At 34.6% G+C, this 60,948-nt stretch overlaps 1 protein-coding gene across 3 annotated transcripts; it reads left to right on the top strand.

Annotated features, from left to right (window-relative positions):
- The first annotated feature begins 6,324 nt into the window (after nt 1-6,324).
- Nucleotides 6,325-28,547, top strand: LOC149415326 (zinc finger Y-chromosomal protein 1-like). Of its 3 annotated transcripts, XM_089642291.1 has the most exons (8): nt 6,325-6,793; nt 7,293-7,424; nt 9,956-10,403; nt 10,827-11,020; nt 11,590-11,693; nt 23,890-24,042; nt 24,291-24,513; nt 27,917-28,547. In XM_089642291.1, the coding sequence occupies exons 1-8, from the start codon at nt 6,671-6,673 to the stop codon at nt 28,139-28,141; spliced, it is 1,602 nt and encodes a 533-aa protein (XP_089498417.1). In that variant the 5' UTR covers nt 6,325-6,670; the 3' UTR covers nt 28,142-28,547. The 3 variants fall into 3 exon arrangements, with proteins under 3 accessions (XP_089498417.1, XP_089498418.1, XP_089498419.1); XM_089642292.1 differs by lacking the exon at nt 23,890-24,042; XM_089642293.1 differs by lacking the exon at nt 9,956-10,403 and having other exon boundaries at nt 6,664-6,793.
- Nucleotides 28,548-60,948: the final 32,401 nt, after the last annotated feature.

The following is a 60,948-nucleotide window of genomic DNA, read 5'->3' as shown; positions in this document are numbered from 1 at the left end:
TTATTTATTTTTAAATGATTTCATTTTATAATGTGTCAAATCAAGGATAAATTGAAATGAGGTTCATTTTGTATTAAGATTTAAAACTTATATTACGAGGCTTACAAAGAGTAATATAAGTTTTACGGAAAGTGTATTTTATCTAAATTATGAAATAAAAAAATGTGGTCGGTATGTATTAAAACCAACGAATACCAAATTTTGATCAGATTTAAGTAATTAATATAGGAGACCCATGAAAGAGTATCGGATATTTCCACAGCAAACTCGAATGTAATTGAATGAGTCTTAAAATGAGACTCAGAAGATATGTTCGGGAGGAGGTGATGGATGTTTTGGACTCTGGTGCTCGGTGTCTGAATTAATTAAACACATTCTCCAAAATCACCTTTAGCTCTCGTGGTGCGTTCAGATGAGTGCTATAGTAAATTACCTATTACTTAACGGGGTCGTTAAGTTCAACAGGTCACCAATGCTTTTCGTATGGCTAGGATCTTATGTAGCAGTATTTCTTCTTGGGCGTTGATGACACGAGATTCCACAATGTCATTTGCTTGGAAAAATCTCTTCAACATATTATTAAAAATTAAAGCAATTTATTGAAAGTTTACTGTCCATTAAATGAAAATTATTAGATGCTATCATATAATACAAATGACTGCATGCACTTATTACAACTTTGTTATCTATACGTTTTGGTGTTTTCCTAAAATGTACGGCCATTCGTTTGATGTTTCTTTGAACTGACGCTAATGGTTTTCATATTCGGAGAAGTTATTACCATATAATCTACACTATTCCATCGTAAAAACCAACTGTCTATTGAATAATGGTAGTCTAATATTTATTGTTCTTTATTGTATGTTTAGACAGAAGCTAATTATTACCCCTAGAGGTTGGTTTATTTCATTCTATCTCATTTTTATTGAGGGTTTTTACAATTCGATTATTTTTGAGTATTTGATATCCTAATTACAGTTTATCCACAGGATGAGACTGCGGTACTTCCATCATCATCTTTAGATTAATCTGAGAGTTCCAATGTCTTCAACAACACCAGTGAAGCCTTGGAGGACTGCCTTATGCAACCTCCTTTTAGTTTGGTCAGCATCGGCACATGTGAAGACAATGTATACGACTCTAAAAATGAACTTCTAGAATTCGAAGAAACGGAGGCAAAAGCAAACACCGACAGGGAGAGGTCCGAAAAAGTGGAAACACGCCTGGCCATAAGTTTGGAACCAAATTTCATCGACGTTGATAACAAGATCTTGCTCCGTCAGATACTCGACAGTTAACCAAATCAAATTGTACGCTTCTTACAACTAACAAATTTTGTATTTAATTTTATTTCTTTAATTTTCTCTTTCGCTAACTTTATAGAAAGAAATTATTTTTTTACCATATTGGAACACAGTTTTTGAACCCAGCTATCAATAAAATCAGGTAAGGAACTTTAAAAGAATGCTTACTGAAAAGTTTTGTATGAAAAACTGAAAACAAATAAAATACTTATTAATTATTCAAAGTATAGCAATAAATTGTTTGTAAATACAACTCACTAGGCTCAGTTTTGGGAATTTTCAGGCTAGATCGTTTGAGGACTATTTAAATACCATTACAATGATTGATAAATGGTTAAACAGATTTCTTTGGAAATATAGTTAAGAGAACATTAAATATGGCAATGATAATCACATGTTCAATTAAGGTTTTGCCCAGCCTTGGTGAGTTATAATAATTAAAGACTACTAACGTCTCATATTTTAGTTATTCTAAGTATTTCCTTGTTGGTACTACCTGATTTAAAAAATATATATAATTGTAATAAGGGTTGAAATAATAATTCGGGTCTTAATTTATTTAAATTATGCACGTAAGGGAATTAGAAAAATTATATTTTTCTTTATATACTATATTGAGTCTGGAAAACTCCAGATTCGACGTAATGTGGGTGCGCGTCAATCTTGCCAGTACGGCAAGATTCTACGCATGTCTATACCGCTCACCGAACCATAGCGAATCAGACACTTCCGAGCTCTTCAAACATTTGAGCGATACTATTGATGATCTCTTGGCCCGCTACCCTTCGGCCGAGTTTGTTGTTCTGGGGGACTTCAATGTTCATAACGAACCATGGTTGAAGTTCTCAGGCCCAACGGACTCGGCTGGCCGACAGGCGGAATCCTTTGCCATTTGCTACGGATTAGAGCAATTAGTTCAGGAGCCTACAAGGGTTCCTGATGTCCAGACTCACCGCTCCAATCTGTTAGACCTATTCTTAACTACTGTGCCACACGGTTATAAGATTGACGTCACAGCGCCTCTGGGATCATCTGACCACTGCCTAGTGACGACATCAATCCCTGTTAGCCTCAGACCAACCAATGAGAGACTGAGGAGAAAAGTGTGGCACTATAGGTCAGCAGATTGGTTCGGTATGCGGGCCCATTTCAACGCTTTTCCGTGGTCAGCTGTTTGTTTTCGGACTTCGGACCCTTCAAGATGTGCCCAGGAGATTGGTGAAGTCATCAAATCGGCGATGGATGGCTTCATACAATCGACTACTAAAATGAATCTACATCTGCAGTCGATTTTGTTGAAAAGGGATTTTTTTGGTTATAACTTTTTTATTTGTGCTTTCGTTTCCGAGTAAATTGAGTCCTAACTTTTATATTTTATGTTATTTTTTAATTTTTAGGTCAGATTTGGAGATCTATATTTAGGTCAGATTTAGGGATTAATATTTAGGTCAGATTTAGGGATTAATATAAATGTCAGATTTAGTAATATTAAGGTGAGATTAGGGATTAATATTTAGGTCAGATTTAGGGATTAACATTTAGGTCAGATTTTGTGATTCAGATTTAGGGCGGCTTGCACCAACTATTGCAAAGTTTATCTTAAATATTATTTAACTAAATGAATTTAAGACCCTAAGGGCGGCTTGCACCATAAGTTAAATTTCGTTTAAATATCATTTTAAACACATTATTTGATTTAAGTCGACTTGGCGTCTTGCACCACAAAATTTAATTCGTTAAATGCATTTAAAGAACTGTCAAAGTTAAATACCCAAAAGGGGCTGTTTAACCGAGTTAAACGTGTTTAGCCCTACTCATAAAGCAGTAATGTCAATTTTTTTATTGTTTATCCCTTCGATTTCTGATTGTGGTTAAAATCTATCTCATTTTAATTTGTATTCACAATGAACATTTGGGATTTGTTTTCTCACGATGATGAAGAAATTATATTATAGAATTTATAAAATTATGGAAATTATAAATCGAAAATCGGAAATTATAGACCGTTTATAATCAGAGAAGTAAACACAAGAACAAATTTATTTGAAACCCTCAGTGGCTGGAAGGTTCAAAGAAGATTTCGTCTCAGTAAAGAAACGACATCATTATTAGTGTAAGAAATTGAACCTCAGTTAAAATTCAACACCAATAAAAACATCAGCGAGGTGCTCATAACTTGGAGCTAACACTCCTTATCGAGGAGTACTTTGCAAGGTTGTAAACTTCTAATCATACCTACAGCATTCTTTTAATACTTTAAAACAATATAATATGTAAAAGAAATAAAAAAAACAAAATTACTCGGATAATGGTTTTATTTTTAATTAATATATTTTTTTATTATTTACATAAACTCAAGCCGCCCTTAGTTAGATTAATATTAAGGGATGAATATCAGCTGCTTATTGTCTTTTAACCCTTTCGGACAGGAATAATGTTTGAAAATACGTGGATTTAATAATTATCTCCCTATCTATGGCAAACGCTTTGATTATATAAATGTCTAGATAGAGTGTCGCACTGTTATTCCGACAGAAAGAACAGGGCGCTTAACGTCACTGTAGGCGTATTGGGTGATACCAGCTCCCTAGTATTTCCCAAAAAAGTTGGGAAAAAATATGTTTCGATTTTGCGGGACCTATAATTCGTTTAATTTTGAATTCATTTAAGTAAGATAGTTTTCTACATAAATATAATGATATAAATGAAAAGAAAATCATTGTTAAAAGAGATTTATTTTTATTTGATTATTTTTAATAAATAAACAAGAAATACGCTTCCTTTTTCAACCTTCGACGCTTTTGATTGTTGACAAAATACAGGTCTTTGGCAAGGAAATGATCAGAGCAAATAACAGATGTTTTAGCTGGTTGCCAGACATCCTCTCCGCGGCTTTTTCTTATTATTTCTATCCACTTACTTCTTAATATAGGATCATTAGGTATTCTGTAAAATATGCATGAATAAAATTAAAAGTTTGCTTGATACTTCACCAAACAAACCTGTCACATTTTTTTGTAATTTTAATAGATAAACAAATTTCGAATTCATAACTTTTTTAAATATAGTGTCAACGCGAAGAATTTACAAACACTTAAACACAAAGACAAACTTTCACATTTATAATATTATTATATATAGTGTACTTTGGGTAATTATTAAAACCTATTTTAAAATTAACAACCCACTCATGGGAAATTTTTTTATTTACTAGATTCTTATATTTCTTAAAGAGATGAATCATTTAAATTTACTGAATTTAAAGTTAATGTTCTTTATAAATAGAACGGCGTCATTTGCGCCTTGCAATTTTTACATGTGGGTATTTTAATTTGAAGAACAGGCAACCCTGTAAACAATGCGTCAAAATATGGCGTTGTCAAGACTAAATTACACTATTAAAACTGAATTGTTTCTTTAACTAAATGGTTATTATATGGCTTTGAAAAGGTAACTTACCTATGATAGGTAACATTTTTAGTTATTTTCAATCGTCCTTTGTAATTTCTGCATACTGTTATAGCGCAAATCGTCATTTTCAAATGTCACACAACACGTGTTTACCGCACAGCGATAGTTTCGCACGTTTCGCATCTGAGCGGACTGAACGAGCTTATCAGCCAACAGTTGGCTGATATTTTTTTGGCGTTTCGTCGCTCGAACGCTCAATCTATAGGGCAAACGATAATTGGCGGTTTTCCTTTTTCAATTGCTGCTTAAAATCGGCTTTGCGTGATATTTCTAGTTGGATTTTAGCAACTATTTGAGGCGGTAGCCATTTTTATATTTTCAAAATATTATTTTTATGTTCAATCTCAGCCGAATGTTTTTTTTTACGATTTTTTATGTAAGTTTTGAAGGTATTTTTTATGTAAGTTTTTTTAAATTGAATACAATGTCAATTTTGGAAGCAGTGAACGATTTATCTATTTATGTGAAACACGCCCTCTGAGATCTAATACTCTTCCAAAATAATTTAGCAATAACTTCTAAAGTAATGAGAAAAAAAATAAAAAAACTCTACCAATTGTAACTAAGCATCAAATATGTTCTACTCCTAACAGTTTTATTTCTGATTTGACAAACTTAAAATTTGTCAAAACGTAAACCCATCTGCAATGGTTTTTAAAGTTTTGGTTTAGTTAGGTTTTAAATCTTTAGTAGCCGAAAAAAAATTACACAAAAAAAAGAAAACATATTGAAAAAAATGGTCTCTTTACGTATGTATTTTATTTCTATTTGCACTTTTATATCCAACCTTTTCTTTTTTTCTAAATGTTAATAATTGACGGTGCGTAGCGAAGTCTTGTCGTAACTCGACTGTTTTGCATTTTATCTGTCTGTAAATTTGTTTTTTGTTCCGTTTCCAATTCAAGATGGTGTCCGTCTTAATTTTTTAGTAAGGATATTTTTTACTTGTTAAATCGTCGTCTTTATTTCGACGTTCTCATTCGCATTTAATCAATATTATTCCTATTGCATCCTGCCTGAAAAGATTTAAAAAATTAACTGTAATTGGGTTAGTGACGTTTCTTGGTAAAAATTGTATAATTCATTATTTTAAATAAAAAAAACTTAAACAAAATATTTTTGGTTTATAATTAAGTAGGTAGTATTTATGTACCTAGTCACAAATCTTATAATTTGAGAGAAAATGTTGGTTTTGATTAATTTATAATTGAAAATTAAAATCATACTTTTTTAGAAACGAGGTCCACTGTTCATAGAACACAGAACTACAACTAATAATAAATTCAAATAGTTTGAGAATGGATTTAAAAGTCGATGCAGCTGTCACAATAATAATTTAACATTATTAAAAATTAAATATGAAGTCTTTTTTAAATTAAACTTTCAATAAAACTTATATAATTTAATATGACTAAACTAACGTTTCGCAATCAAATGTTTCGATTCTACCCATCACTAGAAACACAGCTCATATCTTTCGTTTTCTATGGAATACAACAATACATCTGTCAGTTTTGACGCCATTTACACGATATTATGTCAAGCAATAATCAATAATATACTTCTGTAACAAATTATTAAATAATAATAACGCCTGCATTGTTTCCATTAAATGCTTAAATTCTTAATGAGGAAGATTGTTTTTGTTGTTTTATTCGCAGAAGCGGTTAATGTTAAACGCTTTAAAAAGTAGATTTGATTGATTCGTGTATGATTCTAACGACTTAAAGAATAGTGTTGTTTTCAAAATCCTGTGGTATAAATCTGTGTTGCTCTTCCTTCTTTTATTTAAGGCAACGTTTCGGGTAGCCTTGAAGTGTACCATCATCGGGACAGATGTGTAGAAATGATAAAGACCGATCCGTGTTTTAGTTTTTGAACTACAAACCGTAAAGATGGCAAACGATGTTGAAACATTAGAATTTCGACTTTGCCAATGTTGCTTGTCTACAGAAGTAGATGTTTTTTCACCGAAAAGCAATTATGGGATCATTTTTGAGATTCTCTCCGGACAAAAGGTATTATCAATGTATTATTTAATCTATTTAAACATAACTGTATTATAATGATTTGACATTTTCAGAGCCAAAAGTATAATGGTGATTATTTTTTTAGTTCTTGAGCCTTGTTGCGCTTCCTCCTTCTTTAGTCAACGTTTTGGACAGCATTACAGTGTCCATCATCAGATGTAACCGATTTGACCTTATGTGCAAAGAAATAGAGAAAATAGTTTGTGAAGAATAAGTACAAAATCGCTTGTGATAAATATTGCCTCAGAAAATACTTTTTATTTGATGTGTGCAGCTTCTCTGATGACTTTGGAATAAATTATACTTTTTTTTTTGCCTGTTGTTTTGTTGTCAAGATCACGGATGTCACCACAGTCAGTAGATTAACTTCACTTATTCGGGACGAAATGTTTGGGGCCAATGTGTCCCAATAAAGCGGAATGGACTGTTTTATGCTAAACATGATTCCTTTGTTGATGATTGACTTTGTATGTATGGGTGATTCCAGCTGGATAATGAGTTCCACCTGTGCCGTCAATGTTGTCACGCTATGGGGAAGTTATCTCGGTTCCGCCACATGTCCTTCTGCGCCAGACAAATTCTCCGCCAGTTCTACTTCAAACACTCGGACAAACAACAGGTAATCTTATTACTTATATAATAATATCTCTTGTTGAAATGACTACGTTAAGTGATCAGACTGAACTGGCTGACCAATTAACCATCATGATGTTTAACTGCAGGGGTAGACAGAGAGGACTGATACTCTGCATACTCCTTGCTTACCAACCTAACCTAACCTAACATAATAATATCTCTTGTTGAAATGACTACGTTAAGTGATCAGACTGAACTGGCTGACCAATTAACCATCATGATGTTTAACTGCAGGGGTAGACAGAGAGGACTGATACTCTGCATACTCCTTGCTTACCAACCTAACCTAACCTAACATAATAATATCTCTTGTTGAAATGACTACGTTAAGTGATCAGACTGAACTGGCTGACCAATTAACCATCATGATGTTTAACTGCAGGGGTAGACAGAGAGGACTGATACTCTGCATACTCCTTGCTTACCAACCTAACCTAACCTAACATAAAAATATCTCTTGTTGAAATGACTACGTTAAGTGATCAGACTGAACTGGCTGACCAATTAACCATCATGATGTTTAACTGCAGGGGTAGACAGAGAGGACTGATACTCTGCATACTCCTTGCTTACCAACCTAACCTAACCTAACATAATAATATCTCTTGTTGAAATGACTACGTTAAGTGATCAGACTGAACTGGCTGACCAATTAACCATCATGATGTTTAACTGCAGGGGTAGACAGAGAGGACTGATACTCTGCATACTCCTTGCTTACCAACCTAACCTAACCTAACATAATAATATCTCTTGTTGAAATGACTACGTTAAGTGATCAGACTGAACTGGCTGACCAATTAACCATCATGATGTTTAACTGCAGGGGTAGACAGAGAGGACTGATACTCTGCATACTCCTTGCTTACCAACCTAACCTAACCTAACATAATAATATCTCTTGTTGAAATGACTACGTTAAGTGATCAGACTGAACTGGCTGACCAATTAACCATCATGATGTTTAACTGCAGGGGTAGACAGAGAGGACTGATACTCTGCATACTCCTTGCTTACCAACCTAACCTAACCTAACATAATAATATCTCTTGTTGAAATGACTACGTTAAGTGATCAGACTGAACTGGCTGACCAATTAACCATCATGATGTTTAACTGCAGGGGTAGACAGAGAGGACTGATACTCTGCATACTCCTTGCTTACCAACCTAACCTAACCTAACATAATAATATCTCTTGTTGAAATGACTACGTTAAGTGATCAGACTGAACTGGCTGACCAATTAACCATCATGATGTTTAACTGCAGGGGTAGACAGAGAGGACTGATACTCTGCATACTCCTTGCTTACCAACCTAACCTAACCTAACATAATAATTTAATCTCAAATAACTAACCATCACGGCGTTTCCCGCACGGATAGGCAATTCCTTCACATTAATACATATTTCCTCTGAATCTGAACATGTCCTGACTTAAGTATTTAATTCACTCGTTAGTGCCATGTCTTCCATCTCCTTCCTTCGTTCATTTCCTCTAAATTTCCAAACCATCTAAGCAACCTTTTCTTAATCTTATTCGTTCCGTTTACACCAGCTGACCATTCTTTCCGTATCTCTGCATTTGTAAAACAGTCATAAATAGTTTGTGCCTGGCGCAAGTAAAACTTTTGGCGCCCACTGTCAAAACCAGTAGACGCCTAGGTAGGTTAGCCACTGTTATCAATAATATTCGGATAATTTGTATTTTTGTGTAGCGCCGTTTTTATGTAAAGTAATCTCAATGGCGTTGTGTTAGGACTTGGCAATTTGGTGCCCGGAGCAAACTGCTCCGATTGCGCCCGCATAGGGCTGGCCCTGTAGATGGTTTTACCATACCTACGCCTCAGAGATCTAACTTCGGGAGGTGATTCTACATGATAGTAGAAGTAAAAAGAAAAATAACTTTTTTCGAAGTTTTCATTTTCCCATAAAAAAATATTTTTCCATAAAAGAATATTTATTTTCCCATGCAAACAAAAAGGTTATTCATCTTTTTTACTTCTAAAATCATGTAGAATCATCCCCTAAAGTTAGCGCACTTTTCCCCCCAGACACCCTGTAAACAATAGGCTAGATTCCCAACTAAACACGTCTTGTTCACAAAAGGTATTCAATACAAGGATTAAAGAAAAACCTTATAACGAGTGATCTCTCGGCGGTTGATAATATCTTGCATTCCATTATGTCAATTTAATTTAATTTACCCCGGACAGATAATTTTTAAAATATTTTTATTAAACTTTTTTAATACTATGTTTTTTTTTGTAATTATATATTTAGCCATTTAATTTATTTATTTAAAATCTCTAGATATAAAAATGTGTAAATAAAATTATTACTAGCCTTTATATTTTTCACCTCTATCATTTTGATTTATTCAACACTATTCTTATGTTGTTTTTATTATTACACTGAAAATGAAGTCGTAGACTTACAACACGGCGCAAGCTAGTGTAGGAAGTAGAGAAATATATAAAATATGCTAGCTATTCATATTTTTACTGTCAACAGGTCAATTTGGAGAACCTTACACGAAAAAGAGCAGAATTGAATTTGGGAGTAAAACTTTCACGATCTAACACTCTATGTGTAAGCATATTTGCACAAGAAGTGGATTCCCCAAGTCTTGTGCAAATTAGTTCCATTTCACATGGTGCAAAACCTTCAAAGAACTTTACACAAGATGTGTTGGGAGATACGGAAAGCAAAAATGGAAACCAAATTGAAATTAAAGAAGAAAATTTGAATGTGGAACATGACATTGAATTTGAAATTGGAATAGAACAAAATAATACTTTATCAGAACATTTTGAAAAAGACAACAGTAATTTTGATGATTGTGAAAATTCTAAATTTGTTGAAGGTGTTAAAAGTATTGTCAAAAGAGAAATTAAAACGAAACGGAAGACAAAATGTAAAAAAATTAAAAGACAAATTAATGGTATTTTAGATGCTAAAGGTTTGTAAACTTCACTTTAATTATTACTATTTGTGAGTTAGGCAGAGCCACCTCTGGTCTGGAGCTCTAAAAAACATTTGACTATTTTAACAAACAGCAATCTTTACAGTACTGGAGTCAAATGGGAATTCCGTCCTTATACCTACATTTTAATTGGAGATGTTCCGAGGAACTAGTGTTATTGATTCCTTAGGCACCGGTGCGCAATCGGAAAACATTCTAAACATGCGCTTAACATTTGTACACAGTTGAAATTTGTCACATGAGAATGGGTCATTCTTGAGTTCAACAGCTCGACTCTGGAATGATTTGCCAGTTTCTCGTGTTTCCACCCTCCTACGACATGGTACTTCTTACTTTTCTTTAAAAACCCTCAACACAGGATCTCCTAATATAACATATGACTAAATGTATCTATTCCAGAAGCACCGCAGAAGTCTGGAGTGGATAGAGTTGAAGAGGAGGCTGTAGCCTCTTTGGATCCAGAGAGTCCTGGTAGTCTATCATGTCCAGTGTGCCGCCAGTTATTCTGGCCCCAGAAAGAACTGACTGAACATCTACAGCAACATGTGGTGGTATCCAACAGTTGCTCTGATTGTGGAAAAAACTTCAAGCAAGTATACTTTAGTATTTTTATGACAGTACTCTCTCAGATTATCCTACAACTACTTTTATCAATAATCCGCCGTAATAATTTTACTTCATAGTTGAAAGAACAAAGGGTCTATGTCATCTTTTGGGATGCTTGCGAAGGGTCTTCTTAAGAAAAGGAAAGGGTGGAAGTTCTGAGAAGGTAAAAGGTATGAAGGATGGGTAGGAATCCAGCGGCAGTGCGTCCAGGAGTGACGGACGAATGAATCTATCCCTCCCACTGCGGTGCAAGGTGATGGATGAAGAGAGTCCGGCTGCAGAAGTCAAAGGATCTCCCGCCACGCAACTGATGGGCAGATGTATTCAGACAAACCTCACCCCATGAACAGTTACCGGCTGTAGCTTGCCACTTGGGGTGACCTATGGCAGAGGGGAAGTGGTATCTATATTGCCTGCTTCGTGAGTTGAATTCCTCATCACAATGACGACACAAGCAATATTTCCGCTCAGTGTGATGGTAGACAGCATTGGAAACAGTGAGTTTGTGCATTTGGATTCGAGGTATGTAAAATGTGAGTTACATTTTTACAGGCAGGCAGCGAAACACACTTGCGCTGTCCACGAAGTAGGTCAAACCTTCTGCTGTGACAAATGTGGGAATGAATTTTTGAGCAAATCTCCACTGGTTTCTCATTTACGGTAAGTACATTTATGTATTATGTAGAATACGTTTTTCACCGCAGCGGGTGCTTCTATAATGTATTCTTTTTGTAGTTTGGAGGCTGATAGTGATATTGATAGAAGGATAATTGTAGGAAATTTTATTAACCTCCTGAACGCTAACGCATCCTCAACCCCTAAAGCCTTTGGCATATTGACCCTTATATTTCTTAAAGAAATTGTCAGAAGGTCGTGGAATTTGTGTGTATTTCCGCTTTGCAATAAATTCCTAATAAATTAAATATTTCTGGATGTATCCGGAAGGTGAGTACTGTTGTTGAAATACGCTTTCAAATTTTATTATTAGAAATTAATATAAATAAAAATGTAAATGTTCATTTGTTCAAAATCTTAAATCTTCCAAAGTTCTTCATTGATTGCTTTGAAGTTTTGACAAAACGTTGCATTCGAATACGCGTGTGTTTTTACATACTTATATATTATGTAGATGTCACCTTTGACAGGTAAAAACATGCTATTTTGTCAAACAAAGTTCATTGTAGAAATGTATTATATACTTGTACAGCGCCCTTGAGGTGATTTTGCACAAAAACAGCCCTATAAAAATCATCCAAATATTATTATTATTATTATTTCACCTGCGGTAGGTAAAAAAATACTTTTTTTGAAAAAAAGCGCCATCTTTTAAAATCATCACACTCTTGTTTCTCTATCTGCACAGATAGACTGAGCCACAGCAACTAAAACTTTAAACAAAAAAAAGTAATTCAAACTTAAAAAAACTTCAAAAATGGCTCACCTTTCGTTTTTCATCTAAACCCTGATCTAAAATTGGTGAAAACGAAAAAAGAAACACATATTTTTTTAGACAATTTATAAAGCTGGGTCCAGACATGTTCTTTTGTTCGTACCGTACCTCCGTTTCGTACCAGCGTCGCGATCCAAAAACTCTGGACGCATCATCTTTTGTCTGTACCGTACCTCCGTTTCGTATCCGCGTCGCGATCAAGAGCATCCATCTTCTTCTTCATATCGTCGACACCGCACTCCATTTCGAAAGACAGTTCCTCCCATGCATCTTGCTTTATATTTTTATTGTAATAATTCCTATATTTTTATTGTAATAGGATCCTACAGAACTTCCCTGGCCCTATATCCATCGATAAGCTTCACAATATTATAGTTATCCCACTGCATTTTTCACGCTGGTTAGGGTAGTGACAGAGAACACGACCAATGCACGCCGCGAACACGTCCAGACTGGCGCAGACCCGTACCGTATCGCCTTTGAACGGGTCGAAAAACCGACTCGCGATGGATCGGAGCGTACCTCTATCCTTATCGAGACGCCGTACCACCGTACCGTACCGAACGGGCGTCCAAACTAGCGTTCTTGATCGCGACGCTGATACGAAATGGAGGTACGGTACGGACAAAAGAACATGTCTGGACCCAGCTTTATAAACATTTCTTTTAACTCGCTTTTAGTCATTTCATTTAAAAATAATTAATAAAGAATTTCATAGAGGTGTACACTTTAATTCCTCTGCTGTTAACTTATTGATTTGAATACGAAGCGTGGTTTTTTCTCTTTCTAACACCTTTTAGATCATATGACAGTAAGGGAGACACAACAATTTCGACGAGACCATACGAAGTGTTCCTAAAGGCGAACAAATTAGCCTGAAAATACGTTTTATTAATCAATTCTCTGAATATAATTAACTATTCTGGGGAAAATACATATGGTAGATTTTATATTACTTCTATTAATCTATTAACACATTATCTAGTAAAACCATTGATGTATTTATACTAGATTAGCCTTGTCTAGTTAAATCCATTTTAAAAATGACACCACATAGCGTACGTCACAAATATGGAGATGAACTTAACAACCCAACTCTGTTTAAACTCCTTGTACAAACGTTCGAACTCGTAAGCGAAACCAAGGAACAGCGTTTGTTGGGGACGGATATAGCACCGTCGCAACGCGGAATAATAAGATTGGAAAGGTTCGGAATGCCGACTTACCTTTTTCTATTCTTCCACGGTTTTCAATCCTTCTTTGCGCTGGTTCACAACAAATCACAAATTTCACCATGCGCGAGCTCACGATGGCTTTGATTTTCGACACGGTCGATAAAGGGGGGCTCCGTAATCAAACGATGTTGACAGGATGAATATTTTAACTCAACTAACGTCGGCATTGGAGAGGAGAGGAGGGGAGAGGTCGATAGGCCACAATAATTTTACAAAGGATATAAAGGTAGGTAGCACGATGCTAGGCGCCAACAGCGTTCATTTTGTTACCGAGTTGTTGTTGTAATTTGAATACAAAACCGTCACCAAATAACATTTTTTGCTTAACCAGGTCTGAATCAGGTAAAGGACTAATAAATACCACAAAATGATTTTTATTTTCACATTTTAAGTTTTGGATTCTGTACACTACATATTGAACCAAAACGGGAAACGTACACATATTTACTATTGAGTAGAAGTTTTATGAATTTACAAAATTATTTATATAAAATAGTATATAATTATCAAAGAAACCGTTTACTTTGTGGCTTGACACTTTAATCAGATGAAAAGTTATTTTGTTTTTAACCGCTTCGTTAGGTTTATAAGACAGAATTATAAAAAACTAGTCTAGGTACTTATTAATAATGTATAAATTATAATATCAAAATAAAGCGAAAGAAATCATATGGTGGGGTGGGACAAGGGAGGGTGGGGGTTACATGGTAATAATATCAATTTATTTATGCCCATTAACCACTCGGAACATTAGAACGTCAAAAGACGTAAATATGATAATAGCGGTCAAGACATTAGTACGTCTTTTCACGTAAACGCGCGAGATTTTACAAAAATCGATTTATTTCCATCACTAGTATACGGATTGCCATGATTTAAAAAACAGAGTATCGATAATGAATAACGCTACGCGTCTGCATTCAAGAATATCTATGGAATGTAGAGGTGCATTATCTGAGTCGATTGAATCTGTCATCTTGTTCGTTCATAATTTATTGCGTTTTTAAATAATTTATTAAAAATATTTTAGTTTGGACGGTTAATATTTTGAGGTGACTAATAGTTTTTAATTATATTTCTTCAATATATAAAGTGTTATTTCTTTATGATACTCAGAAAAAAGTACATTTTTCACAGCTTTGAAATAATGGTCAGCGATTTTTACATATTTTTGACGTTTTCAGAAAATGTATATTTAGACACGCAAATATTTACGTATAACAAAACAATACGATAGTGAATTTCATAATCTTTCCAAAACATTTTTTAGAATGAGGCTACGTTTCCCAAAACGTGAGTTATGAATCTTTTAACAAAACTCGTGAATAACACAAAAATTTTCGCGTTTTGACAGTTCGCAAAGGAACACAAAGTAAATAAAAGTCCTTTTCTGAGAGGTTAAATAAGCTTTTACATTTTTACATTGTGTTTGTCTTCTTTTTTTATTATAGGCACAACTTTACATATCTACGGAAAAAATTATGATTTTACCTTCCTTCCCAAGGATTGGAGTGAACCGCGCCAACAACCTTGCCAAATGCATGCCGATCGGACCCACATTTATTTTGTATATTAACTGCTGTAATGTCTTACGATTTCAGAGAAATGCCTATTCGGTTTATTTTTGTAGTACCATTTTTGTGAAATATATAGATGGTGCTTAATCAAAGCTAGACAATAACAACCAGTAATTAAAATAACCTTTCTCAGATTAAGCAACGATACCTAATTTGTGGGTATATTACATTCTCTCCTCCACACAGAATGCTCAAAGATTATAAAGGACCTGAAGGAAATTGCAGTCTAAACGTTTGGGATGAAAATGATTTGAGCATAAATGGCTTCCTGATGATGGGACAGTCAACGTGTTCCGATATCGTGATAATTAATGTATTCGAAATTTACTAACAATTTAACAGGAAACCTGTTTATTCATTTGTTAATGGCCTGCAATCCCTTAATAAATTAGAAAAACTCTTGTTCCGACATCGTGATAATGAATGTATTCGAAATTTACTAAAAGTTCAACCACAATTTGGTAGGCGGGAATGGGTACCGCCGCCCTGGGAACCATTTATTGGATGACCAACACCTCTGCCACAGGTTACCCCAAGTGGTTCGCTACGTTTGGTGACTTAGCAGGGGTGCCCGGGTTCATGGGTTAAGGTTTGCCCGGGTCTTGGTGGCGGGTGCGTTGGCCCACCTTCTGCGTGGCGGGCCGGTTGGGAGATGCTGGTTGAGGGAGACCCTTTACAACCGGTTACCGCTGTCCGGGCCGCTCGATAGTACAGGGGCCCGACCCTCAGGCTCACGACTAAGGGTGGGCTGCCCCATCAGCGAGTGAAAAAACCCCGCCACTGCTGTTGTGCCGGTTCGTGACCGGAGGGGACCCAGCAGCAGCGTTTGGGGCGCATTGGATGCCCTCTCCAGCCGGACTCTCCCAGCCTATCGCCTAGCACCGCAGTGGGTGGGCTGGAACCAAACGCTCATCACTCCTGGACAGCCTGAACCCCAGATTCCTACCCACCCCTCATACCTTTCCTTTCCAGACCTTTCCTTTCACCTCCTACCCTTACAAAAAAACTTAAAATTCATGAACATACAACACAACAATTTTAACATCGTTACAGCGGCGAGTAGCAGGCGTCCCCGGTGCGGGCCAAAACTGTTGGTAAATTTTGCCAACATTTGCGGCCTGCACACAAATTTAAATTCCGTCCATCACCATCTTTTGTCCCAACGTAATTAGTGAATTATCTAGGAATGAAACAACTTGTGACCAAACCAACTAGAATCTCAAATACATCAGCAAGCATTATTGATTTAGTCATAACAAATCATTTTTACTTGAATGTTAATGTTATGGATACTCCAAAAATATCTGACCACGAAAATATATTAACAATATTTGAAACGACCACAAGTCCGAAGCCACAGGGAATACGAAATATAACGTATAGAAAAAAAAAAACTATAATAAGGATACATTGTGTACAGCATTACAAAACAAAAAATGGATCTGCGATACCCAAGGAAATTTAGACGGAAAAGCCGATGAACTAGTAGGACATCTGAAAACAGTAGTAAATGAGCTAATGCCTTTAACTAATATTATATTAAAAGATACAAATAAATGGTATACGAAATCCCTACATATTCTACAAAAACAAAGGGATACAGTCTATAAAGCCTGTAAAATACAATTCACTGAAGAAAGGTGGGAAACTTATAAGAAACTTAGAAACATGTACAGTACAGAAATAAAACATACCAAAAATTCGTATATCAGGCAAAAAATAATTACCTCTCAAAGTGACTCAAGAAAAATGTGGACTACACTTAAAGAAATTATAAGCGGCAAACAGAGGGAAAACATTAAGGAAGTTCGGTTTCCAGATGGAGTTGAAGATGATACACTTAAAATAGCCCAAAAATTTAACACAAATTTTGTACTTAGTGTCGAAAACATAAATAAGAGTATTCCATTAGTCGCAGATACCTCTTCTCAATCATCGGAAAAAAGAGAGAATAAAAATATTTTCAGGTTTAGTAAAATTGACAATGAGTATTTAATGAAAATCATTAAAACAATGAAACCAAAATCATCGCCGGATGGAATTACTATAAGCATAATCAAAGATGCACTGCCAGCTATAGGAGACAGATTAGTTGCACTAATAAATAAATCTCTGACTAAGGGAATTTTTCCGCAGTCATGGAAAACCTCCATAATAACACCAGTGCCCAAAATAATAAATGCTAAAAATTTCGAAGACTTCAGACCAATAAATGGATTGCCTAAATATGAACAATTACTAGAATGCATTGTGAAAGAACAGATGAGTAAATTTATAGAAAAAAATAACATCCTAGTAAAAGAACAATCTGGGTTTAGAAATAAATATTCCTGTGAAACAGCAATAAATTATGTGATAAATGAATGGAAAACAGCTATGGATCAGAAGAAAATCACAATAGCAGTGTTCTTGGATTTTAGACGTGCTTTTGAAACGATAGACAGAGAAAGACTAATAATGAAATTGAAGGACATAGGAATCCGTGCTAATGAATTGCAGTGGTTTATTGATTACTTAAAAAATAGAAAACAAAAAACCAAAATTGGAGATACTATCTCTGAAGAACAAGAAATCAACATTGGAGTTCCTCAAGGATCTGTTTTGGGACCGCTCCTATTTATTTTATATATTAATGATATAGTGAAGTGCTTAAAGTACTGTTCCATCAAACTTTTTGCAGATGACACACTTTTATATATTATAGCAAATAATATTGAAGATGCGTTGTCAAAAATACAAAATGAACTTAATGAATTATCTAAGTGGTTAAACATAAATAAATTGAAATTAAATGTAACTAAAAGTAAATTTATGGTATTAGGGAAAAAACTAAACGTACATACTGACCTAAATATAGACAATCAAAATATGGAAGAAGTAAAAGAAATTAAATACCTGGGAATCATAATAGATAACAAGTTAAAATTTAACACTAACTTTGAAATTTGAAATAAAAAAATGGCGAAAAAGGTTAATTTCTTAAGTAGGATAAAAGGAAAATTGGACATTAAAACAAGGATATTGGTCTACAATACCACTGTAGCATCCCATCTAAATTATTGTACAAGTGTAATATTTCTAAGTAACAAAACCCAAATTAAGAGAATGGAAGTAATCCAGAACAGAGGCATGAGGTCAATACTGTGTTGTAGCAGGTACACCAGAATAAAAACCATGCAACGTCAACTCAATATTTTAAGTGTGTGGCAACGATTAGTTTATAATACCTTAGTGTTTATTTATAAGCTAAAAAATAAAATGTTACCTGACTATATGTCAAAGAATGTTAGAATTAATAGTGCAGTTCATTTATATCCTACGAGAAACTGCAACGATTTTAGGCTTCCTAAAACACACTTATCAGAAACACAAAACAATATTTATTATAAAGGTTTTAAAATGTTCAATGAACTCCCGGTAATTGTTAAGGAAGCTAAAAATCTTGCAGTTTTTCGTGGATTATGTCTCAATGTTGTTAAATCTAAATTTTAGTATGTAAGAAGTAAATAATATTGTAGTAGTCATAGAAAATAATATATTAGGTATAAGATGTAAACTCTTATAACTAAATAAAATATACATTAAAAAAAAAAAAAAAAAAAACGTCCCAACCTTCTTTTCCTATCCGAAACTCAGATAGCCGAGCCGCCAGACTCCTCCTATCTGGACTGCCCGGGCTTTACCCTCGCAAGCAAATTCCGACTCAAAGGAGGAGTCTGCCTCTATAGTCGAGCTGACGTCAGCTGTGTACGACTATTGAGTCTGGAAAACTCCAGATTTGACGTAATGTGGGTGCGCGTCAATCTTGCCAGTACGGCAAGATTCTACGCATGTCTATACCGCTCACAGAACCATAGCGAATCAGACACTTCCGAACTCTTCAAACATTTGAGCGATACTATTGATGATCTCTTGCCCCGCTACCCTTCGGCCGAGTTTGTTGTTCTGGGGGACTTCAATGTTCATAACGAACCATGGTTGAAGTTCTCAGGCCCAACGGACTCGGCTGGCCGACAGGCGGAATCCTTTGCCATTTGCTACGGATTAGAGCAATTGGTTCAGGAGCCTACAAGGGTTCCTGATGTCCAGACTCACCGCTCCAATCTGTTAGACCTATTCTTAACTACTGTGCCACACGGTTATAAGATTGACGTCACAGCGCCTCTGGGATCATCCGACCACTGCCTAGTGACGACATCAATCCCCATTAGCCTCAGACCAACCAATGAGAGGCTGAGGAGAAAAGTGTGGCACTATAGGTCAGCAGATTGGTTCGGTATGCGGGCCCATTTCAACACTTTTCTGTGGTCAGCTGTTTGTTTTCGGACTTCGGACCCTTAAAGATGTGCCCAGGAGATTGGTGAAGTCATCAAATCGGCGATGGATGGCTTCATACAATCGACTACTAAAGAAACTGGTGTGGGCTCAAAGCCGTGGTTCAGTCGACAATGCTCCAAAGCAGTTCGACGAAAAAACGCGGCTTACCGAGCCTACAACACATCTCGAACGCCCGAAAGCAGATCAGCATACAACAAATCGGCAAAGGAATGCAAGAGAATCATTAAAAGGTCAAAATTCGAACACGACCTGCAGATCAGCAAAAAGCTGGCTGCCTGCCCGCATGGCAGCAGAGCATTCTGGTCGCTTGCGGGCTCAATAGGTGAAATTTTTGCAAACCCAGTTTGCCACCTCTTACCAGACCTGACGGCTCACTAGCAAACACCGCCACCGAAAAGGCTAACCTACTAGGTAAAATGTTTGCGGAAAACTCGACCCTCGACGACGGAGGTGCTGTTCCGCCGTCGGTTCCTCACTGCGGCTTCTATATGAAAAAGCTGAGGATCCGGCATCGGGATGTACTCCACGTCATACGGGGGCTCGATGTTAACAAAGCTAGTGGACCTGATGGAATACCTTCCCTGGTATTGCAGAGGTGTGCTGCGGAAATAGTTCCAGTTTTGACAAAGCTCTTCAAAATGTCCCTGAAGTGTGGCACTGTGCCCTGGGGCCGTTCAAGTATTATGTAAGCACTATAGGGGGGCAGGGGGGTCTTTGCTTTGCTTATTTTTGATGACATGGGGGGTGGGGGGGTCGAGATAGTAATTACGCCAGCACTGCTCCGCAGTAGTAATGTTTTTTACACATTGGCAACCCACACATTGTCTATTTTTGAAAACCGAATACATATTCGGGGATTCCCACTGTGTCAATAAAGTTTGTTTAAATGAATATTATGTACATTAAAGTCCTTTATCCTAAGTCTATTTTATAAGTGCTGCTTATCAATCAATAAAAAAACAGAATACATTAACAGAAAAATGCATATAGGTACCAATTTTTACGTAAGCATGGGAGGGGGGGGAAAGAGCTTTGCTTACTTTTGGTAACAAGGGGGAAGAGGGGGTAAATAATTGTAATAAATCTGCTTACGTAATACTTGAACGGCCCCCCTCTGGTTGGAAAAAAGCGGTCATTCACCCTATTCCCAAGAAAGGTGACCGCTCCAACCCGGCCAACTACCGCCCCATAGCGATCACATCAGTTCTGTCCAAAGTGATGGAACGTGTGATCAACGACAAACTGCTCACATACCTCGAGAAGAACAAAATTATCAACGACCGTCAATACGGATTCCGGCGGAACCGCTCGTGCGGTGATCTTCTCGCGTATGTGACGCATGTTTGGGGGCGTCGCACTAGATATATCCAAGGCCTTTGACCGGGTCTGGCACCGAGGACTTGTCAACAAATTGCATTCTTACGGACTTCCCGCATCCCTGTGTACGTGGATTGCTGACTTTTTAAGGGATAGGTCGATTCAGGCGGTTGCTGACGGTTTCACCTCTTCCTCGCACTCCATAAATGCTGGCGTCCCACAGGGATCGGTTCTGTCTCCGACTTTGTTTTTGTTGCACATCAATGACCTTTTGACATGTGCACCGATTCATTGTTACGCGGATGACAGTACAGTTCATGATAGCTTTTTGTTTGACAAGCCCCCAAAGGGCACACAAACTCCAACGGCTCGGAGGGCTTTGAAGCAGAGAATGGACGGTTATCTCGAGAGTATTTCCTCCTGGGGTAAAAATAATCTCGTCGAATTTAATGTTTCAAAGACCCAATCCTGTCTGATTACGTCTAAAAGGGATCCAAATGATAATCTAGTCTCCTTCAACGGAAGCAATCTTCCGAACAGGCCTTCCATTGATATGCTTGGTATAACTATAAGTGACCAGCTCAGGTACGGGGGCTCCATCGAAGCCAGAGTAAAGTTGGCCTCTCAGAAGCTGGGCGTACTGTACAGGGCCCGCAGATACTTTAATAATACACAACTGCTGACCCTGTACAAATCGCAAGTGCGCCCTACTGTCGAATTTGGCAGCCATCTCTGGTCCGGAGCCCCTAAATACCTGAAAAAAACCCTAGACTCTGTGCAAAAACGGGCGGTCCGTTTTATAGATTCCCCAATCTTAACAAACGGACTGCAATCTTTAGAGCACAGGCGTCAGGTAGGTATGCTGTCCTTGTTCTATCGGTATTACAATGGAAGATGCTCTGAAGAACTAGCGTCATTGATCCCTTCGGCACCGGTGCGTAGTCGGAAACAAGCCAAACGCGCGCCCAACATTTGTACACAGTTGACACTTGTCACATGAGAACGGGTCGCTTCTACGATTCGTTCTTAAGTTCAACAGCTCGGCTGTGAAACGAATTGCCGGCCTCTGTGTTTCCTCCCTCCTACAACATGGGACTCTTCAAGACCCATGTTCACTCCTTCCTCTCTACAAAAAGACCCTCCACACAGCATCCCCAAAGATGACATAGGCCTTGAGGGAAATTATTTTCTTCAGGGCCTCCTGTGCGGAGTTAATATAAAAAAATAAAATAAAAATAAAAACATTTTTTGTTCATTCATTGTTCATTCGTTCGTTAAAGGCCTGCAATCTGCTTTTTTAAATAAATTAGCAAACACTTTTTTTTCCCTATTTGTAAATATTTATTTACTTATTTTGTAAGAAACAATCAGCTTTTATATAATATACAATGATAGATATAAATATACAAGTTAACTGAAGTCAACCCACAGAAGTTTCTTACGTTAAAGTTCATTAGAAATGAAGTTTTAATATCTTGAAATTAATTTGGTGTTAAAGGAAGGGGAGAGGAAGAGGAAAATAGGAAGAGGATAGGAGATGCTCAAGATACATTCCATACTCTCATATTAATAATCGATCGTACGCATTACTTCATATCGATATTTCTTTAGGTTATTACCAAAAATGTCAATGCTGTAAAATTTTGTATTAGATTGTGCACATATACGAGGAATTGGGGAATTTTTTCGAATGTTATATATAATAAGTATTACCTAGTTATTTTCACAAAATTGAATCCGGATTGCTTATATCCATTTCTCAATTTTTTCTCGGTTTGTGGGGAAACCTAAGCGAAAATAAGACATTTTAAGAATAATTATCGGTATGTATATAGAAAATATTTATTCCTGTACCTAACATTTTAAGCCTACATGAACGTTCTTTTTCATGTAACATATCTTCCACCACCTTCATCACCTCTACAGCAATAGTTATAATAAAAAAAGGTAAGTGTAATATATATTTTTTCAATGAAAAGAAAAATGTAATGAAAATAGTAAACACAAACTAAATTACTCAACGACGCGATTTTTTCATATAATTTAACATGCAAATAATTGTGGACTTAATACAACCCTGAATAGAGACAAGACTAAAAAATAACCAATACTTCTAAAGTTTTTTGCGCGCATCAAGTAAGAATACGTGATTTTAACCAACACATCAATAATTATCATGTGGCAAGCTCGTGCCATGTACTATTGTTTATATGTATTTGTTAAAAGCGTATAATACACTGCATGACGTCATTATTGTGACTTGTTTGAAAGATGACGTCAGAAAATTTACTTGTCGTTAGTGAAATTCTATTAATTTCTGATATTTGTTAATGCGTTGCCTTCAATCTATCGGTAAGGTACTTATATTTTTTTTTATTCAGATAGCTGATTACATTTTATAAAATAAAGTCCGCGATAGGTACAATCTAAAATATTTGGAACTGGGTTATTTTTGTGATTGAAAAAATGAACTTGCCCAGCATAGCTGACAAGCAAAATAGCTTAACTCTAGACCAACAAAAGGTAAAACGCAATGCACAGTGCCCATTTCGCATTGCGACACAATGCGTGCGTCTTTTCATAAATGTGCACGTGAACCAAACCAAAATTGTGTTGATGTTATTTTTCAATGGTTACACGGCTTGTCTAGTTGTATTTAGTCTATGAGTAAAACGGAACAATTTACAAAAACGTCATTTTGCAAAATAATAAGTAAGTTATTACGGAAGTAATGTCAGCCAGCTTACGGCGGATGATTGGAAATTTATCACCGGCTTTCCAAGGGTTAACCACTAACTAGGATACTATTCTTAAAATTCGGACAAAATCGCAGTCCTTTGCAAGCAGCAAAGTACACAACACCGGAGCTCGAGGGATCTTTAAGCACAGGAAGAGAAGGGTTAATGACATATATTATTATTGATTATTTTATGATTTAGATGTCACGAAGCAGCCGCGGTGCCGCCCTTGCCGTCGCCCTCCCCCCTCCCGGTCCACTACTGCGTCGAGTGTGACCGCCACTACAAGTCGGCGTACATCTTGCGTCAGCACTTTCGCCGCACCACTCGACACCGGGATCCCAACCTCTACAGGTGAGTGCCGCCTAATACCAGAGTGAGCAGGCAGCATTCTGCCAATTCGCTCATATCTAGTTAAACCTCTCTCAGGATTATTAGTTTGGTTTTGCGCACAAACAGCTATTACCCGTGGAGTCAGTTTGTTCACTTTTGAAAACAGCTCATATGGTCTGAGAAATCCTTGTCTTCATTACTCTCATGGTGAGATATATGATCTAAACGGTGTTCGAAAAAGAAAACACAACAAAGCACATTAATTGCAGATTCGAGTGCTTGTCGTGCCCCTCGGTGCGGCGCTTCCGCAGCCCTGCTTTGCTCTCCCAGCATGCGCGCGCTGTGCATGAGCGCGTGGAACAGCTGACGTGCCACAGCTGCGGAGGTAACTATGCCACGCTGGACTCGCTGCAGTCCCACGTCAAGAAGAAACACATGGGCTACAAACCGCCGCGCAAGTGGGCGTGTACTTACTGTGATAAAAAATTTAGGGTGAGTTTTATAAATTACTAGCTGACGTGTATCGAGTGTTGCTCGGGATTATGAACAGTGGCGGCTCGTGACTTTTGAATGTGATAGAGTGCAATGAATGCTCCGTACGGATTTCCTGAAAATGTTCTTACATAAAACCTAATTAACGAAAAAATATAAAAAGTCATTTTCGGCAACAACATCAATGATGCCAATTTTTTGTAATATTAGCATTCTAGTACACCCAAAAGTCACGAGTCGCCACTGGTTATGAATGGTTTGAATTGTGAATACCTGACAACTGGGTGCATTTTGTGGCAATAAATAGTTGGTGGTGTAATGGTCGGTTAAGTTCCTCACAAGCAGTCGTAGGAGGAAGGATTCTCGGCCGTGGCAATCTTTTATTTAAACTTTTGTATTTTTAATTTTAATTTCGACTTTTATTTTAAAAACTTGTGAGTCTGCACTATGATCCGATCACTTTACACCTGTGACACCTAACAGTTAAGTTAAGGTCCTAACCTAACCTAACATATCCTGGCATATTTTTTATCACATTCTCATTTGTCAATGTTCTGTTTTATCCAATGACCGATTTTGGTCACATTTGATAATAAAAAGTAAAAATTTAATAAGGTGAAAATAAAAATATTCATTTCAATGCAACACCGACTTGGAGCAATTATAGTACATTCAGATGTGAGGTTATGATAGACGCATGAATTGACACTAATTATAGTACATTCAGATGTGAGGTTATAATAGACGCATGAATTGACACTAATTATAGGACCTACATTCAGATGTGAGGTTATGATTGACGCTTGAATTGAAACTAATTATAGTACATTCAGATGTGAGGTTATGATAGACGCATGAATTGACACTAATTATAGTACATTCAGATGTGAGGTTATGATTGACGCTTGAATTGAAACTAATTATAGTACATTCAGATGTGAGGTTATGATTGACGCATGAATTGAACTTTGATTATATAAATGTCTAGATAGAGTGTCGCACTGTTATTCCGACAGAAAGAACAGGCCAGATTTGAAATACTTGTGTGCGTGTCACGCACACAAGTATACGCAACTTATATCGTTGACGTAAGCGCTTAACGTCACTGTAGACGTATTGAGTGATACCAGCTCCCTAGTATTTCCCAAAAAAGTTGGGAAAAAATATGTTTCGATTTCGTTTAATTTTGAATTCATTTAAGTAAGATAGTTTTCTACATAAATATAATGATATAAATGAAAAGAAAATCATTGTTAAAAGAGATTTATTTTTATTTGATTATTTTTAACAAATAAACAAGAAATACGGAAAATAAGAAAGATACATTCCTAGACGCTGCCAAATGGCTTGCAGGTATCGCTGTATCTAAATTTAAATTTTTATCATCATCAATTAAAGAAGGTGGCCCACAACCAGGTAAATCTATACCCACCTAAAAAGTAGTGTCTGGATACCTTATCAACTTAAATACATAAATATGATCGACCAAATTCAAAAAAAATTCCTAAGGTACGTTTACATGTGATCATACGGAATATATCCGAAATTCATGCATCACGTGGAAATGCTAAAGGAGACAAATTATCAAAGCCTGGAGACCATGCGTAATGCCGGACTCATAATATTTTGTAAAATATATATGTATATATAATGTAACTCATATTTCATATTACAATACAAAAAAATATATATATATCTATATATATATAATTTGGGTACTATTATCAAAGAACATTCAGATTTCTCTTACAAATAAAAAACAGGCGACAGATTCAGAAAATTTGTTAGGTTTACTATAAGAAAATAGTAATCGAAACACCCAGAAACAATATCTTAAAAAAAGGGTTTTTATTTTTTTTTATTTTTTTTTTATCAAAACTACTTATTAAACTAAAAAAACTTACCCCTTCATCTAAAACATGTTTTACACATTCACTTATTTTTTCTATATCTTCAACTGAATCGTTACTCTTATCATCATCATCTGTTTCTAATGATGTTAAGAACAATGCCTGTAAATTATAGAAGAAAAATACATGAACACGATATTTGGCACCTTTTGGTACGGGCCGCTAAAAACAAAATTACAAATTTAAAAAATTACCTTACACGGGATCGCTTCCTTTTTCAACCTTCGACGCTTTTGATTGTTGACAAAATACAGGTCTTTGGCAAGGAAATGATCAGAGCAAATAACAGATGTTTTAGCTGGTTGCCCCAGACATCCTCTCCGCGGCTTTTTCTTATTATTTCTATCCACTTACTTCTTAATATAGGATCATTAGGTATTCTGTAAAATATGCATGAATAAAATTAAAAGTTTACTCGATACTTCACCAAACAAACCTGTCACATTTTTTTGTAATTTTAATAGATAAACAAATTTCGAATTCATAACTTTTTTAAATATAGTGTCAACGTGAAGAATTTACAAACACTTAAACACAAAGACAAACTTTCACATTTATAATATTATTATATATAGTGTACTTTGGGTAATTATTAAAACCTATTTTAAAATTAACAATGCACTCATGGGAAATTTTTTTATTTACTAGATTCTTATATTTCTTAAAGAGATGAATCATTTAAATTTACTGAATTTAAAGTTAATGTTCTTTATAAATAGAACGGCGTCATTTGCGCCTTGCAATTTTTACCTTATGTGGGTATTTTAATTTGAAGAACAGGCAACCCTGTAAACAATGCGTCAAAATATGGCGTTGTCAAGACGATGGTAAGACTAAATTACACTATTAAAACTGAATTGTTTCTTTAACTAAATGGTTATTATATGTCTTTGAAAAGGTAACTTACCTATGATAGGTAACATTTTTAGTTATTTTCAATCGTCCTTTGTAATTTCTGCACACTGTTATAGCGCAAATCGTCATTTTCAAATGTCACACAACACGTGTTTACCGCACAGCGATAGTTTCGCAACTGAGAGGACTGAACGAGCTTATCAGCCAACAGTTGGCTGATATTTTTTTGGCGTTTCGTCGCTCGAACGCTCAATCTAGAAATTTATGTAATCAATATAATCAAAGGAATTGACACTAATTATAGCACATTCAGATGTGAGGTTATGATTGACGCATGAATTGACACTAATTATAGTACATTCAGATGTGAAGTTATGATTGACGCATGAATTGACACTAATTATTGCACATTCAGATGTGAGGTTATGATTAACGCATGCATTGACATTTTATGCAATTGTAATTTGACAGGAAAAACAGTTTAATTTTTAAGGTTTTTTTAAGACAATTCCAAACTTTGAAAGATGCTGTATGCATACAATGCATCTGTGTGGGTTGTGTTTTCGTCTCAAGATCGGTATGAATTTTTCAGAAGTTAGGTTATGTTAATCTTTTGTAATGTTTTGTGCTGTCTGCAGGCCCAGAACGTGCTGCAGAACCACATTAGAATCCACACTGGCGAAAAGCCGTTTGCGTGCCCGGTCTGCCATGACCGCTTTCGCCAGAAGGCTGCGCTTGATACGCACGTGCGCGCCGTGCACCTCAAGCTGGGCGCGCGCAGACGCAGGGTGCCTAACACCAGCACCGCAGCCGAGGGTTGTGTGCTCGAGAAGAACACCACTGAAGACAAGCAGGAAGTGTAGTGTATCTGCCACTGGGATCTCATGTGTACGCCATTAGGAATACCTTCTGGTGTTCCTTGTCTTGTTATGACATTGTATTGTTACCAAGTGTTGTGGCTGTGCAGTACAGACGCAGGGTGCCAACACGAGGGTGGTGTGCTCGAGAAGAACACCACTGAAGACAAGCAGGAAGTGTAGTGTATCTGCCACTGGGATCTCATGTGTACGCCATTAGGAATACCTTCTTGTGTTCCTTGTCTTATTATGACATTGTATTGTTACCAAGTGTTGTGGCTGTGCAGTACAGACGCAGGGTGCCAACACGAGGGTGGTGTGCTCGAGAAGAACAGCACTGAAGACAAGCAGGAAGTGTAGTGTATCTGCCACTGGGATCTCATGTGTACGCCATTAGGAATACCTTCTGGTGTTCCTTGTCACTAAAATAAATAAATAAAAGTATTAAAATGTTTTTCATTCATAATCTATAAAACAAAATCATAATTTCCAAAAAAGTGTTTATAAGTGATACAAGCGCTTTACAGAAGGCCGAGAAGATGTTAATGATGATGAGCGTCCTGGAGTTGCAACCACGTCAACAAACGAACAAAACATCGAAACAGTGAAGAAAATGGTTTTGGAAAATCGTCGAATCACTATTAGGGAAGTTGCAGAGGATGTTGGCATATCAATCGGCTCATGCCATGCAATTTTCTCGGATGTTTTGGGTGAATGAAACATGTGGCAGCGAAGTTAGTTCCGAAATTGTGGAAAAACAAATCATGGATTTTGCATCACGATAATGCACCAGCTCACACATTTTGCCACAATTGATGAGATAAAGTCAGAATCGAAGAACGAGCTGATGACCATACCGAAAAGCGCATTCCAGAAGTGCTTCGAGGATTGGAAGAAGCACTGGCATAATTGCATTATATCTGAGGGGGATTACTTTGAAGGGGAGAAAATGGATATTGATTAATAAATAAATACTTTAATAGTAGATAATTCCATATGCCAAACGTCAAAAGTCATTCCACTGTAACAACAAGTGGGTCGAACCTCTCGTTGTTTGAGTGGAATGACTTCGTCGAGAATCGAGGTCCTGGACAAACCACACCCTGTGAACCCGGCACCCCATGCTAAGTCACCAAATGTAGTGAACCACTTGAGGTGACTATGGTAGAGGTTTTGATGCTAAATATACAGATACACGGCACACAATTAATATACGTAAATTATTTAAAAAACACTTTTGCCAGTTTAATAATGAAAAAAACTATTTCATTTACTGGAAATGGAAAATAATGCATTTAAATAGCTATTTGGTTAAAATTTAAGTTGATTGTTCCTTTGGCGGCCATTTGTTTAATATGAATACCGCACAAGAGTCCCAACCGTCTGGATCCAGTAAGACTATGGCATCCTCAATTGGGGTAAACTGAAGGCGGTAGGGAGGGGAAGTAAAACCATTTCAAGTAAGACTATGGCATCCTAAATTGGGGGAAACTGAAGGCGGTAGGGAGGGGAAGTAAAACCATTTCAAGTAAGACTATGGCATCCTCAATTAGGGGAAACTGAAGGCGGTAGGGAGGGGAAGTAAAACCATTTCAAGTAAGACTATGGCATCCTCAATTGGGGGAAACTGAAGGCGGTAGGGAGGGGAAGTAAAACCATTTCAAGTAAGACTATGGCATCCTCAATTGGGGGAAACTGAAGGCGGTAGGGAGGGGAAGTAAAACCATTTCAAGTAAGACTATGGCATCCTCAATTGGGGGAAACTGAAGGCGGTAGGGAGGGGAAGTAAAACCATTTCAAGTAAGACTATGGCATCCTCAATTGGGGGAAACTGAAGGCGGTAGGGAGGGGAAGTAAAACCATTTCAAGCATGGTGGTCTTACACCAGGGCGATACTGAGAATATTAATATTATTTGTGAAAAGCAGTGATTTCAATAACATTTCACAAGATTTAAAATTAATCATATACCTACTAGTACGTCGATCTATTATGTATATACATTTATTAAATCAGTTGCCACGCATCATCGCGTTGCAAAAATACTTAATCTAATCTTGAATTGGTTGAGGTTTGACTGAAACATGTCGATCTCTGAAAGAAGTTGGTTTAAAAGCGTAGTCATTCTCCTCAGAGACATGAGCATTGGTAGGTTGGTCCTGCCTCTTGGAAAAATAAAAAGGCCTGTGCTGCCTTGCTCTGGTGAAGTTATCGGGGACAAAACATAATACGCTCCAGATCATCAGGATTGCGAATGTGTCTGTCTGTTAGGCAGCTTATGTGCTACTAACACCATTTCTCCTTAACCCCCGACTAACGGATTGCTAGTCGAGAGTCTTACCCCTCGACCACGTCATTGTTATCAATGTAAAAGTTACGCTTTATAATATTAAGTTGAATGGTTGGTTTGCGCCCGTACATAGTCGCAATATGAATATTAATAACTACTTTTGTCCGTATAAAAAGTACAAATTCAATATTGGATTGAATTACTGATACAATATTTTGATAATGAATTCTTTTAACCCACTACCTCCATGACGATGTCTATAGGCATCAAAAAAATAGATGAAAAGTATCATTTTTTTTCACTGTGAATAAAGCTAAATCCCACCAAGTTGTTATGCAGCATTTACAGATTAGTATGTTAGCTTTCGATAATTAACATAATTTAATAAATTTTATCAATTATTCTATTTTTAATATTTTTTTTTACTAAAGCCCTGAAAATAGACCCATTTTGAAAAAAAAAAAAAATTTAAAACGGAAAAAAATAAAACATGTGTGAATCACATATTGTTATCAAAAGATGAAATAGTCGACAACATAGTATTATATGCATAAAATGAACGCTGGATGTCACTGAAATCAGGTGATGCCTGCGCGCAACGTTTGGAGGTTAGCTGTGACAGTGTTTTCATATGTTTTTGGTTAGCTTGCCTTCAAATAATACGGTTTTGTTGTGTTTTTATGGGTATTTTATCAAAAATAATAGTTAGTCTGCAGTTTTCGGATATTTTTAAACAGAGAATGTTGATGAACAGACGGACGAAGAGCTGATTGACGATGATTTGATGGCATATCACGACTTGACTGGAATCAGCCTTTGACATCCTCTGGTGTGAGTCGTAATACCTTGCGAATATCTATTTCAAATGCACCACCAGCCAAAAAATTAAAACTACAGTAAACTGTTGCGTTCCTGAACTACTGAATGTGGTGCATAAAGATATGTACGAAAAGCTGAAGTCTTATAATGCTTTTCAAGTGTTTTCATTATTCTTTGATGACGAAGTGATTCAGTTTATTCTTGAGAGGATGATCAAATACGCTCGATTTAAAACCAATATCGAATTCCAGTAAGATATATACGAATTGAAGCGTTTTCTTGGTTTCTGTGTTGACCGGCTACAATACATTGCCATCTACCACAGATTATTATTCGTCTGACCCGACCTTGGATGTAAGCGTCATCAAAAAAGGAACCAACGTCCACATTTCGAGCTTATAAAGCGCTTTACATATTACATTTTATATATATAAAGCGCTTTACATATTCATATTACATACATTTTTGCGATAACAACAATCTAGATATAACCGACAGAATGGCTAAGGTATAATAATGACTAACGTTCCATCTTTATTTGTATTTGATGTTTTTGCACACAAACTTTCCATCGACGAGCAAATGGTGCCATATTTCGGTCGAAATTTTTGCAAGATGTATATTAAGAATAAGCCAATCAAAGTTGGCTACGAGATTTGGTGTCTTGCTTCCTCCGAATGATACCTGTTTCCAAGCAATGCCATATTCCTGAGCATCTGATACATGGCCAATTCTTCCTGGCTACAGACTAAATTAGCCATTGATGCTGACAACCTAGAAGCTGGCCGATTCCTGCTGGCTACCAATTGGACTGGCCACTGCTGCAGCAGTCGCCCACGCCATTTACTGTATCGTATGGCGCGATGATGCACAATGTGCTCCAATCTGAAATTATCGCTGAAAGGATTCCGGTTGTATCAGTTTTCTATCTGTGTTTTAAATCCCAGTTGTATTGAAATACATATAACTATTTCTTGTGAACTGGGCTGGCTATAAAAAATAGGAAGTACCTATAAGCTACACCTCTTTGTACATTCTGTTTACCAATACAATACTTATAATTAAAATGTGAATTTTGATTCGAATTGTCTTTCTTTTATGATGGTTTGGATAGAACACCTCACGGTGTTTTATTTAAATCATTACCCAGGTTGAGGACTGATGTGTGCCGGTGCTTATTATTTACAGTCTTTTCTTGTGCAGGCAAACACGTCCCGTACAATGTTATTGTTACAAGTCATTTGTAAGATTTAATAATTATGCAGAGGCAGCTTCATACTTGAGTATACGGAGGCATCATAAGGATGCACTATTCCTGTATAAAGTAGTTAAGAATAATATTCAATGCCCAAAGTTGCTAAACAAGATTCCATTCACCTATTCCGATTCCAACACGCTCTTGTGTCCTGTTCAGGGTTGATCAAAGCAAAATGAATCTAAGCAGAATTCTTGCCTGAACAGACTATGGAATAATTACAATAGCGTATAATCTAAGGTTGATATTTTCATTGACGAACTTACCAAATACAAGAGGTCCATAAAAGAATATTTCTCTGATGGTTTGTGAATAATATTTTGTCTCTATTGTTTATATTTCAATTGTTATTTGATTTATATCTACCACCTCTCTCCGTGGCTGTAAATGTATTTTTTTGTAAATTTTTCGTTTTATATAATTTTTTTTAATTCATATCTTTCTCACAAATTTAAATAACTTATTCCATATTATGCTGTCCCAGTTAAAGTCACAAGGAGGAAATCCATAATTGGTTTTATTTTACCACATAATACTTATGTACAAACTGATTAAATGTAAACTGTCGATTTCCCAAAAATGAATACGCCTTAATGGGCTTTTACAAAAATAGGTAACAAGTAATACAGTTGTGTTAGGTACATAGTGTACAATAAATAATATGATGAAGGAAATTAAAATTAATAGTGTGGATTATGGAAAGCAAAATATGTATCAAGAAAGATAGAAATATAAAAATAAAAGTGTATTCACTACGGAGTCGTGAATTCATACATCTAAGTAAAGTGATTAAAAATATATCGTTTTATAACTAATACGGTATCTTTAAACATTTCTAAAATATTTCCAAATATATTGCCAAAATGATGTAGTCTATTTATAGGTGTATGAGCTTCATAGTTGGTTTTAAAATTGGCAAAGAAAACGGTAGCACTTTGCCTGAAATTTCTGGTCGGTACGTAAAATTTTATTTTGGCGAGAATTTCAGGGTTGTCAATGCAATTATTAATAATTTTATTTAATATTACAAGTTCAGAGATGATCCGCTTATCTGACAGCGTTATTGTTAAGTTGTTTCATCAAAAGGAGATAGTTAATATTTTGAATTCGAATATTCAGTTTAAAGTTAATAAACCTTAAAAATATGTGCTGTACCCTTTCTATACTGTCAGAAAGCGTTTTATACAATGTGGATAAATAGGCGAATTATACTCTACCTGGCTTTTTACTAAAGAAGTGTACAATGTTTTCAAACATTCAAGTGACTTGAAACCACTTGCTGTTCTGCATATGAAACCAAGCATTTTAATAGCTTTCTTTGTTATATCATTTACATGCAGAGTAAATGTTAACTTTTCATCAAATATAACCCCCAAGTCGCTGATCTGAGCGACTGATGTCAATAGTACATTATTTAAAGAGTATCCATAAGTAACATGATTTTACGAAAACGAATAACTTGATTATTATCGGTTAAGTTAGGTGTGTTGGTTAAGGTTTGGATATAGGTTAGGTTAGGATTTAGGTTAGGTTAGTTTAGGTTTGGTTATTATAGGTTAGGTAACTATAGTTTAGGTTAAATAAAACAATAATTATAATAATACCTAAATATAAATAATTTAAGTTTTTTAAGTAACATAGAAATATTTTATTTTTCGAGTTTGGCCAAAACAGTACCTAACTAGAATTTGCATTCCGAAATGATTCAAATTCTAGCTACTCGTATATATTCTAGCTACTACTACCAGAGAAAATGTCATCAACAGAAATCATTCCAGCTGTCATCATGTCATCCCATACAACGAAAGTGAATTTTCGATTTACGTAATTAAAAATTAAAATGCTAAAATTAAAAATATCCCAAATGCAGTCAGATTCCTTTTATAGTAATTAAGGTAAATCAGAAGGTTTTATTTAAAAATATTTCATATAATCCTTGTCCAGCGATTCCGAATATTTACCCTGAAATGTAATCATCAATTCCCTCGTTCGACTGTTGCTGACGATTATAAAATTTATATCTTTGGGCGATCGTACATTTTTTTCTTCATATTTATTTTGAAGTGTTGTTACAATCTCGTTATAAGTTAACTCTTCAATATTTTTCGGATGAACTGTTTCTTTTAAAATTTTATATTTCTCCGCACCAATAATTATACAAAGATATCCAATTTTCTCTTTGTCCGTAAAATTAATTATTTTTAAATAAATTTGAACACGTTCTAAAAACATTCCGAAGGTTTCACAACTCGAATCGTATTGCGGCACTGGCAAAGTACTCATTGACATGTTAAAATGATTGAAAAAACAAAGACGAAATCACTGGGTATATGCTGACTACGAGTGCCCAGTAAAATTAAACACTTTCCCGACATAATTACTAATTCCTGATGACCTCAAACTGTGCCCGTGGTATTGTTCTCAGGTGCAAAGCTTTCACTAATTCACTTAGAACAAATTTCACTTCTTTTCATTTTTACACTCAATATAAATATGACATATTTATCAAAATATCCCACTTCGCGGCCATTTTACATCGTACTTTTTGCCGGGAACTTGATGGGAGTCGCTATACGCACAGCGACTAATCGACAGGGGGCGTGGCCAACATATCCGAGCATACCCGAAGTGAAGTATAGGTATAAAAGGGACACTTTCTTTTGAATCACAAACCATGTTACACAAACCTAGCGTAGCCGCTAAACTAATTGAAAACTGGGATGTTTTTCTTGCCTTGACGCGAGCAGGCGGTATTAAGGGGACACTTTCTTTTGAATCACAAACCATGTTACACAAACCTAGCGTAGCCGCTAAACTACTTGAAAACTGGGATGTTTTTCTTGCCTTGACGCGAGCAGGCGCTATAAAGGGGGCACTTTCTTTTGTATCACAAACCATGTTACACAAACCTAGCGTAGTATTACAACGCCATTTCTGACGTTTCGTTTCACCGCCCACCGCGTTTCACTGATTTTGCAACTCGGAACACCTCGGGTATGCTCGGATATGTTGGCCACGCCCCCTGTCGACTAGTCGCTGTGCATATAGCGAAATCAACATGGCCGCTTATAATTTGTTAAAAAATGTCGATCTCAAACTATTTTCTGTTTTTTCCATGTTTTTCCTTTATTATTTCAACTAAAATGAAGCATAATACGTTTGCCCCAAGGTAAGTTCATAATTACTTCTCATACCGTCGAGATTTGGCTTAATTTGACAATTTTAGCGCAAAAACAGTGAGGGCACTGATAGACAGCAAATTCCCGTTATAATCTCCCACGTCACGCATCAGGACTGCCAACATGGTCATACATAACATCCCCCCCCTTCCCACTAGCAGGTGCGACCCTAGTGGCAAGTAGTGGAACTAACTAAAGGGATAATTATTGTCTTCCCTAAATAGGGCGTAGTGGTTATTTTAGAATGTCGTGGGTAGTAATATATTTTATATCATTATTACTGTATAATTTTTGTTATATATTGATGCTTAATTTTCTTATTTTTTCTGTTATTATTTTTATTTTGATACTAAACTATATTTTGATACTTTTGGGTTTGCGCTAGAATAACAATAAATTTATTATTGTTAGTCGTGTGCCTAGTTGGTTTTATTGTAGTTCCTACATAAGAATTTATTTAGATTTTTTTATGTGGCTAAAAATCAAAAAAAGGAAACTTTTAATTGAATGATTTGGAGTTCGTTTTCATCAGCGATCTCAGCAGGGATAGCGGACTAAATATGTGTCGTAGATGTCTTTCAATCAGATAATGAGGACAGTTGACTTATTGCATATTTCCATGTCCAGGCTCTTTTGTTGTATATCTTGAATAAAAATAAGTTTTAATGCACTAATATAATTTATTAAACCTTATTTAAGTTAAAAACTCTATGTTTGTAATAATAAATGAAGCATCAAATTCAAGAAGTAGGTAAATGTAATACATGGTGAAAAGGTCTATTAATGACATAATTTTAAGACTAACCTTTCTATTTGAGTTACTGTTCTAAGGTTTATTGATTCTGGAGTCGGTAAAGTCATTTTTTAGTTCGATAAAAGCATTAATTCGCAATTAAACGTATTTAAAAGTGGAACAATTTAGTTGTTAGAAAACAACTAAAAATCAACATAGCCGCTCATTCTAACTAGCCGACACCTGATTGGTTGAAAGTGGAGATTGAACATTCAAGACCTCAACTTTCGGTGGGATGTTGAACAAATATCCATTAACTTTTTTGAAAATATTATATTCATAACGTTGAGTGTTTGAATGTTCAATATCTGGGAGCTTGAACAAATATGAACTAAAACATTGTTCTGTGAGTGGATATTGGCACTCGAAAAATGTTAAAATGTCACTAAAAAACGAAAAAAGATGTTTTTTTGTTAGCTTCATCAATGCGCAATAGGCTAATAAACATATTGGCATTCATAACCATAATGACATAATGAATGTTTCATTTCAGTCCACTCTTTTCTAATAAATGGTCGATGACTAATGTGTTTTTACACAGAGATTGATTTTGAGTGTTTGACAATCTTAATTGCCATTTATCATGACGAAAATTTTTTATTTTGTATTTTTAAAAAACACTAAGCAAAGCAGAGAATGCACTTTACCGACGGCGATAATGTTTTCCCGATGAGTAATTGCAATTCCTAGGTTGCTTCAGGACACAATTTTGTCGCGGTCCATACCTACCCATGCGGGGCAACCGTGTGATAAATTAGTTGGTATATAGGACATTAGATCCACGGATTTTTTTTTCAGAACCTGGAATTTTGTTCGAGCAATCAATACCAATCGTCAGCTATTCAATCCCGAGATCCAGACGCTGGTACGGGAAATTTAAATGTTTAAGTATTTATTACCATTAGGAGTTGCAACATTTGTGTAACGGGTACTTTATATTATAACTCCTATTATATCGAGTTTACAGCTACATTTTTACAAATATATAAAACAAAAAAAAAATATTCAAAATAAGGAAAATATATAAAGTTTTAGTAATTATATTAAATTTTAGTAATTTCCTGATTGATTTTTTAAATTTTGTAGTCATGAAAATAAAAAAGAATGTTATTTTTAAGCACATTTATTATTATCTTGAAAATAAATTATATCAAAATAGAACGTAAAAAATAATTGTATCTATTTAATTTATTGATACTAAATAAATGTTATTAAATACAGTACGGGATATCAGTTGGATGCTTTGGTTTGTGCTCCGGGTGGGAAGAAGGCCGAAATATTGGCGGAGGTTTTCAACGATGACCTCATCGACAGACAGGTTCGGTTCCACCTTGCATTTTTCTGAGTAGGCTCTGCAGATGGCGAGACTGGTCTCTCAAGATTGATGTTGATGGAATGATTTAAGGATCTGAATGACGGCGGACCAACTACCATCTCCGCAAAGATCAATCTCCTTTTCTCTTGTGACACGTTTGGATGAATGCTTTTACGCTGTCCCGTACTCTGGTCTAGTCCATTACCAAGAGGAAAGTAGTGGAGATCTGGGTGGCTTCTCGTCTGGTTACGGAAGTTTTTAAAATAAGTTTGCATTGCACTTTGATTTGGATAACTGTCAAGTATCTGGCGATATAAGATCTCGTCTCCAACGTCTATGAAATTTGGTTCCAAACTCATGGCTAGGCGTGTTTCCACTTTTCCGGACTTATCCCGGTCGGCGTTTGCTGTTGCCCCCGTTTCTTTGAATACATTATTATATTCATTTTCGGATTCGTATACTTTGCCTTTGCCGACACTGGCCAATCTAAGAGAATGTTGGATAAGGCATTTTTCCAAGGCTTGACAGGTGATGATAAAGAAATCGGAACTCCCAGTTGAGTATAAAGATGGTGATGGAAGCGTCGCAGTCTCACCCTCTTCGGTAGAATGATGTAAGGACCTGAATGACGGTGGCCCATTAACCATCTCCGAAAATATCCTTCTCCTGTTCTCCTGACATGCGCTTTGATGGATGCTGACATATTTCTCTCGGACACAAATATTTGAACGATCGGCTTTGTCCCTTCGTTGTTTCTGGAAGTTTTTGTAGAATTTGACCAGAGCTTTTTGGTTTGGATAGCTATCGAGGATTTGGCAGTGCAGGATCTCGTCCGGAATGTCGATGGAATGAGGTTCCCAATCCATGCTGAGGCGGGCCCAGTAATGGCTGGAAGACACTATGTCCAGGCTGATGTGATGATCCATTTTTGATTTGGACACTTTAACAATAGAGTTTGAATACCGGATCAAAATAACGATTATTTACTTTCACTTTATTCTACTTCTCACAAAATTTTACGAATTACAGGTATTAATAATGCTTTTCGTTTTAATAATGTTTTAAACAGTTGTTTTTGATAGGTAATATCAATTCAGAATGGTTATCGAAATGCTTAATAAGGGCTTATATAGTCAACAGAAGCTCCGCCTCCGCGCCCAAGCTAACTTGCACCCCCCCCCCTTCCCACTAGCAGGTGCGACCCTAGTGGCAAGTAGTGGAACTAACTAAAGGGATAATTGTCTTCCCTAAATAGGTCGTAGTGTTTATTTTAGAATGTCGTGGGTAGTAATATATTTTAATATCATATTAACTGTATAATTTTTGTTATATAGTGATGCTTAATTTTCTTATCTTTTCTGTTATTATTTTTATTTTGATACTAAACTATATTTTAATGCTTTATTGTTGAACGACTAATCAGTTGAATAAAACATAAAACTATGAATTCATTATTATCTTTTCGTTTCAGTTGAAAATTGGAACTGATTAGTATTAAATCGAATAAATTAATTAATAAGTCTTTATTTGAAATATGTGTTAGTTTGTTTTTTATTGTTTCGTTGCCTACATTTGAAATATGTAATTTTTAAACTTGACTTTCTTTAGACAAAAAAAAATTACTTTCGAAAGGTCTTATTTACCGTGAGCTAATTATTTATGTTGATTATCGTGAATAAAATATTATCTTTTAAATACTTTCATCTCTTAAAATCCTTAAATTATAATACCCAGCAATTTGGGTTTTGGGTCTGCGCTAGTATAACAATACATTTAATATTGTTAGTCGTGTGCCTAGTATGTTTTATTGTAGTTCCTACATAAGAATTTATTTAGATTTTTTTATGTGGCTAAAAATCAAAAAATCGGAAACTTTTAATTGAATGATTTGGAGTACGTTTTCATCAGCGATCTCAGCAGTGATAGCGGACTAAATATGTGTCGTAGATGTCTTTCAATCAGATAATGAGGACAGTTGACTTATTGCATATTTCCATGTCCAGGCTCTTTTGTTGTATATCTTGAATAAAAATAAGTTTTAATGCACTAATATCATTTATTAAGACTTATTTAAGTTAAAAACTCTATTATTGTAATAATAAATGAAGCATCAAATTCAATAAGTAGGTAAATGTAATATATGGTGAAAAGGCATATTAATGACATAATTTTTAGACTTACCTTTCTATTTGAGTAACAGTTCTAAGGTTAATTGATTCTGGAGTCGGTGAAGTCATTTTTTAGTTCAATAAAAGCATAAATTCGCAATTAAACGTATTTTTAGTGGAACAATTTAGTTGTTAGAAAACAACTAAAAATCAACATGGCCGCTCATTTTAACTAGCCGACACCTGATTGGTTGAAAGTGGAGATTTAACTTTCAAGACCTCAACGTTCGGCGGGATGTTAAACAAATATCCATGAACTTTTTTAAAAATATTATATTCATAACGTTGAGTGTTTGAATGTTCAATATCTGGGAGCTTGAACAAATATGAACTAAAACATTGTTCTGTGAGTGGATATTGGCACTCGAAAAATGTTAAAATGTCACTAAAAAACGAAAAAAAATAAAAAAAAATTAGCTTAATCAATGCGCAATAGGCTAATAAACATATTGGCATTCATAACCCAGTTTTGCAAAAAAGGTCTATTGAACATATCTACAAGAACTAGGACAACGATCTGAAAACTTTAAAAAATATATTCATTTGAAGCGAAAAATTAAAAAAAAATATATCTGGAAGTTTGGGGGCTTGATCATTTGAGGAAGATTTCAATTCCATTGCAATGTTGGTGACAATAAGTTTCAACAGATTTCACGGAAATAATCTTAAGGAAATTAAAGGGGGAAATATTAATCACCTGGATCAGTTAATTTATGGCCGGTCTTGGTGACTCATAATACATTATTTTAAACCATTAATGACATATTGAATTTTTCATTTCAGTCAACTCTTTTCTAATAAATGGTCGATGACTAATGTGTTTTTACCCATAGATTGATTTTGAGTATTTGACAATCTTAATTGCCATTTATCATGACGAAAATTTTTTATTTTGTATTTTTAAAAAACACTAAGCAAAGCAGAGAATGCACTTTACTGACGGCGATAATGTTTTCCCGATGAGTAATTGCAATTCCTAGGAAGCTTCAAGACACAATTTTGTCGCGGTCCATACCTACCCATGCGGGGCAACCGAGTGATGGTTAGTTGGTATATAGGACATTAGATCCACGGATTTTTTTTTCAGAACCTGGAATCATGTTCTAGCAATCAATACCAATCGATAGCTATTCAATCCCGAGATCCAGACGCTGGTACGAGAAATTTTAATGTTTAAGTATTTATTACCATTAGGAGTTGCAACATTTGTCTAACGGGTACTTTATATTATAATTCCTATTATATCGAGTTTACAGTAAAATTTTACAAATATATTAAACAAAAAAAAAATATTCAAAATTAGGAATAAAAAAATATATATATAACAATTTTAAAAATCTTTTGAGTAATATATTATCGTAAGCTAATACAAATAATTATTTCAGGAAGCCAAGTCTTCAGTAAGTTCACAAATTGTTTGTTTAGGCACAATTTTTAATTTCAGCAGGTAACATATTAAAACAACTGGGAATCATATAGTTTGACGTTCTTTGTCCATATTAATTTTCATGCTTACGTAAAATAAGTCCTTCATTAACGTTAAAACGAGTTCAATGATTTTGCTTCTGCCTGTTTATATATGAAGTGTTATTTATGTGTTGAAATTGCTATCACTGAAAGAATTTTGAGACTCTGATAGAACTATGGAATTATTTATATATACTGTACAGATCTCAAAAATAATAGTCGGTATGCCGATGGGTTACACACCATTCATTTTTTCTTATAAAATTAGTGCGGGATGTCAGTCGAACGTTTGGGGCGCTCCGGGTGTGAAGAAGAAGAAACATCTTGCAGTAAAGTTTTAGTAATTATATTAAATTTTAGTAATTTCCTGATTGATTTTTTAAATTTTGTAGTCATGAAAATAAAAAAGAATATTATTTTTAAGCATATTTATTATTATCTTGAAAATAAATTATATCAAAATAAAACGTAAAAAATAATTGTATCTATTTAATTTATTGTTACTAAATATATGTTATTAAATACAGTACGGGATATCAGTTGGATGCTTTGGTTTGTGCTCCGGGTGAGAAGAAGGCCGAAATATTGGCGGAGGTTTTCAACGATGACCTCATCGACAGACAGGTTCTGTTCCACCTTGCATTTTTCTGCGTAGGCTCTGCAGATGGTGAGACTGGTCTCTCAAGATTGATGTTGATGGAATGATTTAAGGATCTGAATGACGGCGGACCAACTACCATCTCCGCAAAGATCAATCTCCTCTTCTCTTGTGACACGTTTGGATGAATGCTTTTACACTGTTCCGTACTCTGGTCTAGTTCATTACCAAGAGGAAAGTAGTGGAGATCTGGGTGGCTTCTCGTCTGGTTACGGAAGTTTTTAAAATAAGTTTGCATTGCACTTTTATTTGGATAACTGTCAAGTATCTGGCGATATAAGATCTCGTCTCCAACGTCTATGAAATTTGGTTCCAAACTCATGGCTAGGCGTGTTTCCACTTTTCCGGACTTATCCCGGTCGGCGTTTGCTGTTGCCCCCGTTTCTTTGAATACATTATTATATTCATTTTCGGATTCGTATACTTTGCCTTTGCCGACACTGGCCAATATAAGAGAATGTTGGATAAGGCATTCTTCCAAGGCTTGACAGGTGATGATAAAGAAATCGGAACTCCCAGTTGAGTATAAAGATGGTGATGGAAGCGTCGCAGTCTCACCCTCGTTGGTAGAATGATGTAAGGACCTGAATGACGGTGGCCCATTAACCATCTCCGAAAATATCCTTCTCCTGTTCTCTTGAGATGCGCTTTGATGGATGCTGACATATTTCTCTCGGACACAAATATTTGAACGATCGGCTTTGTCCCTTCGTTGTTTCTGGAAGTTTTTGTAGAATTTGACCAGAGCTTTTTGGTTTGGATAGCTATCGAGGATTTGGCAGTGCAGGATCTCATCCGGAATGTCGATGAAATGAGGTTCCCAATCCATGCTGAGGCGGGCCCAGTAATGGCTGGAAGACACTATGTCCTGGCTGATGTGATGATCCATTTTTGATTTGGACACTTTAACAATAGAGTTTGAATACCGGATCAAAATTACGATTATTTACTTTCACTTTATTCTACTTCTCACAAAATTTTACGAATTACAGGTATTAATAATGCTTTTCGTTTTAATAATGTTTTAAACAGTTGTTTTTGATAGGTAATATCAATTCAGAATGGTTATCGAAATGCTTAATAAGGGCTTATATAGTCAACAGAAGCTCCGCCTCCGCGCCCAAGCTAACTTGCACCCCCCCCCCCCCTTCCCACTAGCAGGTGCGACCCTAGTGGCAAGTAGTGGAACTAACTAAAGGGATAATTGTCTTCCGTAAATAGGTCGAAGTGGTTATTTTAGAATGTCGTGGGTAGTAATATATTTTATATCATATTTACTGTATAATTTTTGTTATATATTGATGCTTAATTTTCTTATCTTTTCTGTTATTATTTTCATTTTGATACTAAACTATATTTTAATGCTTTATTGTTGAACGACTAATCAGTTGAATAAAACATAAAACTATGACTTCATTATTATCTTTTCGTTTCAGTTGAAAATTGGAACTGATTAGTATTAAATCGAATAAATTAATTAATAAATCTTTATTTGAAATTTGTGTTAGTTAGTTTTTTATTGTTTCGTTGCCTACATTTGAAATATGTAATTTTTAAACGTGACTTTCTTTAGACAAAAAAAATTACTTACGAAAGGTCTTATTTACCGTGAGCTTATTATTTATGTTGATTATCGTGAATAAAATATTATCTTTTAAATACTTTCATCTCTTAAAATCCTTAAATTATAATACCTCGCAATTTGGGTTTTGGGTCTGCGCTAGTATAACAATACCTTTAATATTGTTAATCGTGTGCCTAGTTGGTTTTATTGTAGTTCCTACATCAGAATTTATTTAGATTTTTTTATGTGGCTAAAAATCAAAAAATCGGAAACTTTTAATTGAATGATTTGGAGTTCGTTTTCATCAGTGATCTCAGCAGTGATAGCGGACTAAATATGTGTCGTAGATGTCTTTCAATCAGATAATGAGGACAGTTGACTTATTGCATATTTCCATGTCCAGGCTCTTTTGTTGTATATCTTGAATAAAAATAAGTTTTAATGCACTAATCTCATTTATTAAGACTTATTTAAGTTAAAAACTCTATGTTTGTAATAATAAATGAAGCATCAAATTCAAGAAGTAAGTAAATGTAATATATGGTGAAAAGGCCTATTAATGACATAATTTTAAGACTTACCTTTCTATTTGAGTAACTGTTCTAAGGTTAATTGATTCTGGAGTCGGTGAAGTCATTTTTTAGTTCAATAAAAGCATAAATTCGCAATTAAACGTATTTTTGTGGAACAATTTAGTTGTTAGAAATCAACTAAAAATCAACATGGCCGTTCATTTTAACTAGCCGACACCTGATTGGTTGAAAGTGGAGATTGAACATTCAAGACCTCAACGTTCGGCGGGATGTTGAACAAATATCCATGAACTTTTTTAAAAATATTATATTCATAACGTTGAGTGTTTGAATGTTCAATATCTGGGAGCTTGAACAAATATGAACTAAAACATTGTTCTGTGAGTGGATATTGGCACTCGAAAAATGTTAAAATGTCACTAAAAAACGAAAAAAAAAATTTTTTTTTAGCTTAATCAATGCGCAATGGGCTAATAAACATATTGGGATTCATAACCCAGTTTTGCAAAAAAGGTCTATTAAACATATCTACAAGAACTAGGACAACGATCTGAAAACTTTAAAAAATATATTCATTTGAAGCGAAAAATTAAAAAAATATATATCTGGAAGTTTTAGGGCTAGATCATTTGAGGAAGATTTCAATTCCATTGCAATGTTGGTGACAATAAGTTTCAACAGATTTCACGGAAATAATCTTAAGGAAATTAAAGGGGGAAATATTAATCACCTGGATCAGTTAATTTATGGCCGGTCTTGGTGACTCATAATAAATTATTATAAACCATTAATGACATAATGAATGTTTCATTTCTGTCCACCCTTTTCTAATATATGGTCGATGACTAATGTGTTTTTACACATAGATTGATTTTGAGTGTTTGACAATCTTAATTGCTTTTTTTAATAAATTCTTAATTTATCATGACGAAAATTTTTATTTTGTATTTTTAAAATACACTAAGCAAAGCAGAGAATGCACTTTACTGACGGCGATAATGTTTTCCCGATGAGTAATTGCAATTCCTAGGTTGCTTCAGGACACAATTTTGTCGCGGTCCATACCTACCCATGTGGGGAAACCGAGTGATAAATTAGTTGGTATATAGGACATTAAATCCACGGATTTTTTTTTCAGAACCTGGAATTATGTTCTAGCAATCAATACCAATCGATAGCTATTCAATCCCGAGATCCAGACGCTGGAACGAGAAATTTAAATGTTTAAGTATTTATTACCATTAGGAGTTGCAACATTTGTCTAACGGGTACTTTATATTATAATTCCTATTATAATATAAAGTATTATAATAGGAATTTGCATTGCTATTACATTTGCTGACGATACAGTACTTTTATTCGAAGTCAAAACCTGGAATGAGTCTTGCAGTAAAGCTGAATTTGGCATAAACAAAGTTAAACAGTGGCTAAATAGTAATCTCCTCACTCTAAGCTCGGATAAAACGAAATTCATCTGCTTCAGTTCAACTCAAGCGGGTCAACCACAAGAAATTATTAAAATTAGAATACACCATTGTTACGACATTATTACATGTAAATGCAATACCTTAGAATGTGTGGACAATATAAGATACCTAGGAATTATCATTGATAAATTTCTGAGATGGGACAAACACATAGCCTTTACTTCCACATAGGTCAGGAAACTTACACATCTGTTTATAGCAATAAGAAATATTCTATGTCTAAATGATTTGAAACGAATTTACTTTGCAATGTGCAATTCCATATTAGACTATGCTTCCTTAGGTTGGGGAGGTTGTGCTAAAACCATACTCGATCCCTTAGCTAAATCCCAGAAATCGCTTATAAGAGTCATACTGAAAAAACCTTTCAGGTACCCCAGCGATTCATTGTTCGCAGAGTTTCGTGTTCTTGATGTAAGACAATTATACATGAGGAAAATCATATTACATACTAAAAACAGAGGCACTATTTAGCTTCCGTAAACCACTGTCATAATACAAGACATGCAAAAAAAAACCCAACAGTTCCGCCCACCACTTCCTCATCTTTAGCACAGAGACAATTCTCATACTTAGGCCCTAAACTGCTCAATCTCATACCTGATGCATGGAAGGCAAAGAGTACTAATATTCTGCGTATGCAGGTAAACAATTGGCTTCTGGTCTTGGGGAGAGCTGAATGCGAGAATATGCAAAAAAACAGTAATTGAATTGTAAATTTTGTTTTTCTTTACATTCTTCTTTACATTTTAATTTATATTGGTATTATATAAGCATTACAGGAACTGTATTTTTACATAAAGAAAGTTCGAAAATTGCTCAATTCTTCGTGATATTTTTTCTTAAAGGAAAAGTTCCTTCTTTACTTTAATTTTTAATTTTTTTTTATTTTTCATTTCCTTGTTTTATCTTTTAATATTTCTTTAGTTTATTATGTCAGCTAAACAATAGTAAAATATGTCGTGATATAACTGAAAGTATTTTAGAATATGAATATACATATGTATTATTTTAAAAACAGAATAGTCAACACTATAATTTACTATAATTTACATGTAAAAACATTATCATATTGGAATGTCCTAAAACGGGCAATCGCCTAGTTGGACATTTTAAGTTCACTAATTGTATTATGTAATATTTAAAAACAAACAATAAATAAATAAATAAATAAATTAATGGTTTATAATAATGTATTATGAGTCACCAAGACCGGGCATAAATTAACTGATCCAGGTGATTAATATTTCCCCCTTTAATTTCCTTATGATTATTTCCGTGAAATCTGTTGAAACTAATTGTCACCAACATTGCAATGGAATTGAAATCTTCCTCAAATGATCTAGCCCGAAAACTTCCAGATATATATATTTTTTTAATTTTTCGCTTCAAATGAATATATTTTTTTAAGTTTTCAGGTTGTTGTCCTAGTTCTTGTTTTTTCAAAACTGGGTTATGAATGCCAATATGTTCATTAGCCTATTGCGCATTAATGAAGCTAAAAAAAACATATTTTTTTCGTTTTTTAGTGACATTTTAACATTTTTCAAGTGTCAATATCCACTCACGGAACAATGTTTTAGTTCATATTTGTTCAAGCTCCCAGATATTGAACATTCAAACACTCAACGTTATGAATATAATATTTTTAAAAAAGTTCATGGATATTTGTTTAACATCCCGCCGAACGTTGAGGTGTTGAATGTTCAATCTCCATTTTCAATCAATCAGGTGTCGGCTATTTAAAATGAGCGGCCATGTTGATTTTTAGTTGTTTTCTAACAACTAAATTGTTCCACTTAAAATACGTTTAATTGCGAATTTATACTTTTATTGAACTAAAAAATGACTTCACCGACTCCAGAATCAATAAACCTTAGAACAGTAAATCAAATAGAAAGGTAAGTCTTAAAATTATGTCATTAATAGGCCTTTTCACCATATATTACATGTACCTACTTCTTGAATTTGATGCTACATTTATTATTACAAACATAGAGTTTTAAACTTAAATAAGTCTTAATAAATTATATTAGTGCATTAAAACTTATTTTTATTCAAGATATACATTATAGGGTGGATCGCCATTGTATGGAATTTTTTATTTTTTATAAATTAGTTTTCGCGGGGTGCGGAATAAATGCTCTAGGTACATACAATTAAGCATGCAAAATATCAATTTAAAATTTTGAAAGCAAGTACAGCCCCAAAGCAGTTGAATTGTTTAAAATCTGGTAAAAAATTGTCCCTTTATAAAACAGTTTTGTGTCAATAGTAATACTTTAATTTATACTTTTACATTTCACAATGATTAAAAATATCCGCGCCTTAAATAATAATATAAAAAAAAATGTAATAATATTTATTTTCCCGCGAAAATTTGACAAATTGCCGAGTCCACTTTCTCGCGCACCGCGCATCTTTAGATCAACCGTCCATATCTCGTAGTACAGTTTCTTTGAAACGTTTTTACTAACGTTGATCTTCCAACTGACCAACATTACTTTGCTTCATCTACTCCTTTTTCTTATGTAATAAATCCAACAGACAGTGGACTATTTGTTGTATCCAGAACATTGGATCGATACAGTATTTCTTATCAGGCAGGTGCTGCCATCGTCTGCGCTACATCAATAATGTGGTCTGCAAATGAAGTATTACATAAGTCATTTATATAAACATTAAACAATATGGGACCTAGTGTACTTCCTTGCGGTACGCCATATTTAATATTGGCTGGATCACTTAGAGTACCGTTAATATCCACTCTTTGGCTCCTGTTTTCTAGGTAACTAACCAACCACTTGAAAATTTGACCCTGTATCCCAATTCGCTGTAGTTTATTCAGCAGAATTTTGTGCGAGATAGTGTCGAACGCTTTAGCTAGATCTAAAAAAAGTGCAATGCATTTACTACCTTTATTTAGATTATTAGAGATGATTTTTGTCAAATTAGCGATGGCGTTTTCAGTGCTTAAACCTTTGCGAAAGCCGAATTGTCTACTAGAAAGGATGTTGTTATTTTCGAGATAATGGATGAGACGGTTCTTTACAATTTTCTCCATAATTTTAGAGACAGAGTTGAGCAAGGAAACAGGCCGGTAATTATGTATCAGTGATTTGTTCCCATTTTTATGCAGTAAAATGACGATTGACTGCTTTAAATGGTTAGGGAATTTCCCTGATTTAAAGCTTAGATTCGCAATGAACGCAATCGGTATGGCTATGTATACTTTAATGATTTTTAGAAGATTTGACGAAATCTTATCGGGACCACATGCTTTTGATGACTTAAGGTCGTCAATTATCTTCATGACTTCGTTAGTTTAAGTTGTGATTGAGTCTATTTTGTGACCGATCCTAGGGATAGTTAAATTGGCGAGAGCGGTTTCTGATTTCTTACACTTATCGAGAATTTTTTTCGCAAGTGTGTCACCCACAGATGAAAAGTAACTGTTTGCAAAGTTTGCCATATCTTTGGGGACTTCAGAGTTTGATGTGTTAATGTATAGCGTTTTTATTTCAGAAGATTTATTGATTTTGGATTTGGTTATGTTGCGAAAGGTATCCCAAAAACGTTTTGGATTGCAGTTGTTTTCGTAAATGAGTTTTTTATAATAATTTTCTTTCGCCGATGTAATTAATTTCTTACACAAATTCCTATACTTTTTATAATAACATTGTAATACCAAATTCTCAGGATATGTTTTTGCCTTTTCATGAAGATGATTTCTTCTGTGAATCGATTTAACTAGCCCCAGGGTGATCCATGGTGTGAATTTAATTTGTTTATTAGATAAGGTTATATTACTTGTGTGTTTTGATATATACTCGTGTAGTTTGATAATAAATTCTTTCATTGCTAAGTCAGTATCTGATTTATCTGGAACATTAAGCCAGTTTTCTGCGCTCAAGTCCTCAATTAAATTGTTGAAATTAGTTTTAGCAACGTATTTAATTTTCGAAGAAGTGGGAGGCTTGTTTTTAAGACAAAGAGATGTTGTATAGTGGTCTGAAAAAGTTATTATGCTCTGTGTAACTCATTACTTGAATATGCATCTTTGGGATGGGGCGGATGTACCAAAACAATACTGGATCCCTTAGCAAAAGCACAGAAATCACTATTAAGGGTCATCCTAAAAAAACCATTTATGTACCCCAGTGATGTATTATTCGAAGATATACGAGTTCTTGATGTAAGGCAACTATACATAAAAAAAAATATATTACACACTCAAAAACAACGTCACCACTACCCTTCCATTGATCATTATCACGACACTAGACATTTAAGGAGGAATCCAGTTGTTCCACCTACTACTATGACATCCTTTGCACAAAGACAATTCTATTACCTTGGTCCAAAATTATTCAACCTCTTACCCGATTTATGGAAATCGAAAAGCATAAGCATTCTGCGTAAATTAGTTTATTATTGGCTTCTAGACTTAGGAAGAGTCGAAAGCGAACTTATTATGACCAACAGATAAACAAAAATGTTCTGTACTCACATTTATTCATTGTTATTGGCAGTTAAATAAAAAAAATCCTACCATGCATCTGATTTATACAATGCGATTGAAATTTTTGTGATTGATAATGTTTATACAATATGTTTTCATGTACCTTGTTTATATTTTTCTTGATTATGTATATTATATTATATGTACCTTGATTATGTAAATTAATACACAGCACAGTAACAGCGATCAAATTAAGAAACCCACCTAATATTTTTCTTATATTGTAACTATAAATTGAATTAATCCAATATGTTATCATGTACCCTGATACAGTGTTCCTTAATTGCATATTATTACATGTACCTTGATAAAATTTATTAGGTGTTTTCATAAAAAAAACTAATATTCGGGTGTACAAATATGTCTGAAAAAGTTTTTATTTTGATTACTTTGATAAATATATATGTATATAGACTATATTACTAGCGTAACTATTAATGTAAAGTATGGAAATATAATTCATAACAGCAGCGTGTACAAATGTTAACTAAACCAGGCAATTTGGCTGTCCTAAAACGGGAAAATTTCCTAGTTGGACAGCCAAAGCTTCCTTAATATGTGTGTAATTATTTGTATCTAATAAATAAATAAATAAAAATATATTTTAACCGTAAAGTGCATACTATAGTGTATAATGCTTCTGATTGTAATTGTTAGGTGTCATAAAGGACAATAATTAAATTTAGTAACATGTGAAAAATGCAAAAGTATGATTAAAAATGTGCGTGGGCATTTGTAGCGGGATTTTTTCCCTGATATATAAACATTATGTATACGTCTGTTGTATCCTAATGTTAAATACAATGTGCTAATCACGGATGTCGAAAACTGAATATAGAATATATTACCTTGAATATATAATATTCTGAAGAGAATTATGAACTGACTCCTAATTGCCCACGGATTGAATGTATTGCCGCACTTCAACGAGCAAATAATTAAATACAAGGTAGATGTACCACTCTCATTTCTAGCTTGTATAAGTAAATGGATCAGAACCCGGTAAGTAATAATGCGGAAAAAATATGTAAATAAAACAGTAGTAAAGGTTTTTGAGAAATACAAAAACATTATTTTGACAGAGCTCGAGCATTTGTAGATAATGTAAATTCTGTAAATACAAGTGAATATAATAAAAGTTAACCAAAATAAAAAGATTATTGAAGAAAATAGGAGCATCATATAGTGAGTAAATAAGATATTACTACTCTGATTCCTACGAGAACATGCAGGAAGAATAATATTTACACAGTAAACAGATATTTTAAAGAATACTAAAACAGCGTGGTTTTTGTTGCTTAGAGGAAGAGTATGGTTAGAATTTTTAATTGTAAGATTCGCATTTTTTATAATAATTTTGATGTTACTAGGGAAAGCTACTAATGAAAGTAAGAATGAATTATTTTGATAAATATTAGGTATTATGCTTAGGGTGTGTGAATAGTATATAGCGGTAATATTCAAATAAAAACTTGTAGTGAAAGTATTATTTATGGAGATATTTAATTTTTTTTTAGAGAGAGTTAAAGAAACGTGAGTTACAGTCAAAGGAGGTAAAGTATAATAAAAATAGTGAATACTGATATAAACAATTTTCACACTGATATTGTTGCTACATGAAAGAACTCCTAAAAAGAGTAAGAATGCATTATTTTCAATTAAAACATTATTATTTTTAAAGACAAAGAAAAAACTCATAAGAAAACTTGCGATGAAGATGATATTATCCGGATTATTTTTGTTTAGCAGTGCAGTAAATGTTGAGGTACTTTTTATCATCTGTCACAGTTGTTGGCGTTTTTCTCGATCAAGATCAGTGATGTTTTTAATCGTAATAATTTTGGATGTATCCGTTTGTCTTAGCAGAATGCGCCCCGAAGATGACCAAGAGTATTTGTAGTTATTTTCTCTGGCGAATTTTTTAGTTTGGGAGAGTAGGAATTTTCCTTTTTGCGTTAGATGATCGGACACGTAAATCCGTTTTGCTTCTTGAGATAGCCCTAGATCTGCTGTATTGAGTTTGCTTGAAATGGAGGTAGAGGATTTTTTATAGTCTTTGATTTTGAGTAGGAAGTCATCTCGAGATTTAATACTATTGAACGACACTATTACAGATCTGGGATTTTTTTCGGTTAGTTTTGGTCCTAGTCTGTACATTTTATTGATTTCAGATTGTAAAGGTATCGTGGTAATCGTTAATGACATAATGAATGTTTCATTTCAATCCACTCTTTTCTAATAAATGGTCGATGACTAATGTGTTTTTACACATAGATTGATTTTGAGTGTTTGACAATCTTAATTGCCATTTATCATGACGAAATTTTTTTATTTTGTATTTTTAAAATACACTAAGCAAAGCAGAGAATGCACTTTACTGACGGCGATAATGTTTTCTCGATGAGTACCTAATTGCAATTCCTAGGTTGCTTCAGGACACAATTTTGTGGCGGTCCATACCTACCCATGCGGGGCAACCGAGTGATGGTTAGTTAGTATATAGGACTTTCAATCAACGGATTTTTTATCACAACCTGGATTAATGCGCCCTTCAGGTGATTTTGCACAAAAACGGCACTTTACAAGTCATCCAATTATTATTAATGTTCTAGCAATCAATACCAATCAATAGCAATTCAATCCCGAGATCCAGAAACTGGTACCGGAAATTTAAATGTTTAAGTAATTATAAACATTAGGAGTTGCAACATTTTGTATAAAAGTGGTTGGGTAAAAATATACACGTAAATAAAAATAAAGCAATATTTTGAGACTAAAAATGTGATCTCAATATGATCAAAGCGTCTAAGGTTTCATCATTTAGTAATCATCTTATTTTAGTCGCTATTTTCTCTCATCCCGATAAAACGCGTTTTTCACGATTTACTCCACCAGTTAGAGTATATTGTGAGGCTGAATGTAGTGTGACGGGGAGAGAGGTGGGGAAGAGGAAGGTGGGGAAGTAAAAAAATAACCGGTTATCAGGATCTGGTCGCCAAATACCGCTAAAGCCATTTCAAACAATATCTCGTTTAGTGGTCTTTTACCAGGGTGATACTGAGAGTATGTTCTGGAACGTGTCTCATTAAATAATTATTTGTGTAGGAAACAACAAAAAATAATTTAATTAAGTATACTTGCGAACGTCTGGTTTTGAACCCGCGACCTTCGAATTATTAGTTGAAAGCTTTACCACTCGAACACGGAGGCGTGGCTCATGTCATTTCAATAAACAGTTCGTTTTATTGTTGGTTTTTCAGCAGGGCGATACTAAAAATATCTAACACCCGCAATACAAATTCTCAATAATGTTTAATAATAAACTGAATAAAATACAGTCGTTAGATGTAGACTATTGAAGGGTATTTCTCGGCATCTTCATTCTTTCACATTTAATTCATATTATATTCTCCTGACATTTCTTTCTCCGTCAGCCAATACAATACAAATCTACATGGACAGTATACGTTCTACATCTACCAACCATTTAAACGTCCCTTTTGTAATCTTCTTTCAGCCTTCGGAACTTTACATTCGTAAGACGGTAAATAAAAATTGCTTTATCAACCATTTGCATCAAGGAATTCATTCACATCAATAAGAAAAAATTTCATTTAATAAATTCGTAAAAATTATTAACTGAAAACAGCAAAGACCCTTTTTTAACTCCACAGTTAACCATTTCATCCGTGTGTAAATTTGTTTGCTCTTTCCCTTTCCGGTTTCGACAATTAACAATTTTTACCTGAAAGTATTTTTGTGTATGTTTTTTTATAATTTTACGCATAAAATTATCTACACATTATGTGGCAGTTTCTTTCATATAGGAATCCAATTTAGCTTTTCTCACATTTGATTTATTTTTCATTCTTGACCATCCTTATAAATATCTCATAACTCTGTTTTGAATATTTTCTAGGTTGTAAAATTTTTATTTATTGGCCAAATATAATATCGTTGAGCAGTAATCTGAATTAGTATGTGCATAGTTAAAATAACGAACGGACTCGTATATATGAACATAACCGTAGATTTTTTTTTTGACGTTCTTACATGAATAATTTTGTTCAAATAATAGAATTTGTTCTCAATAAACATAATTTACCTATTTTAAAGTTTATCCTTTTATTCCAACTACCACACAATCTCATGAAAACTCCCTGAGCGAAGCCGAGTAGGTACCCCAGTTAGGAAATAATATAATTAACATAATAGATGAATACTGCAGATAATTTTAAATAAATTTTATTAAAATGTAGATATAAAAATAAATAGAAAATTTTCACGATGGATTTTTGTTAAGCTAAATAATCGTCAAAGGTTTTCAACGAAGACATCATCGTTAAACTCGCTATCCGCTAACTTGGCGTTTGCTTTTCCCTCAATGTTCTCAAATATCCTGAGCTCTTCTTCCGAGTCATACTCGTTGTCTTCGTGATCTGTCCAGTCCTCGGAGTAGGTACGGTTCCACCTTGCCCTTTCAAGATGGCGAGTGAGAGGCTCGTTTAAGGCTTTACAGATGTTGGTGTAGGAAGCACTACGCGTTTGGATGTTCTCTGCAGATGGTGAAGCAAGGCTCTGAAGAGTCTAAACATTGTCGGTGTAATAATTTATGGACCTCAATGATGGCGGCCCTTCAAACATCTCTGCAAATACAATTATCATCTTCTTCTGTGTCACGTTCGCATGAATGCTATCAAATCTTCCCATTTTCTGGTTACCAAGAGGCAGGGTCAAAAGATTGGCAAGGCTTCCCGTCTGTTTGCGGAAGTTTTTAAAATATGTTTTCATTGCATTTTGATTTGGGTAACTCTCAAAAATTTGACGGTCCTGGACCATCTTAAAGGTTGGTGAAAGCAGGATCACACCCCATGGCCAGGCGGGTATCCTCTTTTCCGGACGTGCTTTCCGTGACGGAGTTTACTCTTGCCTCGTTTTCTTCGAGTTTTTGGAGTTCAGCTATAGAATCGTATGCTTCGTCTTCATCGGTGTCCATATTAACTAATCTTGCTCTTTCGGGATGTTGCCACAGGAAATCGTCCAAGGCTTTACAGGCGCTGTTGAAGAAATCCAATGAATTCCCAGTTGAATCTGAAGGTGGTGATATAAACTTTGCAGACTCGTTCTCGTTGTCAAAATTATTTAACGAATTCAATGATGATGGCCCGTTAACCATCTCTGCCAATATCCTTTTCTTCACTTCAGACACGTTTTGATGAATGATGACATATTTGTCTACCAGCCTTTTCTCACTCCGTCGAACACGAATGTTTTGATGATCGGCAAAGCCTCTTCTCTGCTTCTGGTAGTCTTTGACCAGTGCCATTTGGTTAGGGTAACTGTGCTGGATCTCGTCTGGAATATCGATCGAATGAGATTCCCACTCCATGCTGAGACGAGTCCAGTAATTGTTTGAAGACACTACACCCAGCTGATGTGATGGTCCATTTTCGTTGGGGATGTTTTAACAAAACCTTTGAAAACTGAATCTCTAACGAGTTAATACGGAAACGGAGTTTTTCACAAAATATTATAAATAATCAGTAATAATAATAATACTTTTTGGGTCACGATAACAACGATAGTGAAGTTATGAACGGTTCTTTTGACAAGTAATATCAAGCAATGATGATTATCTTCATTACTTAAGGCTTATATAGTAAACAGAAGACCTGCCCCCTTCTCCCCCGCCCTAACGCAGGATCGACCCTAGCGGCCAGTAGTGGAACTAACTAAGGGATATTTGTCATCCCTTGATGACCTCGATACCTCGGGTTATTTTCAAATTTTGTATTCTATTTATTTTTTGATTCTCGAGATAATATTATATTATTTTGCCAAAGGAATTACGAACGACAAAAAATACTTCAGGCCATGCAAGTTATCGTAAGCAATATTAACAATGTTTCTTCGTATTTCCTTGCATAAAATCTTACCGTATATATGGAAATCGTATTGTTTCAAATTATATGTAAAAATTATGGTTTATAGGAAGTCCTTTTTAATTGGAATGAAATATCGCTATTTATTTAAATGGAGCACAACGTTATAACTGATCATAATTTTATAAAACGTTAAGCGTATTTTTTTACAACATTAGGTTACATTAGTATATTATGTATCTTCAGTATTAATTATTAGCTAAGGTTTTCAGTCTTGGTGACTCATAATAATAATGCACGTAGGTGCAACATGCTACCATTTTGTATAAATCAAAATAAGGGTTGAAATAATACTTGTGCAATACCTCTATTAAAGTACTCATTTGGCATAATCAAATTGTCTAATAAAGATTTTAATAACTTAGAACGATTAGTTAGAACTACGCTAACAAAGTTTAATTACCATTATCCAAATTCAGCTATAGAACGAATTAATTTACCTAAAAATTTAGGAAGTAGAGGTATAGTCAAAATAACTTCATTGACACACTCAGGTAGAAATGTTATATAATAGTTCAGTATTGCACAAAATAATTTTCAAGGCAGATTGAAACATTACACTTTAAAATTTATACTACCGAAATGTCAAAATTTTTATAAATCCCAACCAGGAATTATAAGATTCTTATTCAAATAAAATTATACACGCAAAACACTTCAATTATCTCAACCAAACATATGTTGTCAAATTTTCGTCAAACAAATGGTTGAGTATTGGAGAGTTGAGTGCAGAAACAGAAGGGTTTATGCTTTCCATTCAGGATACAGTCATTAATACAAAAAAAGGTAGCATATAATCAAAGATACAAATCAAATTGACGATTTATGTTTGGCTTTTCCGGAAACAATAGAACATATTATATCGAGATGTTCTATATTAACACCGTCCGAGTATACATTTAGGAGAAATGAAGTTTTAAAAAGAATTCACCAAAGTTTGGTAATTAAACATAACTTGATTAACTGCCGTAATATAGTACCATATTATGAATACAAAACCAATTCACTTTTAGAAAATGAATTTTATAAAATACATTATGATAAAATTATACTAACAGACCCCAACGATTAGTCATAATAGACCCGACATAGTTTTACATGACAAAATGAAAAAAAAAACTTGTATCATTGATGTCGCTATTCCAAATTTTTGTAATATTCAAAAATCTGTTTCTGAAAAAATAAGAAAATACGCAGATTTAGGAAAAGAGATTAAAAGAATGTAGAATTCTAAGACTATAAAAATATTACCATTTGTTATTTCGGCTACTGGCATTATACTAAGCTCTCTCATTCAAAATATAGGCGTATTAAATCTGTCAAAGAATTTATATATAAAAATGTAAAAATCAGTCATTTTAAATACATGTAGGATTACGAAAGATTTTTTAAATAATTTTACTGAGAGATAAGTAGGATTTATAGGTCCAATTAGGAGTTCTACCGAGCCGAACCCTCTAATTCACCAAGACGGTGAATTATTTTCCCATTTGATCTTTGATGATTTGATATATAGTTCTTATCGTATTGTTTTGTATTTATTATGCTAACATAATGCTCTTGCATAATGTAGATTGACTAAATGATCATTTGTAGAAAAGTGTGTGGAAGGGTTTAGTTTTTCTTTTGGGGAAGATTTAACCAGGACAAGAAAAAAAAATGGCATGACATCCGAAAATGAGCAACATATTATTAATCTGGTTTTATTTTTATTTTTAATCTGTACACCACACAAGATTCTCAACTGCTCTCGACCATTGTAGTCAGTGTAACTATTTTATCCTTAATTGGGGTATGATTTGAAATCTCCTTGATGAAAAGCCTTGGAGGACTGCCTTATGCAACATCCTCTTTGATTGGCCAGTGTCGGCAAAGGCAAAATATACGAATCCGAAAATGAATATAATAATATATTCAAAGATAGGGGGGCTACAGCAAACGCCGAAAGGGATAAAACCGGAAAAGTATAAACACGCTTGGCCATGAGTTTGGAACCAAATTTCTTAGACGTTGGAGACGAAATTTTATTTCGCCAGATACTTGACAGTTATCATTAGTATTTTAAAAACTTCCGTAACCAGACAAGAAGCCACCCAGATCTCCACTACTTTCCTCATGGTAATGGACTAGACCAGAGTACGGGACAGTGTAAAAGCATTCATCCAAACGTGTCACAAGAGAAGAGGAGATTGATCTTTGCGGAGATGGTAGTTGGTCCGCCGTCATTCAGATCCTTAAATCATTCCATCAACATCAATCTTGAGAGACCAGTCTCGCCATCTGCAGAGCCTACTCAGATAAATGCAAGGTAGAACAGTACCTGTTCTGCGGATTGGACGAAACATCAAGCCAATGCATACGACGCGGAAGAAGTGCTCAGGAAATTTATATATGTGACAAAATAAACGCCCATACGGATGGCAAGTCTGTCGATGAGGTCATCGTTGAAAACCTCTGCCAATATTTCGACTTTCTTCCCACCCGGAGCACAAACCAAAGCATCGAACTGATATCCCGTACTGTATTTAATAACATTTACATAGTATCAATAAATTAAATACAATTATTTTTTACGTTTTATTTTGGTATAATTTATTTTCAATATTAATTTGTATCTTCATGAAACATATTTTTGGCATCGACATCCCAATTTCTACTTTTGACATACGAACTTCAATAATATACTAAATCTACCAAATGGGGTTCAAATAAAATGCAGGTATGCCGATGGGACTCATTAAGTATGCAATATAGAAACACTTAGCTTGGAAAATTAGATACGCCAAAAGACAAATTTATTAGATAAATTCCAATCTGTTGAGAACATAATTTTGCTTAAATGTTGGAAACGACAAGATAATATTAAATATGCTTAAAAATAATAAAAAAAAATATTTCCCGACTCCTAAATATAATAAAAATAAATGGGGCAATCACTATAATTAAATACAATTACTAACACTGTACTGCAAGATATTTCTTGCAGTAAAGTATTCTTCGTACCCGGAGCGCCCCAAACGTACGAATGACATCCCGCACTTATTTAATAAGAAACTATGAACCCATCGGCATACCGATTTTTACTTTTGACATCTGTACAATTCTACTTTTTAATTTATGTTTTTCTAAATTCTATAAACATTGCAATTTTATCAAAATCTACCCAAGAACGTGTTACGAGTTTAAGCAGACCCAATATCTACAGTATATGTAAAAAGTTCATAAATTAAAATAAAACTAATTCCATCCAACCGAGGGAATGTCCGCCTCACGAAGGTGGCATTCAGAAATAGGGTGATTTAACTAAAAATGCAAATAAAACAAGTTTAAGAAAGATGTTTGACAAATGGTTTAAACAGATTTCATTGGAAATATCGATATCGAGAACATTAAAAATGGTAATAACCTGTACATTGTATTTATCCCATTGGTGACTCATAATAATTACAGACTATTAATGACTCATATTTTAGTTTATATCAAGTATATCCTTGTTGGTACGACCTGCTTTTTTTAATAAAATTAAAATATTTACTTATTTAAGCACGTAAGAGAGGATGAAAAAATCATAATTATTGAAAGATTAAATTTGGATATTGTAGTACCTAATGATATTAAATCTAATTTTTATTTGGTATGTTTTTACGCCCAGTTGGACCTACACATTATTCAGAATAAACCTAATATTTAAAAAAAAGTGTAAAAAGAAATTGTTTTAAAAATAAGAAGTACCTAATTGATAACCAATAAATTAAATATGAAACAATATTAATACAAAAAGCTCTAACAGAAACATAAAATATAATGGAAACTAAAACAGTAAAGATACACACAAAGATATTAGAAGAACATATCTTTGGATACACATAAATTACTTATAAATTAGTAATAATATAATCAATATTTGTATTTTTTCTGCGTGTGACGATGAACGTAGGTAAGTAAGCAGGTATATATAAACTTTCCTAACAAGCTATTTATTATATATTGTACTAAGTAGTACTTAAGTATTTTTTAGGCCGTTTCATTCTCCGAAGTGCGTCAGCTTAGTCTCTAACAGCTAAATCGACTTCTAATTATCATTACAGTTTAGTAGTGTTAAACTAAGTTTTGGTGTTTTCCTGAAATTTACCTTCATTCATATTGATGTTATTTTTAAATATTTTTATTCGTAGTCGGAGATGCTATTACCGTTAGAATCTATATTACCTATCCCATTAGAGTAAATAAATTTCTATTTTAATAATGGTAGCTTAACCTTAATTGTTCTGTAATGTAGATTTGTTTAGTCAGAAGCTAATTACTCCTAATAGTTGGTTAATTCCAGTCCATCTTTTTCTCATAACTGGACTAAGACCAAGAGGGCACATTCTATTTTTCTTTTGAATTTTGGTTTTATACACTAAGATAGTTTTTGAGTATTTGATATTCTTAATGGCAATTTTACCCATTATTTTAAAAATGCATTGAAAAAAATCCGCTGGGATCCTTTTAGCTTTTTTATAAATTTTATTGGTCTTGGTTAAAGCAATTTCAAGAAACGATTCCTTTCAGAAAGGTTGTCTTTCATCAGGGCGATACTGAGAGTATCTATCTCACCTTTTGCAAACTCACAATAATTTTAATGAATACATTTATAAATATAAAAAGTTGATTGCGGCTTAAAGCGACTTATTCCTCCTAAATTTCTACGTTTATCCCATATTTTGAGGTTCTATAAATCTAGCACATGGCAAGCTATCGCTCAAAACGTGTTTTGAAACTTGGAATTTTTTGCTAAAAAAATCGGGCTTTTTCAGTTAGGCCACTGAGCATATTTTAA

Source organism: Hesperophylax consimilis, chromosome 18, assembly GCF_061612785.1.
Source record: "Hesperophylax consimilis isolate HC1 chromosome 18, BYU_Hcon_1.0, whole genome shotgun sequence".
In the NCBI taxonomy this organism is placed as follows: Eukaryota; Metazoa; Arthropoda; class Insecta; order Trichoptera; family Limnephilidae; genus Hesperophylax; species Hesperophylax consimilis.
This window is presented reverse-complemented; position numbering and strand designations above follow the sequence as displayed.

Coding starts and splice junctions, on each gene's coding strand:
- LOC149415326 (XM_089642291.1), top strand. CDS start 6,671: ATGGCAAACGATGTTGAAACATTAGAATTTCGACTTTGCCAATGTTGC. Junction 10,404..10,826: donor TGGTATTTTAGATGCTAAAG/GTTTGTAAACTT, acceptor TATCTATTCCAG/AAGCACCGCAGAAGTCTGGA. Junction 11,694..23,889: donor CCACTGGTTTCTCATTTACG/GTAAGTACATTT, acceptor TTTATGATTTAG/ATGTCACGAAGCAGCCGCGG.